Genomic DNA, 60,948 nt, shown 5'->3' with positions numbered 1-60,948 from the left:
CTATTCATATGAGGTTAATTTTGTCCAACATGCCTTTTACTTGAATGTGTTGGCTGTTGAATATATTTGTGCAGATTTACGTATATATATTTTGTTGAAATGAGCCCTTATCAGTAATGTGGGTTGGCGTTTTTCCGAAATCCCTTTGTTGGCCCTCTGGGCTGGATTTGGCCCGAGATCCGTCTTGAGACCTAACCCTACAAGGCAGGCCCGACCACGCCTAGATGATTCTGCCACTACAAGTAAGATACATATTGAACTGGCTTAGAGAGAGAGACTTGCTTTCGCCAAAAAGAAGAAGAAGAAAAGATTAAAGCAATATGATCATCACTTTTAATCATGTCGCTTTGTTTTTCATGGATTCAAAAGGCACAAATGTCTCTGCCTTTTGGACGAAATAATAGGGAAAGCAGTCCCTGTTACTCTCTTTCCCCTGGCAGGTGTGGGTGATATTAGTAATATGAATATGATGCATTTGACCCAGTCCCAAAAGCAAACCAATAAGAGAGAGAGAGAGAGAGAGAGAGAGAGAGAGAGAGAGAGAGAGAGAGAGAGAGAGAGAGAGAGAGAGAGAGAGAGAGAGAGAGAGAGAGAGAGAGAGCCAATAAATTTTTTTTTGGTACTAAAACCTTCAAATCCTTACTAGTGAGGTCTCCAGCTAATGTAGAGCTTTTTCGATCAGTTACTCTATTTTGGTCTTTATGAACTACTGAGAGAGAGAGAGCCAATAATTTTTTTTGGTCTTTATGAGCTACTGGTAATAGAGAGAGAGAGAGAGAGAGAGAGAGAGAGAGAGAGAGAGAGAGAGAGAGCCAATAAATTTTTATTTTTTTTTGGTAATAAAACCTTAAAATCCTTACTAGTGAGGTCTCCAGCTAATGTAGAGCTTTTTCGATCAGTTCCTCTATTTTGGTCTTTATGAGCTACTGGTAATACAAATGCAACTTTCGTGTTTTTGCATAAAATGGTTTGGGATTCTTGACTTTTGCAGAATCAATCTAAATCAAAATTCGGTTGTGTGACATAATGCCAATCCATGGCTTTCCTGGAAAAGGACTTAAACAAATGATATTCGCGTTCAAGTTCCTTGTAGTAAACTGCAACTTTCTTTTTCTTTACTCTCCTGTAGACGGACATAAAAATTCGACCATGAGACGGAATGCAATTAAGGAGGGCGAATCTTTTCCGGCTTTAATGGTCTTGGCTAGCAGACGGTGAGATTAGTTCCTCAAGAATTAACATAGGTGTGCGTGAATTGGCTCCAACTCCCTAAGTCATCAGAAAAAGAGGGGGCGAATCTATACTTGAAAATGTGATCACAATTAAGATAGTCATAGTATAGGTTTAGATCGAGGCAGCAATCGCTAATTGTTAATGAAAGGCTAATGCTTGCTCATTTTTTTTTCTCACCAAAAGGCATATAAATTAGTACGTAACAAATAGGAAAACGTAGCCTAAGTAAGCTTATTAGATTATCAATGGGCATCACTTTCACAATATGGCCATCCCTTGTTCTTTTACCCTTTATTTTTTTAGGATGGCCCACGTACACAAGTTCTATATATGGTTCGTGAGCCTTGCAAGTGAATGATAAAGTAGTACTTTTTTGTGGCTTGTACCAGAGCGTTTACTTGCTTCAGAACAGATAACTTGTGAACATATTTATAACAGACACATGATATAAACCATGCATGGCAATAAATTAAGGAGGTTGACACTCTTTGCCTCAGCTCTATGCAGGGGCGGCGGCACATGGATACAAGGAAGAGTGGCCGATTTCAGTGGTTGTCAAATTTTTATAGGGATATATATAATTTTTACCCCATTTTTACCAATTAATTTGACCCCAAATTTTCATAGGAATAAGTATGATTTAGCTATTTTGATCCCACATAAAATCTCTAAATTAACCCAACTTGTTTTAAGTATATAGAAATCTTAAGCGCTCTCTTCTTTTTGAGAGTTAATAGTGCTAGAAATGAGACTATCATATATTATTTTTCAAATATAACAAGTCTTTTGGGGCCAATTATGAGGCAAAAATGAATTATTAAGGCATATCGATCTTATAATTAACCTTTTAATTTAGTTATTTTTGGACTTGTGCTCAGAAAAAATATATTGCATATGAATCTAATTTTTGACCCCACTAACCAAAATTCCTGGCTCCACCCCTGGCTCTATGACTATGCTAAAAAAAAGCTAGAGAGAGAGTCAAAGGTGCATGAGAGAACACCGATCATATTTTTATGAGAGAAAATTAGAGAGAGAAGGCCCGGCCCGGCCCGGCCAAAAGATTTTGGAGGTTTCAAGCGAGATATGAAAATGGAGCCTCTTATGCTTTTATATATAATAAATTGGTTGTCCAACATGACAAGCAAGACTACCTTGTAGCATGGTGGCACGCATGCTTTGAGCCTGGTTTTTGGAGTCCTAGAATGCAAATTCGAGTTTCACCGCCTTCAATTTGAACAATTTTTTCGCAGAATTTCAAAAAAGCAGCTCGAAATAATGATGCCGCCATGAATCCTCTAGGCTGAAGGGCATATATGTTACCACCCCGCTACATTCTCTTTTCTAAAAAATGTTTGACATACATAATATTTAATCTATTTCAATATTTTGGGGCTCAATAATTGGGTCCAAACGGGAGGCCCTAGACGGTTGCTTGGTGGGCCTATGCCTAGGGCCATCCTTGGAGAAGACAGACCGGTGATCATCATGGCTTTAGAGGTCGCCTGCGTGGACTCTCATGAAGTTTCTTACGTAACTTTTACATATATCATATATGGTAGTAGAATCTTCACAATGTGTTTTGAGGGAGAAAACTATAAAGTACGATAAAAATAGGGAAATGATAATGACAAAACTATTGAGAGGGGGAATGAAAAATACTAATGGAGCTAGGTCCAACTTTTTTTGAGTTTTTTTTTTTTTCCTTTTAAGTCCCAAATATTGTGTTAATTTGCTTAAGCTCGTCAAGCATACTTCCAAGTTTTGTATTAACAATGCTGCTTGCATGCGTAATTTTTTTAACACGGAAGGGTAATAGAGTAATTTCACTTATCACCTCCACTAGGTAATTGCTAATTAAGAAGGGGTATGAGGACCCTCTTAAACACACACACTCACATACATTTAACCCAAACTCTCGATGTGAGAGCCACTTGTATGCTTATTTACATACACATTAACATAAAATGAGGATCCCACATAGGGCGTTATATTGTGAGAGAATGACATATCTCGTAAAACGAAAAATAAGTACTTCAAAAATAAAAATCTTAGCGGAACATGGCCTAAGTAACAAACAATATAAACGAACGAGCTTTTCAAAAAGTGTTTTTTTTTTTTTTTTGCCTCTTAAATAGGAGGAGGTGTTGTTAATGACAAAATTGTTATGCATAAAACCATTATACCATGTGCAAGGTATAAGGTTTTTATGCACTAAAATTTTGACATAAATAAAAATAATTTTGACATTATCATTTTTCAACTCATTCTATATATATATATATATTCGGACAGATGTATGCAATAGGTGCGTATCTATTTCTGAGAGGAAAAGAAAAAGGGAAAAAAGAATACTCCAAAAAGGCGCCATCTAAAAAGAGCACAGGGACATCACTCTGTGTCATCATTTCTTTTCTTTTTAAACTCAGATGTTCATGTTTGCTCGCGTGCACTTCAACTATTTTTTTAGAATTTAATTCTTCTGTCAATTAGCCAGAGCTTTGGTACAATTAAAATCGAAGCAAAATTTCTGTACGAACTTGCATCATAAGAGTTAATATAACGAATTTTTTTTGAACTTGTTCGTTAATTTAAAGCTTTCACCACCAACCAACCTATTGGGTTGTCTGCGTGATTGTAATCATTTCGGCCCGGAGTGCACACGGCAATCCCTCTCTCTCTCTGCTGTTTCCTCGCTTTCGCAATTAATGCACCATCTGTTTTCTACTACTCCAGTACTACAACCACTACTAGAACATCTCTCTCTCTCTCTCTCTCTCTCTCTCTCTCTCTCTCAGAATAGCCAAACCCAGAACATGGAATCGTGAATAAACTCAAGGTAATTGTGTTTGAAATTCGAACTCACTTTTCCACGCTATGCGACTCATGATGAAAATGGTTTGCTTTTTTTTGTTGTTTTTTTTTTGTCTCAATAGCTTCCTTCCTATGAATTTCGCGAATGTAATAAAGTCCTGTAATGTTAATTTACCTTACGATCTTTTGCAAATTTTTTTATAACTCAAGTATTCGGATCAGCTTACATCTGCGAGAGCAGCTCCACCCTCTGTAAAGGATGATCACTCGAACACCCAAACTATGTAGTAGTAATTTTAATTTAGCTTGATTTGTACACCCAATTTTCTCACTCTTGAACACCCATTCCAAGGAAAATTGATCACCCAGCCCACAAATTATGAAAACTCATTGGGTGCGATTGTAATATCTTATAGTATTTGTTTTGCTTCTTCTTTTTTTTTGATGGCATAGCTGATATTAATTGGTAATATTTTTTGTTCATTTAGTCGGTAACATTTTTTGTTCATTTAGTTGTGTTCTAGATTTTTTGAAGCCGCCACTGTGTCCGCCTCAACTGAGGGGACCAATGTGACTTTTCACTAGCAGGGCCAAATTACATTAGAGATCTTTTGTGATTTTTTTTATATGTACATGTTTCTGAATTTGCTATTTATTGCACTGAACTTGTTTAATGTTTATATATGTTTTTAATGGTGAAAGATCTCTCTCTGGGCATTTTGATCATTCGGTTTCTGTTTCTCCATCCACGCTCTGTTTGGTTGCCAAGAAACAGAAGGTATATGGGGAATGAAATCAAAACAGGTTTCCTTGTGAATTTTACTTTACTTTATTTGTTCGTTTGATTTCGAGCTTTGGGCTGTGATTTGGATGCTAATTAACAAGGCAAACTTGAGTTTTTTGGTGTTTAAAAAAAAAAAAAAATTTGTTTTAGGGCATCCCAAACAATGTCTTAACTTCGGCCTGCGGTTTTTCAGGCTCAGTTTATTTTCCAGGAAAATATGAAAACAAGAATGTTGTGGTTGGAACATAAACTTTCTTGTTATTTTCTTGGTACAGGATATTAGTAAGTTAGTATTTGTTAGATTACAACGAGGGCCAACCTCTTGTCCATAAGAGTCAAACCCTAGATCTCGCGCTCCAAATGAGCGCTACACGACCATCGGGCCAAACCCCAAGGTCAATTTTCTTGGTATTCAGTTATCAAGAAAGTTGTGGAACTCATCTTCAACTTTTCTAAGGAAAACACTTTCTTGCAAAATTGATATCGTGCAAAAAAAGAAGAAATTCTAGATTTTCCGTAAATTTCTCTGTCAACAGAACCCAAAGGAAAACAGATTTCGTTTTCCTGTGCTTCACCCCACTTACCTTGCGAATATATTTCTCACACAACATTCCCGAAAACCAAACGGTTTCTTTTGAACTTCTTATGATTTCAAATGTAGTTTCAATCAGCAACCAAGTTGATTCACTGAATCTTGGAATTATCTTTCACTTTCTGCACAAGGAAGACACTTTTACTTGATCTCTGGTCCAGCTTTTCCTTGTCTGCTTTGACAAAATCCGTTCCTTTGCTTTGTCTTTTTTCTGCTTTACCTTCTTTACTTTTTGATATGCTCCGGAGAGGGAAAATCGTGTTTGAATAAATGTTCTCTCTTTTGGGAGATTGAATTCAGGTGAAGGTTGAAATCTTGCCTGGCTTTAGAAGATTCTCCCTTAAAGTCTAAGTTTGTGGGTAAGTCTAAGACATATCTCTGCACTTTACGCACACTTTTTACTTAATGTGAATAAAAGCTTCATTTGATATGAATCATGGGCAAACGCAGCTCTAAGCATAATTCGAGTAAAAGAGTCATTAGTTATGGTATAGAGGTAAATTTAAGCGACACGAAGGAGCCTTGTAAAGTTTGAGTAAACAAAAGAGTCTCCCTCGATTTTAGTCTTAAGCTCGTTTTCGTAGAAGTTTCAAATAAAGAAGTGGAGGGGGATTTGGGGAGGTTTTTCACTCAAATTTAACTACCAATGTATGTGGCATGGTGTAACGTTTCTTAATCAAAAACATTATGGGGATAAGTTTTTTATGTGGAGAGAGAGAGAGAGAGAGAGAGAGAGAGAGAGAGAGAGAGAGAGAGAGAGAGAGAGAGAGTGTAATGTTTTTAATGCTAAAATTTGGGATTTTTTAAACTTAGCTACTGGGTAATTTTCTACTCACCTTGAGTGTGTGGAATGGCGTCATTGGCAAACGATTTTTTTTTTTGGTTCTGTTTGACACCTTAGTGGGTATCCTGTTTTCTGGTTTTCTATTGGTTTGAGACTTTGAGTTCTGTAGATGTTATTTTCTGTCTTCTTCATTTGGAGTATTATATTGGCATTTGCTGATTTTCTGTCTTCTTTATCTTTGTATTATTGTAACTACCGATAATCATCCTGCCTGATTTAAATAATAAAGATTCGCGTTGAAGGACAAACAATCTACTCAGCCTTGTGTGTTTGTCATATTCCTTCACATGCCTTTTTTTTTTCTTCTGGCCCAGATGTGTTTTCTTGACTTGTTGAGTTTCCATCCATAATGTTGTAGCCTTTCTATCCGCATATATGATAAACAACGCGATTAATTGATTCTATTCTTACTTGGTTTAGCTGGTTTCGTTATGATTGACGCCGGCTCCAGTGGATTGGCATTTGACTTTGACAACCTGTTCCAAGATTCCTATTCTATGTTCCAAACTGCCCTGTAATCTTTAGTGTTTGGGAATCTTTGGTTTCTTCGGTCTTGTGGTGGTTGGACAGTTCAACCTGATCTATACTATCTGATCAAGAGGAGCCTTCTTGTGCATTTGTTTCAATCTGAGGAAATGGGGGGTTGTTTCTCAACTAGTAGTCAGAGTAGTTGCAGTAGCACGAGCAACGGAGAGATTATTTCTCCCTCTTGTCTACCCCTCCGGTTTTTCAGTAGAAACAGAAATCGGAAAACATATTCCGACCATGTCACCACGTTGCAGCATCTGTCCTCCATTCCTAACCGGAGATTCACAAATGGGAAGAGCCGAACTTCTTGTGTATTCACACAGCAAGGGCGCAAGGGTATAAACCAGGATGCAATGATTGTGTGGGAAGTAAGTTCTATTCTTCTGTTCTGTACATGCCATTTGTCGTTGTTGGGATTTGGGAGCTGCTTTCTTAATCTTTGAAAATTTCTGCAGGATTTCATGCCAGAAGATGTGACTTTCTGTGGTGTATTTGATGGCCACGGTCCACACGGCCATCTTGTTGCACGGAAAGTAAGGGAGGCATTGCCTGTGAAACTATTGTCATTCTTGAATTCTTCCGAATTGAAGCAAAATGGGTCTAGCACTAGTTGTTGCTCGGGGAATCATAAATCAGATGGAGGTGATCGTGAACAGGGTGGCTCTAAAGATGATAAGGTGGATTTGCTATGGAGAGAAGCTTTTCTGAAATCATATAAAGCCATGGACAAGGAGCTTAGGTCCCACCCTAACTTGGACTCCTTTTGCAGTGGTAGCACCGCTGTAACCATAGTGAAGCAGGTATGGCAGAAGTACTACTACCAAGAGTTCCGTTTCGTTTTCCATTTTGTTGCTTCTTATCGAATTTCATCATGTTTGATGTTTGAATGCAAGGGTTCAAACCTTTACATGGGAAACATTGGGGATTCTCGGGCGATCTTGGGATCTATGGACAGTAACAATTCCATGGTGGCAACTCAATTGACTGTTGATCTGAAGCCCGATTTGCCAAGTATGTTTTAGTAATCAATCTATCGCTGGGTTGTTGCTTCTGATGTCCTTGTTGTGTCGGTCTAATTTAGCTATTTATTTACAGGGGAAGCTGAAAGGATTAAACGGTGTAGAGGAAGGGTCTTCGCATTGCAAGATGAGCCTGAAGTGCCAAGAGTTTGGCTGCCATTTGATGATGCACCTGGCTTAGCAATGGCTCGGGCATTTGGAGACTTCTGCTTAAAGGAGTATGGGGTGATCTCTATTCCGGAATTCTCCCACTGGAGTCTTACGGAACGAGATAAGTTCATTGTTCTTGCTTCTGATGGGGTAAGATTTCTCCACTAATGTGTCATTATATGTATTGAAATTAGTTCCAAAGATTGTAATAATTTTGTAGAGGGTTAACATAGCCAGTGAAACTGACTAAGTATGAAATTACCTAGGCATTGCACACAAGAAGCGTGGATAATCGTCCACGATTTGCGTTTCATCTTGGACATTTTCTTGACACTCTTAAGTCAATCAACAACACTTCAGGGGCGCTAAGGCAACACTTGAGAGCACGATTTAGTTATTTAAATTTGGTGACGGTAAGGAAGAGAAATTCCAAGGAATTGGTTTTTCCTACTTCGGTTCCTAATGGAAAAGGAGGACCAAGCATCTGGGTCTGATTATCCATACGAAACCAAGCATATGGACGTGCATTTGGAGAGTTGTTATTTTTTGGTTCAGAAAACAATGTCATGCATTTGGGAATATGAGTTGCTTAATGGGACTGATCTTCCACAAACTAGTTTGAGGTTCCAAATTTTGTGTTGATATGGCATGGTTGGAGAAATTAAAGTGAAACCTTCACAAGGGTTTGATTAGGAAAGCATGTATGGATAGCTCGTGTGTTGTTTAAACAGATCATTCTTGTAGAAGGAATGTCACAGATTTTCCCACATCCTTCGACAGAGCTCAATGGAAACAATGGATTCATGTAGCCGATCCCTATTGATTGGGACTTAAGGCTCTGTTTGGTTTGGTAATTTTTCACCCATGACATTGAATCTCGAACCTTCAGTACCCTTGTCAGTATGAACTACCACTGGTATCCAATCTGGAAGCCAAATTCGTTGTGTATTCTTTCTAGAGTGCACTCTCATTTGGATACATTAGACTAGACTCTTGTCATCATAGAATCACACATGGAAGAACTTGGTCTTATATTTGTCCGCACCTGTCAATCAAGCGGTTCTTCGGAATATTTCATCCACCCCACTAGACTTGGTCATTGTGTGACTCTGAATCCTTCATTGATAGTATTTGTTTACAACGTTGACGTGCTAAATTTTATCGGTTACTTATCATTCTGAAGAAGGAGTATACAGTCATTCATGTGTTATTTTAATCTCCTCTACTCTCGAACTGTTGCTCTTCACTGTTGCCATTTGGCTGCTATTCTCGTAGATTGAATCATTCAAAATGCAACGCCTAGCGTTTTATACTTCCTGATGACGCGGGATTTATCTCATAACAATGCAAATACCAAGAGAGAGTTGGAAAACTCTACAAATCTTCAATTTGCCGTTAGAGTTCATGGTGAATGGTATGGATGGTCAAGTCCCTTTTCTTCTCTTAAATTTTCAACATTGTATCGAACAATGAGCGATGACAAAAGAGAGAGAGCATACTCGATTCATGGAGACTTCCCGTACCAACAAAGGTATATGAACCCCCTGTGGAAGCTCTCACATTATTGTTCTAAAATGGACCCTGCAGTTTGAGAAACTGCTGTAATCATGTTGACGGGTTCGAAGGGCCACACATCATAGATGCAGCAAGTACATTTAAGCTGCATTACTTAAGGCGGTGATGTAACCCTTGGCAATGTATTCTAAATTTTCGCATCTCAAATATCCTAATCTTTGCTATTAAAAAATGGAAATTGATTTTCGCGCTCAACTTTTTACTGATGGCATCCCACTTTTAACTAGTAACTTCATAAATAAAGTGGAGCACTATCAATAAAAAGTGGAGCGCAAATATCAAAATCCTAAAAAATATCCTAATCTTAAAGTTAAACACCACTTTAGTTTTTCAGTTATCTCTGTTGTGTTGTTGCAGGTTTGGGATGTATTAAGTAACGATGATGTGGTTAAGACGGTATCATTTGCTCCAACCCGGTCCTCAGCTGCAAGACTCTTGGTCGAGGCAGCAGCGCGCGAATGGAAAACCAAATACCCAACATCCAAAATAGACGACTGCGCAGTAGTTTGCTTATTTTTGGACGGGAAAATCGACTCTGAATCCGATTACGAGGAACAAGGGCTCTCTTCCGCGACTCTCCCAAGCAATCATTGCGGGAATGCAGCGGAATCAGATGACGGCCAGAACTCCGAGCCATCTTTGCAGAGAAATTTCACAGTCCGGTCGTCCGAAGAAAGCGATCACTACAAACAAACACCAACAGGAGAAAATGGGGAAACGGAAGCCGTGGTTGGTGAAGAACAGAGTTGGTCGGGTCTGGAAGGTGTTACGCGAGTCAACTCGCTTGTTCAACTTCCCAGATTTCCTGAGGAAAGACCAAAAACTTGAGCTTTTGTAATTTATGGGAAACTGCTGGATTAGCAGTCTTTTTTTCAACCTCACAAAATCCAGGCAATTGGAGCTTGTTTGTACTGGTGGCATTCTGTTGAAAGCTAGAGAAAGTGTTTTGCTATTGCTTCATTTTACTAGTTCTCATTGCAGAAAAAAAACAGGGTAGCCCTTGTACAAAGTTTGTGTGGCTTGAAGGATTTGGTGGCAAAGGGAAGGATTTAGGTAAAAAAAAATTCCTTTCACATGCATGTTGATAAAAGTTGTGTATTGGGTAGACCTGGAGGTTGATAATCGACCCGGAACCCTGCAGTGAGCAAAGTCACTACAGGGTTGCAGCGAGCATTTTAGCTGTCTATATCAACAATCAACTGTCCGGATTTGAAATAAACTCTTTCAGGGAACAGTTATTTTCTTCTGTGGAAGAGCTTTTTTTTAATTTGGACCATTGAAAACACTTTTGAACGGCTGAAATTGCTCACTGCAACCCTGTATTGACTTTGCTCATTACAAGGTCCCTGGATCCGGTTGAGAGCACCAATACTTTTTATCATCAAGGAATTGGGTCCTCCTCGGTTTTGAATTTGGATGGGTCATAACAGGACTGAACAAGATAGAACGTGGCTGTTCAACTTTAGATTGTTCATTGTTGCAATCTATAGTTTGGATTAATTTGGTCAGAAACAAGCAATCTATAGTTTGGATTAATTTCGTCAGAAACTCTTACGAGCTAGTGAGTAATTCAAACCATTGCTTAAACCAATGTACGGTCAAAATTTGAGACTGTCCCGTCCATTTCAAGTTCAAAACTTGGTCCGAACCCTTAATCGAAGTTTAGCATTTACTGGCCGTTTTAGTCGTTGGTGATGATGTCAGAGTTAGTAAAGCCCCAGGTCCAACCACTCCAACCTGGTCGTGGCGACGGCACGTTCTCATGGACGGTAGCTATGGTTCAAACCGGACATTCTATTGGCGGATAGGGAGCTCCTATGGTCATACCCATGGGAGAGTTACGACACTGGTCGCCTCCTCTCACCCTTTTGATTATAAAAAAAAAGGTACTGATATCCATATGATATGTTTGTGTTCAAAAAAAAAAAAAAAAGTGCTGATGTATACAAACAAAATTTTCAAATAGAACAATGTCATTGATTACGAAAAATGTTAATGGACTTATATTTTGTTCTATTAAAAATGCTCTTATTCTTTTTTTTGAACATCGAAGAAGAAATTTTATTAAAGAGAAAGGAGAAGAACAAGAAGCAACAAAAAGAGAGAGAGAACGGCATCACTACACCAAGGATTATCCCAACGAGGTTGACACCTATCCCAGCGACGATCATGTGCCAAGAGAAAACAAAAAAAAACTCATAAAGTGAGATGTAAAGACCAAATTTAAATTTGATGTTATATATGGACTTATATTTAGTTTTATCTATATTTAAAAAAGTTCGTTGCCATGCAGCAACACATCGGAAGTGTTTACACTACCACACTTTCGAAGTGTTTTTATGAAGAAAAAAAAAAAAGGGAGATGAGAGAAGAAGATCCGTAGCACCAAAACTTTTAGTCTTAATGTTGTAGAAGATAAAACTATGCAAGATTCATTCTAACCTAGAAAGATTGGATCGAGTACCTACAGATACAGATTAAGATGATTTTTCACGGAGCCATTCTTTTTTTTTTTTAATTATTGAACGGCTCAAATTTTTTGTGTGTAAGATCCGTCGTGGACCCCGCATAGCCATCGGTGCGAGATTGGTAATCCCACAGTCGGTGGCCATAAGATTTTCAAAAAAAAATAATTTCCGTCATATTTTAGCATTATTTCATTTGTAAACTCGTTAATCTCCCCCTTTCATCTCACATAATCAATGGTAGTAAAAGGAGAGATTATTCAGTGCTGACATGGCACATGTGACCTCTTTTCTACCACACATACCTCTGTGCAGTAGAAAATGGATTTTCGGAGACCACGTGGTGGCGGCCCAAAGGCGTTAAATAATTTTCTCCTAAAAGGGTTTTTTTTTTTGGTTTTTGCACTCGAGAGGAGGCAACTCTTCGCGGAATCGGCCACTCCATACCGCTTCTCCTAAAAGAGTTACGCGACAAGAACTTTTCAAACTCATATAGTGAAGTGACCTTTTTGTGTCCTAAACCATTTCCAGCTTCAATATATAGTGTACCTGTAGCATTTACATATTGAAATGAGATGACATGTAGAGGATCAAAATTCCTTTAGTTCCTATAGCAACCATGCATCTCTATAACTCCCCTCCAAATATTTCACCCAACATGCCAAAACCTGAACTATAAGAAGACCTCTCACGCTCTTCCCTTCTCCACTCAGAACTTTTCTTCCTCTGCTTTTTCCTCTTCTCCCCAACAATGGCTCCCAACCCTAAAACACTCCGTTTCCTTCTCAATCTCACCATCCTCCTTGCCTTAGCTAGCCATGCACACTCGGCCGGGCGCATCATCCCAGCCCACTCCGAAAACACAGACCCGAAAAAACCTCAGTCGTTCATCGACACGGACGGTAGCTTTCTCATTCCGGGAGTCGGCCGCTTCACGTTCCCCGGAGTGGGAACACCACTCAATCCATTCACCTACAATCCAGTCACTGGCACCAGCGGCGGTGTTGCCACCCCCACTGGCTTTGCTAGCACTGGATCGGGTGGCAGTAATATTCCTAGTGGCGATGATACGTTCGTCCCGACGGCCCCCGGTGGCGAGGTCCCAAGCGCGGCCGTGGTTCGTCCTTGAGTTTGTCTAGCATTTCTTGCCCGCTCACGGATGATAGAATAAAAATGGTTGAACTAGGTTTTAGTAAGTGTGTTTTAGTGTAATAATGCAGTTTGCTTCTGTTGTAGTACTGTAGTAGTGTTTGTGTGCTTTCTGCTTGTAGAATGGTTGAATTAATTGAATAAACTTTTAAGCATCAGTCTTTTCATGCATTTTTGATCATGCAAGTGCTGGGTGCTGGCATGGCCTTATAGTTCTAAAACATTGCGACTTTTACACAAGTTTTTTTGAAAAAGTTCAAAAAATTGTCTTTCCGAGTTTTTCCTCATATGTTTCCCAAAATACTTATGTAAAAGTCATAATTTTTTATTTTTATAATTTCTCTCTTTGAGACTAGCTAATATTACATAAAAATTTAATGCAAAACTAACAAATGCGGAAAAAAAATTGAATAAGAACAACAAAAAAATTGTGGTCCACAACTTGTTGATTACTAATTAACCAACACATATAATGTGGGCCACATCTTCTCTCTCATTCATCTAAAAAAAATGTGTCAGTCATGTCCTATCCGTTAAATTTGTCGCTGTGTAAATTGTAGAGAGAACTACACAAACTAATGCCACATGGTACTACGGTAGTATTGAACAATTAACTGTAAACTGTGGACCTCAGATTACATAATACTATGTTATCATGCCCATCTGCAAGAAAAAGATCACAGAACTTGGTCAGGCGGGCCAAGCTGCTGCTGCTTGTATCCCTTGATAAGTAGGAACTGATTCTTGGATGTAAACATATCAAAACTTCACTCTGTAATGTGATTCCAAGGTAAAGGAACAAATCCTAATCTAATATAAGAGAAACTGATATACGTGCAGCCTCTAAAGAATGAACAGAACAAAGAGAACAGAGAGAGAGCGCGTGCGCAATAAACTTTACGCGTTTCAAGAAACTCGTAAGTTCGATGGGCCAGACTAGGGTTTGTCGTGAGTAACAGAAGTGCATCACTTCTTGTCATGAAAATCGTCCTGGAGTTTAGTTCTTAAAGTCACCCTAAAATTTCTATCGAACCTAATTTAATTCCTCAAACATCAATTAATACGAAACATCTAAGATTTGGACCCCTGCCCGGAAACCACTATTTACCAAAATTTAGGCTGATACGTAAGTGTGTACGTGCATCGCGATATACCCCTACGTATCCGAATCCCACAATTTAAAACCAAGTTTATACACCTGATCTCTCTGCGGTTAAACGAAGCTGATAAAACTCTGTAGACAGTGCATTTATAGCCAATCATTCAACATGTTAAGTTACAAGTAGAGTATGTGAAGCAAAGTTCATCGTACAGTGATCTGATAAGCTGAAATATGATATTTCCTCCGTTCCGATTCTTTAGTCCCAATTAGCATTTTTTTTTCATCCTAAAAAGATTTTCCCATATGAAAACTAAGGCTCCGTTCGTTTGGACGTAAAAAAATTTCCGATAAAATGTTTTACTTATTTTCCGGTGTTTGGTTGTGTAAAAAATGAGAAAAATATTTTACATGTAAACTATTTTTCATCAATTGGATGAAAATGATTTACCTTTAAATCATCCGTAAGTTATTTTTCGAAATAAACCCGTTGCCTTCTACTTCAATTCTCACTGCTCAGTTTCCTCGATCGTCAGTTCTGATCCACGTTCAATTCCAATAATCTCATGTCTCTCCACCATTTAAACTCTCCATCTCCCCTCTCTACACTATTTTGTTGATCTCCGAAAAAATTTACAAGTGCCAACCAAACACCAGAAAATAAAAATTTGAAATTTGTTTTCTAAAAAAATAGTTTACATCGAAACAAACAGAGCCTAAATGGGTATGTAATAGGTAAGGAATTTCCTTTTTTACCCTTTCATTTTTTAATTAATAGTACTAAAAAAATAAGAAAATGTATTGATGGAAGAGTAAAATAAGAAAAATAAATTTTAAAAAATGCAATAATTGTGCTCCCTTAATTAGTTAGAATCTTCAAAAAAAACTAAAAAACTAAAAATAGAGCCGGAAGGAGTATGCAATAGTACACATATCTTTCAATCTAGATGACAGCAAGTTCCATCTCAAGATGTCAAGGGACCAGGGATTTAATTATAGATATATACTCCCCAGATTTTAGTCCTGTTTTGAGCAATCAATCCATTGAATATTGTAAAGTATCCAACAACCTACTATTTCTTCCAGAGGGCACAAGGGATAATGATAAGCAAGCAGGGAAGTTTTAACAGAATTGGAAACCACATGATGAATGCTGTGCTATTCGGTTTGAGTTTTGAAAAACAAATTTTAGAGTAATGACTGATGAAAAATAGAAAGAAAAATTTTGTTGGGAATCAGACTGTGTGTAGGGGTTTTGAGGCTCAAAACATCAAAACAAACAAGCTTAAAATAAGTGTGGGCATGCGTGCCCTTTTCTTTTCTTTTTTTGGAAGGGATTCCGTTCCCTTCCTAAAGAGAAAAGTGCCGGTTCGCGGGAGCGCTTTAAGCTAGACGACACGCGCTCGCGAAAATATAGAGTCGCCACTCGGGTTTGAAAGTCCGACACCCAAGGAACCGTATTTCGAAGCACTTGCCACGCTGTTTGATTTGAAAAAGTTAAGGAACCAGTCTGTCATAATCATATTTGGGTTCGGGAGCCAGGTTACGGGAGGGGAAAGGTTTTATGGCACCCCTCTCGCCCAATCCGGAGATCGGTCTCTACTTAGGCATTTGCGAAAAATGTTTGTTTGCGATTCTGTTTCATTAATCAATTTTTAGTCAATTAGGGCGGAGGAACAGTTAATCGGGGATTAAAACTGTAATATGTTTGCAAGATGTGAATGATAGCATGGATGAGCAGTTAGCATAGGATGAGAACAGACTCCTGTGGGAGTTTAAACAAACTGGGATGCTCCTGTTTTGGAGTGACGTGCGTAGGAAGAAACCAGCATGCACTGAACGAGTCACTGCATGCTGTTTACTTCTGCGCGCACAACCCCAAGACACGCGCGCGCCAGTGAGCTCAAACCCACAGCGCTTATTCTCAAACCCTCTGGGCTCTGGAAGGACCAGTGCACACCCAGGACAAACCACGCAGTTATAAGCAGCATAATATACAGTTTAAAAGTTGTAAAGCCCTACAAATTAATAAAACACCCCATAAACAGTGTGGGGATAAAATAATGACTTAAAACTAAGCTACCCGTGTAAGGCCACTCACTGGTCAGAGGCATACTATCGTGCGACGGAGCCAGTCTGGCGAGCGTGGATGCGCCCTGGCACTCTGTCACGCGACGGAGTGAGTCTGGCACACTGTCGCGCGATGGTGCGCCCTGGCGCGGACCAGTGTTTGGTTTACACATTTTTGGGTTCTGGGACAGGTCTAGAATGATCCCAGAAGTACTCCAAAATTGCAGACATGCAAATTGAACTACATACTAGCAATTTCTAACAAAGGAAAGCAGTAAACTGATTTTTAACATGCTTAACAGTGATCTATAACATAATAAAGCATAAAACAGTAGGAAACCAATCCCTACGCGGTCCATCGCGTGCAACAACGGAGTGTCGCGCGTGTGAGTGGGACCATCGCTCGCTGGTTTCTACCACGACAGTTTTTGAAACCTTGCCAGCTTTAGGACCAGGACTGGTATTGATTGCCAGCCTTGGCCCTGCCAGCCCCCCTCAGGGATCAAAAAAGAAAGACAGTAGGTATGCTATACCTTTGGTTGAGTTTGAAACGAATTCGAGCTTTGAGGTTTGATTGAGGTGTTTGAAAAGATTGAGGTGGAAGAACGAGCTTTGTTCTTGGATGGTTGAAGTGTGAAAATGGAGGATTGTGAGTGTAATCCTTCTTTGGGCTTAAAATTTGGTAACCCCTTGAAAGAATAACCATGGGGGGTATATATAGGGGGAGATGGTGGATTTGGTTGGTGCCAGGAAAGGAGTTCAACCAGTCCACGAGGCCTGCTGAGAGTTGCATTGGTGGCCAACTGTTCTCCTTCAGAAAGGTTGGTGGTAGGTTGGACCATCGCGCGACAGAGTGAGTCGGGCGCACGATGGTGCGCCCCGGCGCGCGATAGTTGCGCCCTGGCGCGCATCAGTAGAGTTTTTGGTTTTTTGAAATGGCTTAAGCTAGGTTAAGTTCAAGGGTTTTACAAACTCTCAAAGCTCAAATAAGCTATCATTTTCAGGGTGTTCTTGATCCATTTCATCATTGGAGAATCAAAAACCGTAAGTAAACTAATCTGAAAGCCTAAATTGGGGTGTCTACAATAAGCTTGTTTAGTAAATTCACTTATAGCTAGACCACCTGCCACCAATCTTCAGTTTAACACTCGTGAAAAAGAGATTGTAGAGTTATCCAAGTACATCAAGTTGTTTTTCCTTTATAATGGGTCAACTTACGCGCATCTCGAATGATTCCGAAACTCTAAAATTAACGACTAAGCAAAAAGATATACAGTTGTTTTGCGGTACTAGTTATTCGATATCCATCAGAATGCATTAACCTTGATAAAGATCCCATCATCGATCTCTGATAACAGTGAGCTGAGGTAAACACTTTGGGACATATTCTGGCGACATATATAATAATCCAAACAATTCTCTACAACCACGCATATGCACACAAACACAAACACACAAACTTTGTGTGTGGTTTAGATTAATTGTAATCAATAATTTCTCCCTACTTGGAACTTGTCATGGATGTGAACTCATGTCTCAACAGCGGAAAATTTTTCAATGCCGAGCGGGTATCACGTGGTGTCCGTTCATGCATCCGAGCCGTTCATTGCGTGTTTAAACGGCTCAGAATTGGAGAGAGAAAGTATTGGGGTGAGAGGAGAGAGTGTGTATCAATTCAAACCGTTCAAAAGTGTATTGGATGGATCGAATGCACCGAGCGAATACCACGTAGGATATACCCGCTGAGCACTTAAAAATCACTCCTCAACAGCTAGCACGAAACCCATGTGGCCATCAGCAATTGAATGACAATTAGGTAAGCTTAAAAGGACTAGTTTGGCCGATCAAAAAAAAAAAAGGGACTAGTTTGTATTCCCAAGTGTCATTTTCTAGAGCCATCAACAATCAACATCTAATCTGAAACATTATCCGGAAAAGGGCATTAATTCTACTAACAATTTTCCTGTCCTTGAACTACCCACAGATGCTTCCAATCTTCCATCGATCTGTCTCTATCGGCCCCAATAATGCAACTCCGGAGGAGTCGGTAGTTGGGCACTGGATCTCTTCGGACCTGGAGAACGTGTGATGTCGGTCTCATCTTTCCCTCCCGGCACAAATGAGAAAATTTGTGCTTTGGAACTGTAGAGGAGATATTTGTAGATCTTCCAAATCAGAAATGATTCGTGCACAGCAAGCTGTGCACAACAGCCTTTTTCTTCCGCTCCGGGTCGCGCAAAGATGATTGGAGCCGCGCATTTTGTTAAGTGATTTTGGGTGTTTTGTTAACGCCTCTAACGATATCGAACGGAGCTCATTTTTTACAGAGACCTTAAATGACATATTTTGAACAAAATGAGCGGCTCCGATCATCTTTGCGCGATCTGGGACGGGAGAAAAAGGCTGCTGTGCACAGCAGTCTGTGCACGTAGCACAGCTCTTTCCAAATACTACAAGATTAGATGTATAACTTTCCGAGCTAACTTTATGCTCAAACCAGATAATTTTTCCACTAGATAGTAACGTACAATTTCAACTTCACGGATATGCCCCCATCCCCGTTCCACATCTCCTGATTAGATGAAATGCACAACAATATTATTGTGGTTTCTTGTTTTTTATTGATAGTTAGGGGTGTTCGAGTCAGTTTACGCGCACCTCAACTAATTTTCTCATTGGTCTGGTTAAAGGCAGACCATTAACGACAGTATTAGAAAATTCACAAGAAACCTTTAATGAGTTTACCTTACTTTTTAGCACAGTAAATCTAAGCCGTTCATATACACTTTAAGAGTCTTTTCTTTACTCATTTTCTTTGCACTTAGCATTTCTCTTATTACAAATTAAAAGATGTCGTTCATGGCATGCCATGTCCGGTATCCCCTTTGTTGAGAGTATATGGACCTAATTTGTATGAGAGTAAAAGTAAAGAGTCCACCATATTACTTGGGCCTAATATACATTGAATGATTCATATCCACTTAAAAGGTTAAGTTTTGTAAGTGGTGAGTCATCCAATTGTATATTAAGGTCCAACTCTTTTTCTGTTTATTAGATATGGGACACAACGTTCACACATGTTCTAACACCCTTAATGACGGGAATCAAACGCTATCTCCCTCTAACCTAGCTAGAATTATTAGAATAGTTTGTGAAGTTTGATTTGATTTAATTTGCACTTTGCTAACTATTCGTTGCTCGACCTACAATATAAACACTAACTACACGCATCAGATGTAACTTGCATTGCATTCTTCATTCGATACATAGTTCCAAATTTTCCTCTATACATATTTGTGTGGACTCTACATACTATGTGGTGAAGAAAAAGTTTGGGACACCACCACAAGGCATTGAATAATTTTTCCAAATTAAGAAAATATCGTGTAAGAACATCTGCTGCCTTCACTCACATTAGCTTGAAAGATGAACTCACGCGAGCTTTGTATGGCAATTTAGAAAAATGAAATGAAGGAACATTTTAAAAAGGTTTTTTCTTTCTTTCTTTTCTGCTATATACGTGTATCTCTAGACTAAATGGATTTGACTGATCCCTAATTATTACCCTTAGCGTTTCATATGTACATTTTTAGTACCCCTAATAACATATTGGTAAAAAACTACTATTAGTTACTTTAATAATGGTATAATTAAAAATTGGATAGGAAAGAAATTTTTTGTAGAACCTGAATAGCTGAATAACATTTTAAGTCTCACTTAATTTGAGTAAAACTCTTTTTGATATGAGTTGGAGTAAAAAAAAATCATGATTTTTAAGAGAGATTGAAATTTTTATTTCAGTCAAAAAAGAGTAAGGATTGCATATGCTCTAAAAATCAATTTTGGGGTGGGGTAGTACTCCCTTCGTCCCATAAAATTTGGCACTTTCACTATTCCAACTCTACGAGAAAATTAACTATATCTTTTAATCCGTAATGTTTTTTTATGAGCAATATGAATCTTGTTTGATAGATTTTAATTTGTTTAAACAAAGTTCAAAAAATAGCCTAAAATATTATGAATTAAAAGATATATGCAATTTAAAAATGACACATATTCTTGAAAATGTCAAACTTTATGAGATGGTGGGAGTAGTATTTATCTTCCAACCAAGTATCGATTTCTTCTTGTTCAAGCTATTTACAAATTGGGCCTCTTCAATTTATATACGTATTGGTCTTGCACTAGGCCCAATCCCTGTACTCCACATGAACACCGTATCTTTTCACATGTGTTTCCAACACTTTCTTTTTTTGGTAATGCAGGGTATTTTGGACTAGTTTGTGTGCACATTAGACTAATTCTTACAACCCCACCACATCAGTTTCACACGCTTATGCGTGGGGGTGAGATGACCCAAAAGTTATTAGCAGATAATCGAACCTGAAACCTTAGAATGAAGCAAACACCCAAATCTCAAGCCAAAACCGCTTGGCCAACAACCCCTTGGATTATGTTTCCGACACTTCGGTTGTATTCGAATTACGGATTTATATGAGAGGGAAAATATGTTCAAATGTATCCAAATTTATATTAGTATATTTTTTTCGCATTGCGGCAAGTGAGGTTGAACTGATTCTCAAGGCTATGCCCTTGATCCATGTTTTTTAGTCGAGAGGTTCTTAATGAATTTATCTTCACCAAAAAAGAAAAAGAAAAAGAAAAAAAATGAGGATGAATTGAACCAACTTCCAAAAATCTCTTGCATTATACTAACACGTACGTGTTCGAATCAAGGATGAAATTCTTGTTTGCTTCATCGATCTCTCTGACTTTACTATAAGCAGAAGAGGAGCTGTGTACTCGTATGACCTTTACAGAGTAAACTCATCTTCTTTTCGTATATTTGTTGAATACATACATACTGTAAGGTATCTTCAATGATCATATTAATTGGTGAGAAACTCAAATAAAACAAGGTCGAAATCCAAGGGCTATATTTAGGGGACAGGGGGTGCGTGCTGTGCGGCTTCCGGCGAGGCTTTTCCGGCATCGGTCTGACAATCGGAGACGTTCACCGCGTAGAGCTCGTCGAGTTCTGCATGTGCACCAAAAATCAGCTCGATCAAATATCTTTAAGGGTCTCATCGGAACATATATAACTTCAAAAAAAATGAATCCTAATGGATATGAAACACTGGATCAAAACCACTAAATCCATTTTTTTCAAGTTATATATGTTTGGATGAGACCCTTAACGATATTTGATTGAACTGATTTTTGATTCTTTTGTAGAACTCGACGAGCTCTACGCGGTGAACGTCTCCGATCGTCGGACCGATGCCGGAAAAGCCTCGCCGAAGGCCGTGCAGCACGCTGTGCAGCATGAAGCTGCACAGCGCACACCCCCTGTCCATATTTAGGCCCTGTTCGGCTAAATAATCCATCCTGGATTATTTTTTGTCCTTATTCAATTTTTTTTGTATTTTTTTCGTCAATTTTTTTATGGATTATTGCTTCTTTATGACTAAAGTAATCTAAAACATAAAAAAAATACGATCAAAATTCAATTTTTTTTAATAAAAACGGAAAAATTGGCTATTGGCTTATTTTTTCTATTTGCAAATTTTTGTGGTTAGCCAATATAGTATAATAAAAGACATATATATAGTACAACACAGTGACACTTTATTACCGAAATAGGAGTGTATATATATAGGGGTATTATGCAAATCCCTTTCTGGAAAGTGAGGTTTTCTTGTTTCCAAGCAGCGTTGCAACAACCGCACCAAAAATGTGGTGGCCGGCCACCGCACGGATAATCCGAGCCATTCAATAATTTTTCAAAAAAAAATCAAGTGGGCATCGCGAAATATTAGCTCAATCCGATATGTGTAGGTGCTCAGATCAAGCTTTTCATCTTTGGGAAATCGGAAAAAATGGAAAGATTGGTTTTTTGGTGTACAGAAAGATAAGAAGCTTGATCCGAGCAGCTACATATATCGGATCGAGCTGATATTCCGTGATGCCCACTCGGTTTTTTTTTTAAATTATTGAACGACTTGAATTATCCGTACAGAGCCCGGAGGGGACCCCACACAACTACCGCAACTTGGTGCGTTGGCTGCAGACTTTCTGATTCCTGAGAAACCTTGTGAAAGGAATGGAGGAGATTGTCCGGGGCTTCTGCAACGATCCTCTCTAGTTACGGTCCATCTTTAGTCTGTTTTGGGCCCATTCTAAGCCCGCGACAATGATTCAGACCCGTTAACTTTTTAGAAGAAGACAAGAAATTATCCTATTCCAAAACTCAAGTTTATCGATATTGTTTGAGATGATTTTGAAATGAACTTATTTTCAGATAAAAAGGGTTTAATGGGTTTTCATCCCGTGTTTCTCTCTCTCTCTCTGCAAGACAAATGCTTTTTAAAAACAATATCAAACAGTATTCGATCAATTTGATTTTGGGCATGGTATACATGCTCTCGACGTGTTTTAAAAAAAATAAATGGTTTCGGTCATTGGTGCGGGCTTAGGAAGGACCCAAAACGGGCCGAAACTTGGCCGTCCTTCGGGGGTTCTATATATACAAAATATCTCTCCCTATTATGAACTTATATTAGAAAACTCTTGGACTAGCTAGTCCTATAAAAACGCTTCAGCTGTGGTGTTATTTTCCATCTTTGGGGGATTTTGATGCCCACAATAATTTTTGTTTTTTGTGGTTAGCATCCGCCCACAATAATTGAGTGGTACGTAGTTGGGTGCACGAGGAATGGTCAGAGCAATTATTCAGTATTTCTGGCACCGCCATTTTGTGTTCAACTCCCTCCACAATCATACTCTCTGAGTTGGACATACTTTGTATACTTTGCTATGGACCCCACATAATTAATATGTACTTAATATGTACTGTGTGATTAGAATTGAGACGCTTTAATTATGTGACGGTGCATGTTTCAGGAACACCCAACAAGTATTTTAATTGATTCGGTTCGGCAAACTCTATCGAGTTTGGTCGGGTATGGAGATTGGAGGTGGTATAGTATAAGAGGATCCAATTTTTATTTTCGAAAACAAAATGATAGGGATTTATTCATCTAAAATGTAGTTGGCCAGAGAGGTTTGTTGGTAAGAGTTGTGGGTGGTGGGAGTGGCGGTGGAGTAGTTGCCTAAGAGGGTGGGCTAAGCCAGAAAGAATCGTTCAATGCATGTGTGGAGTAATTTGCTAGAAGTGGTCGCGGGAGGTGGGGGATGGACAGGGCTAACAGTTAAGGGGTGGCTGGAGGAGGAAAACTTGTTCCGAAAAACACGTGAAATTACAAAATTTTAAAATAGTTTCCCTTTTTTAAAAACACTAAAAAATAATTATGACACTTATTTGAGTTCACAATTTTCAACTTTGCTAAATAAGAAAAGAAAACGAAGCTTTACCAAACAACGCCTACAAAGTTTGCATTGTTTTACCAATTTTTGACAAGATCTGAAAATTCCAGACTAATGGCTAACCACAATAATTCCACTTTAACAAGCATTAAAGATGGGGAACGGACTCATAGGAAACAAATAGGAGTATTTACTTCGAAAAGAGTGGTCCATTAGAAAAGGAAAAGAGGAACAAAAAAGATGCCGACATACGTGTGTGGACAGATTTAGACACAGACGTCCGAAATAGTTTGATGTATGTGGACTCCAGCTTTACTGTGTACAACCCACATGCATTGATTGGACGATTCTAGGCATATCTTCATCTAAAATTGTTCATGAAATTATTGCATCTGCAACACTGCTTAAGAGGAAATATCGGTACTTAATTAGGGCCTGCTCCCTTCAAAATCAAAGGTTTGAAACCTTATAAGTACTAGTATCAATTTTAGTTAGGTCTCTTGCTAATTAACGACAAGGTTAGAAAGCTGTGCATAAACTGATTCAAAAATTAGTTCTTCGAAAGATGTGCGTAAATTGATTCAGACATTCCGTAAGTTTTAAGAGGAAAAAGGAAAGAAGTATCCAGTCATCGTTGTGGACTGGGGGTCGGATTGTGTGCTGTTCCTACAATAAGGCTTCGTTTTGCTGCTACCAATTCCTTTCTCTTTGTTCCTTGTTTGGTACCCATTAAATGAGCAAGATGGTTAATAATTTATTTTTTTATGGGGCCCGTTTTGGGTCCAAAAAGGTATTCAACTGCTCATTATTTTTAAAATATTTTTATGAATTTCTGCAATAAATAAATGGGTTCAATACGATATTGATTAGGGCTTTTTAAGAATTCGTAAGGTAAAATACTTAATTTTACATTAATTATGTATTGAATTTTAGTGTAGCACATTTCGGGTCTCATAAAGATAATTCAAAATTCTCATTATTCTTCAAATGTTTTTTTATGGGTTATTGCAGAAAATTAGCTCAATCCAATACCGGTAAGAACTTTTTCAGAATTTGTAGGGTTCAAAATTCATAGAACGCCCTACGAATTCTAAAAAAATCCTTACCTATATCGGATTAAGTCTATTTTTTTGCAAAAACCCATAAAAATATTTTTAAGAATAACGAACAATTTGAATCATTTTTGTGGGAATCCAACATGAGCCTCACAAAAAATGAACCATCTTGCCAAGACGGGTACCAAACAAGGGAAGGGGGAGAGAGAGAGAAGATTTGTTGCAGCAAAACGGGGCCGTACTGAAGGGAGGGCCTGGGCACAGAGAGAGGGAGAGAGAGAGAGAAAAGATTTGTTGCAGCAAAACGGGGCCGTACTGAAGGGAGGGCCTGGGCCAGCCCACATGCCGACCCTGCTGGTTCGCAGGGTCCCCCAGTCCGAAGTGTGAACAGGTCCGTTTTGGTCCCCCTCCTTCTGCACTCGTCTCCATCCCCATCCCAAAAAGAATCTCTCTCTCTCTCTCTCTCTCTCTCTCTCTCTCAATTAAACTTGTGGACTACATACCATCGTTCCAACACCTCGACGAAACTTTTGAACAGCATTTTTCACTTCATGGGATGACCCCAATATGAGGCAATAATCAAAACAAGGTGTATATATCAGTAGTATTATTATCTTATCCCGTGGGCTCCTTTCAGTTCATCTCCACATCCGGAGAGAACTAGAGAAAGACTTATAACCAAACAAAAAAATATGGAAGAAACTGCGAAAAACAACGATAACAACAACAAGAGCAATGGGGGAGGGGACCATACCAGTACTGGTGCTACCGGAAGTGGAATCATCGGTTGGTTCGAGGACATGGCGGAGAACGCGGGCCGAGTCCAGACGGAGATGCTTCGCCGGATCCTCGTGCAGAATCACGGCGTGGAGTACTTGAGAAAATGGCTGGGAGATGACGTTGGTAGCGTTGAGGAGATGGAAGGGAGTGTTTTGGAATCGGTTTACAGGTCACTGGTGCCTGTGGTTTGTCATGCAGATTTGGAGCCGTACATAGAGAGGATAGCTGATGGGGACACCTCTCCTCTGCTCACTCAGCAACCCATTACTACTCTCTCCTTAAGGTACGCTCCCACTGGCTCTCTATTTTTGTTCTCGGCAAAAGTCGGCATTATTAGATGTTTAATATTTGAAGTTCGTATCACGGTTAAATGCACGAGAGTATGTATGTAGTGCCTAGCACTTGGCTACCGCTCTATTTGCTCGGCTGGCTCTCAATTTCACTAAGGTTAAGTGGCTGGCTGCTTGGCGCTCGATCAAAAGAGTTGATCCCTACGAAAATTACTTTACAATAGAAACCCATTAGGAGTACTTCTTTTGTTCTTCTTCCATAGGTGTTCTTTTTTTTTTTTTTTTTTTCTTTTAAATGGGATTTTTTCTTTGTGATTTCAAAGCTTTGATCGATTGTGTGGTTGTTTTGTAGTTCTGGAACCACTGACGGCAGACAGAAGTACGTACCATTTACCAGCCATAGCTCCAAGACCACTCTTCAGACTTTTAGGTTGGCAGCTGCATACAGATCAAGGTTCTCTCTCTCTCTCTCTCTCTCTCTCTCTCTCTCTCTCTCTCTCCTGAATCATGGCTTATCATTGGATTTGCCCTAGTTTCCATCGCAAGGGGAAATACGATAACACACGCACTCTATATTCAGATGTCTATACCCTTAAATTGTATAAATCCCCGTAAAATTAGAACATAAACCTATACCATCAATATTATTCTTGAATTTATAATTATTATATAATATTTCATAATATTTGCACATGAACTCATACCATTTAATGTTACTACGAGTTTTTTGTCCAGATGTTATTAGTTTGTATACGAATGTCATGAATATTTATGTAAATTTTGAGTTTAATATTAAATTTATACACAAGAATTTTGAATTTAACACGATGCAATAAGGTACAACTAATGCTTTTGGTAATCATATATGTCTGAGTATCACATTTTGGGTACCATGTGATTTGTCACTATTGTATTGGATTGTGCCCTATTTAACATGTAACATATTCTACTAATACAATGATGACATTTCACATGGTACCCAAAATGTGATATTCGGACATGATTATCATAACATTGCTTAAAAGGTACATACCGTACGTTCACGCTAAATCAAGAATGAGTATTGTAGCACTTCTCATATATAACATACCAACACTTTACTGAATGAATCGGCGACATAATAATGCTTGAAAAATAAGATGTTGTCTGTTGGGTCCTATTGCCAGGAGCACTGAATAAATTCTTATCACCCTGGCTTCTTCTTCTATAACTGTTCGTCCCAACTTTTGTGTATCTCAACGAATCTTGGGGACAATCTCACCGTCCACCAACGGGAGCCTTCTTATCGCCGAGTTGATGTTAGCTTCTTGTTCATTAAATAATGAAGAATTTTATTCCATCAAAACTACGTTGGCTGTAGGGTATACCCAATAAGAGAAGGAGGGAGGATCCTAGAGTTCATATACAGCAGCAAACAGTTCAAAACAAAGGGTGGCTTAGCAGCAGGAACAGCCACAACTCACTATTTCGCAAGTGAAGAGTTCAAGATCAAACAAGAGCAAACAAAAGCATTCACCTGCAGCCCGGAAGAAGTCATTTCAAGTGGAGACTACAAACAATCCACCTACTGCCACCTCCTCCTCGGCCTCTTCTTCTCCCACCAAGTAGAATTCGTAGCCTCCACTTTCGCATACAGCATGGTCCAGGCGTTCAGATCGTTTCAAGAACTGTGGAAACAGATTTGTGACGATATCAGAGAAGGCACTCTCAGTTCAAGAATCACCATACCCGAATTGCGAGAATCCGTTTTGGGTCTCATCTCGAAAGACCCGTGTTTGGCCTCGCGGATCGAAGCGATTTGCAAGGATTTACAAGGCTGGAATTGGTTTGGTTTGGTTCCGAGGCTATGGCCGAATGCAAAGTATGTGTACGCTATAATGACGGGGTCGATGCAGCATTACTTGAAGAAACTAAGGCATTACGTGGGGGATCTGCCGTTGGTGAGTGCCGATTATGGATCGACTGAGAGCTGGATTGGGGTGAATCTGGATCCTTCTTTTCCACCGGAGAAGGTTAATTTCGCGGTAGTACCGACTTTTTCGTACTTTGAGTTCATACCACTTTATCCGCAGAGCCAGGAATTCAATTCGGTAGATGATGATTTCGCGGAAGGAGAGCCAATTCCGCTATCTCAGGTGAAAGTTGGGCAGCACTACGAGATTGTTCTAACCACATTCACAGGTATGAAATCAATCTCAGTTTTGCCAAAAAAAAATAAATAAAATTGTTGAAGGAACCAATCCCATAAATCTTCACCTCGATCTCTCTATGAATTTTATAGGTATATATTGGTTTATAAATTTTTCAGCAGAAATTGTTTTCAAAAAACAATTCTTTCACCTCTCTTGGATTCTCTTCCGGGACACCAAATAATTGGTTTATGATTGTTTTTGCAAATTCAATTTTTATTGTTTAATTCATTTTTGAACATAAGCCGAATTTTTATGGCCCGAGACATGAAGAATCTCCTAATAAAACAGTGAATATATCTAAGATATGTTTGTACACCAAGTCAATTCTTGAAGGTGGACATTGATGTGGGCTGTCGATGATTTTGTATGCACATGGATGTTCAACAAAGTCTTGTCGTTTTCCATCATTTAGGCCAGTCCACTGACATTCTTATTTTTTACTTCACCCGTCCCTATTTTTTTGGTACCAATTAGCATTTTTTTTCATCCCAAAAAGATTGTCCCATTTCAAAACTAAATGGGTAATATATACTCCTTCCGTCCCTATTTTTTAGTCTCTTTTGAAGATTCCAACTATATAAGGGAACATAATTATTACACTTTCAAAAACTTATTTTTCTCATTTTACCCTTCAATCATTATTTTTTCTTACTTTTTTTGTACTGCAAATTTAAAAAATGGAAGGGTAAAAGAGGAAATCCATTATATATTACCCATTTAGTTTTGAAGTGGGATAATTTTTTTGAGACAGAAAAAAAATGTCAATTGAGACTAAAGAATGGGGACGGAGGTAGTAATAGATTTCCTCTTTTATCCTTCCATTTTTAAAATTCGTAGTAAAAAAAAGTAAAAAAAAAAGGTAATGATTGAAGGGTAAAATGAGAAAAATAAGTTTTTAAAAGTATAATGATTGTGTTCCCTTATATAATTGGAATCCCCAACAGGGACTAAAAAATGGGGACAGATGGAGTAAGTATTTATTTTTCGCTTTATGAGATAGGTTATTCTCTCACAATACATCACATTTAATTCAAAAAATAAGTACTTATTTTAGGTAGTGGAACACACCCTTAATTGTCCAATTATCGAGGAAGTTATTCAAATAGCTAAGGACGCGCGGACGGATCCGAAACCAAGTATTCAAGCCTCAACCAGCTAACACATTCAATATATCGAAATGAGCTAGATCCTCCCTATGATTTGATCATTTGGCAGATAACCTCCTTGAGTTTTAGTACTAATCCGTACTTTGCCCTTGTTTTAATTTTTCCCACTTTTGTGATGAATTTTATTTGTATAATATTGTTTTCCCTTCTCATTTGGCCCTTCCAACAAATTTTTAAACTGTCCTGATTCCTACATATACCATTTCAGGGCTTTATAGGTGCAGACTGGGAGATGTGGTGGAAGTGACTGGATTTTACAAAGAGACCCCCAAGCTCAACTTCATATGCAGAAGAAAGCTAATCCTAACAGTAAACATAGACAAGAACACCGAAAAGGACCTCCAGCTAGTGGTGGAAAGGGGGTCCCAAGTCCTAACCAATAACAAGGCTCGAGCCGAGATAGTCGATTTCACGAGTCACGCCGACGTGGCCGCCTACCCCGGCCACTACGTGATTTACTGGGAGATCGAGGGTGAAGTGGAGGAGGGAGTCCTCGGCGAGTGCTGCCGGGAGATGGATGCGTCGTTCGCGGATCACGGGTACGTCGTGTCCAGGAAAACAAAGTCCATCGGGCCGCTCGAGCTGTGTGTCGTGGAGAGGGGGACTTTTAGGAAGATTTTGGAGCATTTTATAGGGAATGGGGCAGCTTTGAGCCAGTTCAAGACCCCAAGGTGTACTAGTGACGAGGGGATTTTGAGGATTCTTGATGCTTGCACTGTCAACAGGTTTCATAGCACAGCATATGGCTAGAGAAATAAATTATGCGTTTGGGATTCGGCGGTGGACATTGTATCACACAAAATTCGAGTCTACGAAGAAGACGAAAAAACACTGAATAAAGTTGACTTTATTAGTTTGAGAATATTAGGGTTATAGTCTCTCTGATGTAATCTTTGAACAAAGAAAGTAAATCATCTCTAGTTCTTCTCTTCGAATGTTGAAACGAGGGCTTGACGGCTTGATCTCGATTTGAAGGGTAATATCTTTTGCATCTTTGCGAAGATGATGGAGAATTTATCGGGAAATTTTACATGCCTACAGATTGGAATATTTCACAGAATCGATCTTGGTGGGCCATCACCTGAGAAATGAGTAAATTAAGTCTCATTCAATTCTTTTGAGCAGTTGAATCTGTTTAACTAAGCAGAAATCATAATTTTATTTTCGCACATTAAATGCGTAAAACAATGGAGTATTTTACTAGGTCGGCAGTGTAAAATCAATCATGCGCATTCGGGGTCAATTTTGGCAGCCAAATATGTCCTGTCATCCTCTCATCCGAGCGGATGAGCTATGGCCCCTTACTATGGCTGCATCCAATCGATGCCTAACTATAAGCGTTATGAGCCACATGTGAACACCATCTGATTGAGCTATTCGCGTAGTCGTTGACTTAATTAGATCATGATTCTTCAGCTTTTGCATCACGGCCATACTAGTACAGTATATGTTTCTTTCATGCTTCAACCTGAAAGACAACTACTCCCTACGTGTCTCTTTGTGAATCGATCTGGTTCTATTATTAATAAGTTACATAAAATCAGTGGTGAACCCAAGATTTACGGAGAATAGGGGTATTTAATGTTAAGAAAAGAAATCAATTAAGCACGATTATGTGAAACTAACTAAACATAAAGATACATCATTGTGTAAAAAACAAGTAAATAAATAAAAAACCAAATTTTCCAAAAGGATTAGAATTATTAGGAACGGAGTTCATGCACATTGCATGGACCGTAAGTTTGGTGATAGTCAAAATCCTAGTATTGAAAGAGAGCCCTCCAAAATCAAAAATTACCAATTAAAGAGAGCGTTTTAAGTGTTCCGTAAATTTTTATTGGCTTATTGATAATTAATGTCTACACTAAGGACCACAATGACACTCAATCGCTATGTTGGGGACAAAATTGAAAGTAGGAGTATATAGGTAAAAGGACTATAATGCACCTGATTTTGACGGCCAAAACAAACGGTGTCTGAGTTCGGAGCACTTTGACGTATATTTTTAAACATTGAGGACCAAATTCGTGCAACTAATAGGTTGAAAATAATGACGACTCTTCACAAGTACATTGGGGAATAAAAAGGTAAATACGCTTTGGAAAGACCGTGAACCCTAAATTTGTTTCATATAGTAACATGATAATTTTTGCATGATCTTTTTTGTTTTCCTTTGTTTCCAGTTCGGATCTGTAGATCCTTTGTACTTGGTTGTTGTTCTTGGTTATCAATATATATATATATATATGTATGTATGTATGTATACACAAATTATCAAGTGAGGGATCCCTCACTTTGTTAAAATGCGGGACTTTCATTTTCCGATCAAATTTTAAAAATCCGAACCGTTCAATGTGTGCAAAACGTGATTTTAAGGGTCCCCGAGAGAAATCAGCAAAAAAAATGACCGGGAAGGGCTTCATCCGAGCAGTTTTTTTTTAACCGTTCAATGAAAACTGCTCGGATGAAGCCCTTCCCGGTCATTTTTTTTGCTGATTTCTCGCGGGGACCCTTAAAATCACGTTCTGATCACTTTGAGCGGCTCGGATCATCGAAATTCAATCGGGAAGGAAAGTCCCGCATTTTAAAAAAATAAGGGATCCCTCACCGGAACCTGACTGCATATGTATATATGTATATATGTATATATGTATGTATGTTTGGTTTTCCTAAAAAAAAGATGATAATGAATGCAGTATTTTTTTCCAGTTTGCACGCACCTCAGACGAATGTCTTCAGCCTCTTTCACAATCGTTTCACGAGCACAGAGAATAAGGTGACCGCAAGAGTCGTTGACAAGAAGACTCCTCGAGCAACTTGCTAAACACGTTGTGCACTCTCATTTGATTAATCTACTGTAACTAGCAGACACATTCGGTCATATATACAAATCCCATCAGATCATACTTTGATTCAACAAAGTCGATGCCGGACGCAATGTGCATCTCCAAAAATACAGTACGCTTTGCCGCCCAAAGTTGCTTGTAGCAATTTCCAATATTATGAGTGATTGATTGATTTATAAGTGGACCCTCATCACATGTACCATGGGCATGCTATGTCGTGGTCACTGAGGTCTTTTTTTTTAGGTGAAATTATACAATAGTCCGGGTGAATATCGCTACATGATACTTCAGACCATTTTAATATCATACATTTTGTGAGATCTACCACTAAATGTATGAACCTCCCAAAAACATATAATTATAAAATGGTTCGAAATACTACATGAAAGTACTTCCAGACTATTAAATAATTACTGCAGTTTTGGCCACTCCAATACATATTGCAGAGTCGGTAGACCAAGGAAAAAGGGTGGATTTGGAAGCACCTTACTTTTCACATGAACACGTACGGGGACATGAGTCATGAGTGGACAAGCTATTGACAGCCCATCTCCTTTCACACACCAAATATTCATTATTGTGTGTTCATTTTTTTTTTTTGGAGCACCTTTTATTGAAGCGTGTCTACTTTTCTTTTTCTTTTTTTTGATCAAAGTGTGTCTACTTTTCGAATTCTAAGAAAAAATATTTTTGAAAAAGTGCATCTATTTAATTTGTTGTCTTTTTTGCTAATGCTGGGTGTCCCAAGCGTACGAATTGAGATGAAGTGATTCTAAGAGTTGCTAAAAAAAAGAATTGAACCTGGGACATAAGAAATGAAAAAATGCCTAAGGTTTTGCCCAGGATTATTAGGCCAGGCCAAGCCCTTATTTTATATTACTCTTTTTGTCTGAATTTAATATATAATCCCTCGTTCAATTCTAACCGGATAAAAAATAAGTTATATCTTTAAAAAAGAGGATAGTGACTTCGTGGATGTAAACATTACGGTGGTCCATGATGGATTTTCACAGGTGCATGACTCTTTGATTCCAAGGGATACGTTGGTTCCTATCTCAGTTGGGCAAGTTGCGTTGAATGAAGATGGGTTGCGAGCTCTCAAGCAAAGGGAATAGATCTTAGTAGTAGATTTGAACCCGAAGGAAGGTTGTTGGCGCACTTAGTCTTGGGTGAGTACCAACTATCAAGAGGGAACCAATCTAAGGAGGCTTCACAAATCCAATCTCTGAAAGGGACCAATATGATTTTCAATCTCTTGGGGTTGGTATGTAGAGAAGAGTGGGGAGATGCTTTTCCAGTGATAGATCATCCTCTAATGCTATCCTTAAATTGGAAAGGAGAGTGAGAAGATCAAAGAGGAAGATTATAAAGAAAAAACGTATTGCGAAGATTGGTGTTAAAATCGATGACCAAATCCTTAGGAAAAAGAAGGGTCTTTCTTCTTCGCTTATGTTCAAGAAAGCTCTTAAAACTTTGGACGTTGGTCATAGGTTAGGCATTGAGCCTAGAGGGGGGCGGAATTTCTTGTTAAGGAAATTTGTTGAAATGCAGGAAAACGAATTAGCTGAAAGGATCAACGCTCTCGATGACCTGGAGGAGGAGGAGGAGGATTTAGAGGATCTTGATGATATCAAGAAAGGAGCTTCCCTCTCCTTGGAGTTTTAATTCCAAAGTTTGGCCTTCGTTTTGCCCCCTTGGTTGGATTGTTGTGTGTTGGTTTTTCTTTTTTGGTTGTTTGGGCTGCTTTTGCAGATTTGTTTAGGTTGGTATTGATGGTTTGATGCTTTGATTTTCATTTTCACTTGTTAGGTCTTGGTGTTTTCAGGCGGTCTTAGTTGGTTTTTGTTTTCCGGTTGGCGTCTTGCCTTCCTTTAGATCTTGGGTGACTTTTATGCCAGTGTGCCCTTGATCTTTTAATCTTTGTAATCTTTTATAAAGATTAATAAATCCTTTTTGCTTAGCAAAAAAAATCTTTAAATTGGTAATGAATTTTATATCTAATACGGATCTTGTTTGATAGATCTCAATTAGTTCTATTAGACAATATTTTTAAAAATATTATAAATTACTAGATATAATCAATTGAAAAATAACACGAACTATAAAAAATGACTATTAAATCATGACGGAGGGAGTATAAAACAAAGCGATTTCTGCTGAAAATGTCTAGGAATATAAATTAGAGAAACCTCTATAACCATTAGATCATTTCATGTTAAATTTATAGCCATCAGATCATTTCTTTTTAAAAAGATACAGAGAATATATTCTCTGTATAAATTTATTGATCTCTATCCTCACTTTTTAGACAATGTATCCCTACGTAAAATAATGTTGTGTATTAAATAGCAAAATATCTCAAAATGGTAAATGATGCTTTGTGGAGATTACAACTATCCCTTAGAGCAATCAGATAGTACGAGCAATTTATTTAAGTTGAAACTATGATACATTTCGACGTGCCTTTAGACGTACATAGGCATCCGCTAGTTTTCTTAAAAATTACAACGCATTTTTAGTGTTAATACCATTGCTTGAGCTTAAGAAAAAAAAACTTTCATAGGCATCTCCAATTACCTGACTACGTGCATGTCGGGAAAAAAAATCAAGTCATATGGAAACAGCATTATATATAATTTGTTATTTTAACTAATATTTGGGTTGTTCAAAACTACGAAAATTAATAGTTAATGGCTTTTAGACATAAAAATAGCGTTGATTCATCGTCTAATTATTATATGACCAATTTCATCGTCTACTTACACGCCTCATGTAAAATCAAGACAAAATTCCGTATGAACTGACCTCGTTAACTGTTAGAAGATTTCAAACCCTAAACAGAAGATTTGATATTGCGCCCGTGGTAGGTAGTGCGATGTCGTGTCATTACTGATTTGCAATTGGAGGGATTAAGTTAATGTTTCAAATCAAAATTGATTCTCCCAAAGATCAATCACACTTTTCAGTTTTCAACTTATGTATAGAAAATACAAGAGATTTTCATCACCCACCCAACAACTAATCTTTGATTTAGCTAGGATAATGGTTAACTTTGTCATGGTTAGTATAGCATCTTTGTCAAAGACAATAGGGTTCTCAATCACTAGACCTTAGAAGCTAACTTATCCTACTTTTATAGGAGTACATCAATTAGTTGTATAGGCCCAATTCAAGATGACAAGTCATACTCCACATAATCCTTTGGAAAAAACCTATGGCAACAACAGCTTGTCAAAAGACTGTTCCTTTAGTGGCCTTTCATTTCAACAGTGTCCGATACCCTTTCGGTAGCTTTAAAACGAGAAATTTTTCAGGGTCCGATGGGTACTAGGTGGTGTCTGCTCTGCACATCCGGACCGTCAATTTCGGTTTTAGATGACTTATATTTGGAGAGAGAAAAATGAGGAAAAAGAATGGCGGGGTGGAAAGAGAGAAAGAATTTTTATCTGAACCGTTCAACACAGTTTTAAACGGTCCGAATAGACTGCTCGACATCACGTGGACTCAGCCACGTGATACCCACCTGGTACCGACAAATTTCGCAATGAAAACTCATGTCGGTAGCCGAAAAGGCCTTTATTGGCAGCCAATATCTGTGTCGTCTGCCTCTCCACTGTCATTTCAGGGGTTAAATACTCCATTCACTAGTCATTGAGCCCCCTATTGTGTCTTTGACAAAGATGCTATACTAACCATGACAAAGTTAACCATTATCCTAACTAAATCAAGATAAATTGTTGGGTGGGTGAAGAAAATCTCTTGAAAAGGCCTTTTTTGTCCTTTTTTCGGCATATGGGATATGCGTCATGTGTAAGTTATTTATATTTTCCAATCTATGATATTTTTTAAGATTATGAAAGCTTTGTTTAGTAGAAAAATTAGGGGTGTTTCAGTTTTTGAAAATAGGAAATTTTAAAAAAGAAGGTAATTTTAAGTTCAAAAATCATGTGTTTACGTAAATAATTTTTCTACCAATATGAATCTTATTTGATAAATCTCATTGTGATCTTTTAAACTGTGCAAAAAATATTAAAAAAATATTTTTTATTTTTATTATATTTAAGTTTGACATTACCTTTTTTTTTTTAAAACGTTTAAAAAGAAAACGAAACGCCCCAATCTCTCAAATAAGAGAGGTTTTGCAAAGAAAGACATTATTATACTCTTTAAAGTACAACAATTTTCAGAAATATCTCAATAGCCAAAGTGGATTACAAATACGGAACGGTTGAAGTCAGAGGTAATGGAATGAAAATTTTACTTCCATCACAGAAAAAGAGGATCAATGAAGTACCTCAGGTTAACAGTTGCAGTCGGTATTATCTTATATACACCCTATTCTTTCTTTGAAGTCTCGTGAGAGACTTTACAATCTCTCCACCTTGGCTGCAACGACTTTGTTACATTGGTCCAGCAATTTTTCCCTAGTGGTTATAGTGTGGCATTTAGCTTTGTATAGCTATCACATCATCAGACTCATACCAAATCCTAGAAGTTACTCCTACCATGTAGACCAGAATTGTGTTTTGATACCAACTGTAATGACCCGAATACTTGAGCATCACGACTAAGACATAACAAAATTGAATGTTTTACTCCCTCCGTCCCTTTTTAAGTGTCCTGCTTCGTAACTCCAACTTATTAAAAAGACATCATCATTACACCTTTCACATCAACTTTTTCCTCCACTTTCCCTACTTACCCATCATCATTACACTTTTACTCACTAACTTTTCAAAATAAAATCTACTTTTAGGGACAAAATAAACAATACATCAACTTTTACCCCTCCAACTTTACAAAATGGACACTTATTAAGGGACAGCCCAAAATGAAATACTGGACACAAAAAAAGGGGACGGAGGGAGTAACTTTTATGCTACCAAATCAATATAAGCAACCAAACAATTATTGAAAAGGCATCACTCACTTAAATATTTACATAATTTTCCCTTACGTACTTTCTACTCTTTACTCTTCCACTAACTTTTTCTGTTTCCTTCCTCTTCTTGTACTACTGTATGTGGACAATAGAAAACAGAAGGAACAAAATTCATCCACGTCTCATCTTCCACGCACCCACCTCTCCCTCCAAGAAATATCAAGTTTTTCCCAAAATATAAAGGAAGAGTTTACATGGAAGAGATGAGAAGGAAATCAAGTAGCCAGTGTGTCTCTGTCACCCCTCCCAACTCCACATGAACTCGTTGCCTGCTAAGGTAAAATCAATTTTTGAGCCACGTGGTTAGACTAAGGATTAACAGGTCAACTGTCGCGGGCCGTTACATTTGTGTAGCCAAATTTTGCATTAAGCAACGTTGGGTGGCAAAGCACTGCTTTGTCATATGTTTTGCCATATTTTAATTGTGACGATATAGATGGCTCAAGGATCCAAAAAAAAAAAAAGTCTCTAAATAAGTTGAAATCGAGAGAGAGAAAAAATCGACCCCAACCCGCTGGGTTTAAAAGAAGATGGATTGGCGGCGGCGTAAAAAATTATCAACTCGCCAAGTAGGGATTAGCCAAAAACTCCAATCTTAACCGGATCAACTCGACCCATGAACACCCCTGGCCCGGACGGACCATAATAGACTAACAAGCTAATTAAATTCCATCCAAAACTTTGTTCCAAACAGCCCAATACAGTATTAGGAATTGAAGAATGTCCCTACCGTGATAACATCGGAATAGTAGTAAAAAAGTTTATATTGGGCCAATTCGTGCAAAAGCCCAAATATCAAAGCCAGCGCAAAAGAAAGAAGTTGCCAGATTGAATCAAGGCTGGGACTATTAACTGAGTCAAATCCATCCAAAGGCTCTTCATCTTTTTCTTTTTTCTTTTTGGGTACTGCTGAAACATCCGAAGGCTTTCAATTCATTCCCAAACCTAATTCTATTACAAGACGTAATTTGTTTAAATAATGGATTCTCTATAACTACTCGGAGGAGTCTAAAGGGTCCGAAGTCGGATGACAAAAAACGACACTGATTAGCTTGGATTTTGAGGGAGGTTTTGGAGTAATGAGTGGAGGGAGATAGATAGAAAAATTAGAGTAATAATTAAAGATAAAAATTTTGGGAACGGTGTGCAGAGAAAGGTGTTGAGTCTAGAGACCCATGCGAACATAAGGCCGTGTATTTAGAATTTGGGGATTCTATGACAAAAAGTGTAAAAGTGAGACCCAAAAATGGTCTGTTAGGTGGATTGTTTGGTATAGAATGAAAAAATAGTTCATTTGATATTTTTAGGGATTTTGTTAGTGTTAAATGTGGGGCCCTATTTTTTGCCCCCTCCTTATAGCAAGTTTATCAAAAGAGGTAAAAAAAGGTTTTTAGCTATTTTACCTAAGCAAAACCCCCAATGAGCATTGCAGCAGATTAGGTAAAGGCCTAGGTAAAATCCTTTCATGAACAGTGAATAGGTAAATATACCTAAGCACTATTCACCATGTATCTATTATTTTATTAATTGTTTCTCTCTCTCTCTCTCCCCTCAGAAAAGGAAAAGGGAAATAAAAGTAATAATATTTTAATAGAGAATATGTTAAATAGATAGTATTGGTGTAGTGTTGAAAAAAATGTGAATAGATAAAATGAAAAAAATGCAAGCATTTTTACCTAACAACTGGTAAACTTACTCTTAAAGTACTCTACAATACAAGCTACATAAAATCCACACCCTAGAGGTCTCCATGTAACTCACTCTCTAAAGCACTCAGGTCCCGTTTCACTAAATGCAATAAGTACTTATTTTTTGAATTAATTGTGATGTGTTGTGAAATAATGACATATCTCATGGAAATGACAAAAATAACAAAAAGAATCTTATCAAAACGCGGCCTCAAATGGAGTGCAAAAATAACAAAAAGATGTTACCTGACTTGTTAAGGAAAAAAAATGACCCAAAAATGGTCTTTTAAATGTACCAAATGCGGATGCTCAAACCCAACCCTTTCTCCTGGGTTAAAACGTAGTAGTAGTACTCACTTAATTAGAATTCTATTTTGAATTTTGTTTTTAAAAAAAACTGTTGATAAGGTTTGGTCCCTGGAGATTCAAATGACACTTGAACAATGGGCTGATTTTGGGTGCTAAAAATTGTCCCTGGACTGTGGGCCATTAGAAATAACAGCAGTTGGGTGGATTATAGGCAATGACGTACTTGATTTAGAAATGGATTATAGACTCCGTTTGCTCCGGTTTTAATTGAGTTCATCGTAAATTGGTGGTGAAATTGAGTCCTCGGAATTAGTCAAGTTGTGCATAAAATGGCCCGAACCCATGAATTTTCAAAAAGATGAATTACGGACTCCACTGCTAAAACTAGGGCTGTTACGAACCCGACCGGACCGAAGAAGACCAAAAAAACCAACCTATCGATTCGGTCTTCGGTCGGTCTAGGGGCATTTTTTGGTGGTTCGAGATGGACAGAACGGAACCGAACACAGGTCGGTTCGGTCTCGGTTTTCTGAAAATTCATACAGACCGAACTGAACCGAATACAGACCGAACCATACATATATATATATATATATATGTATATTTACATAAATCGTTTTAATCTTGACCGTTAATCCATTTGGTGTTTTAATCTTGACCGCCCACTCCTAAACCCTACCTTACCTGTCTTTTAGGCTCTATTTGGAACTTATGGAAAAGAAAGGAAAATAAAAGAGAAGGAAAATAGGAGGGAAAATTTACTGTTTACTACATCAAAATCTTTATTTTCTTCACTCTTTTTCTACAATCAAACAATAAGAGGGAAAATTCTTTCATTTTACTTTCTTTTCCCTGGGTTCCAAACATAGCCTTATTCTGCCCACTCCTCCAGACGCGGAGCCATTCCCTATTTCCATCGAGAGATGCTACATACACTACCATTCATTCACTACACTATTCACTACATTTTTTATACGGCTCACCCCGATTCCCAAAAAAATACAGAAAAATGTCAATAAATTTTAGAATAATATTTTATGGGGCTTTGTAAAAAATCAGCTCCAAAGAATATCGGTAAGTATTATTTCTTGATTTATAGGGACGAAACTGTTTAACTGCACCGTTTCGCCCCTACAAATTAAGAAATAATATTTACCGATATTTGTTGAAGCTGATTTTTTACAGGGCCCCATAATATATTATTTTAAAATTTATGAATATTTTTCTGTATGTTTTTTGGGACACAGGGTGAGCCCTCCAAAACATGCAGTGGATGATATAGTGTACGTACACTTATTGATTTCGATTATCCCCTCAGTTCTCTCCCAGTCGCCCTTCTCTCTAACCTCCATGAAACCTCCACGATCTGCACCGCCGTCCTCGCCTCCGTCGCCCCCACCACGTACGCCGCCTTGTCCACACCATCCCCGATTATCAATATCGGCACCGCAATCGATCTCCATTCCGCCACCACATAGGTAAGCGGATTTCACTCTCCATTCCGCCGCCGCCTTCACATCTATTCTCTCTCTGTCTCTGGGTGTGTGTGTGTGTAACGGCTTTGTGTTTATCATTGGAATTTTGAATTTTTTTCGAGAGGAGTGGAATGGGAACTGATTCAAAAATACGCGACGCTTGTGTTGTGTCAAAGGGTTTCGTATCCAAAAATGATGACCATGCATATGAAAATGGTTGCTTGATTTCTTTTCCCTTTTTTGAGTTTTGTTTTCAGTTCGTGTGGTTTAGTTTTCAAGGGTGTGGACTGTGAAATTTTTTTTTTTTTCCTTTTGATGATTGGCTAACATTGCTAGGTCCGAGTAGATGCTTGAACAAATGATGTTGGTGATGTAAACCAGTCGAGCTGAGTGGTGGGTTTTGCAAGCTAAGAAAACTGGTTTACGAGGTTCAATTGTTTGGAACCCAAGAGAGCAAGAAGTTTCTGCTCTATTTGGCCTACTTCAAAAAATGACACAAACAAAAACGTAGAGGAAAAAGAAAAGAGAGATTGGGCTGAAAAATCAGCTTTCTTTCTTTCTTCTGATTATTCCTTCCTTTTACCAGTACCAAAAAACAAACAGGGCATTTGTACATTGTAGTTCTTTAAGGAATAATTCCTTCCATTTTCCCAAAAAAACAAGTTAACATTATAGTAAAACAATTCCTTGGCCTTCTAAGAGACTGACCATTTACTTGCTTGTATTGTCTTTATGAAAACCATTGCTATTTTTTTTTTTTTGGCATTTCTTCCGTTAGTTGAATTGATTGAACGAATTGTCAAACCAAATAAGAAAAGAAAACATACCAGTTTAGAGAATTTCATACAGGCGTTTTTATCGCCTTTTGAGGTCCTCCTGTGATCAAATAAATGGTCGTAATAATTGGTTGACAACATGCTAAAAAGTGGCTATTTTGTGTGAAGAAAGGAAGTTGAAAACAAAGATGACTGTTCTACCATTAGGCAAACTGGAGCTATGTTTATGTGTGCGCTCCTCCATTCCTTGTGTTCTACATTGTTTGTTTTGAACTTGAAGGAGAATATGATCAAACTAGGCATGTAGGAGATTGGTGCTGTCGCATTGTGGATAATATGTCTTTGTTATTGATTTCCAGTATAGGCGTTGTGGTGTGTGCACACGTAATCTGTTTTCTATGATTCATGTAGATTGGTTCACACCAGTTTAAGGTCAGCAATGGGAATTCCATTTTCACCGAGAGATTGAAGTTTTGTGAAGTGAACGAGAAGGTAAGCTCTTCCTATTTGCTTTTAATGATGTTAAGTGTATGTATTTGGATTTGTTTACAACATTGCTTGATTAGTGTGGCTACATATTATTTTTTTTCATTTTCTTAACCAAATTAAAGTGCTCATTGAGTACTTTAATTTGGCATAAGAAAATAAAAATAATATTATGTAAAAATATGTTTTTTGGGGGTTTGAAATTGCACGGAGTCCCGTAGGGGACATTTAAAGTGGGACGGAGGGAGTATTTGTTACTTGTCATTCTTCAATTGCTTAAGGTGTTAAGCATATTGATATAGTGATTTTCATAACTCATAAATTCCCAAGTCAACCAAAATTGGCTAAACAAAATAAGGAATAATTGCTAATAATCGTACTTTAAGGGATTTTGTTCAACTCACTGCACCCATCGAAGCTCAAAAAATTAAGACTGAAAAATTTGATGGAGTCACCTGAATCATCTTCGGTAGGACCCGTAATGGACCTCACAAAAATCAATAATAAGTAACATGTGTTAAGTTAAACCAAACAACCAATAAAACCAACACAACTGCAAGCAGGCAGTGCGGATCAAAAAAAAAAAATCAAGCAGGCTGCGTCCTTTTGCTTTGTCAAACGGTGCCGTTTCTTTGCTTGGCAATGTGCTTGGCAGGGGACGCTCGGTAGCATCCCCGGATCCGTTGGAAAGCCACCACCAATTCCGTCATCGGGATGTGAGCTCCAAATTTCCTATCTTCTCCATTCAAAATGTTGACAATAATCGTAAGAGGGGCAGCTCCAGTGTTTTAGTTTAAACACAACGTGTAGGGAAAAAAATTATGATATAAAATTCTACGTGACTCTTTTTGGATGGTTAAAGATTTATTGGGCTGATTTTAATTTTGATTTTGCTAGACTCTCACAAATTTTAGTGGGTTTCGCTTACTTCAGCTTTGTATGAATAATCGAATTACATGTTGGAAAAGTAAATTTAGTGTATTTTTTGAACCCTTTCAATCCTGGAGCAGCCGGCTGTGTCTTTAGATTTACTGGGTAATTGTTGATTTTGAACAGCATTTCAATAGTGTTGTAGTTAGAATAAGCATATTGAAGGTTCATAAATTGAGAGTGTTTGGTTAAACCGTTGAGGGTACTTCCATGTTCTTATAAGGGTAGAAGTAGAAGGCTCCGTTTGGATAGAGTAGATTTGAGATGAAGAGATTTGGTGAATACTTTCTACACACAAAAAGTGGCTTGTGAAAGTGAATGAAGATAAATTAGAGGTAGAACAGATGTGCTTATTGGGATATCCTTGTGCAAGCGTTGAAATCACAATGGTTAAATTGTCGCATCAAATCCATCATAACAAAGCTCGTACTCTCAATCTTGAAATTCAAACAATAAATGACAATGTCTGAATTTGAGCTATTCTCATTAATATTTATCACCAAATCCACTCATTCCAAATCCACAAAGACAACCTAAAAGTCTGGATCTACAAATTATGTTTGAATATGAAATTTGACTTTTCGGAAATTCTGTTTTAACTTTCAATTGTGGACTGCTGGTCATTATTGTTCTTTTGATATTTGTGCAAAACTGCAGAGTTTCAGGTCGTTCTGACTGATGGATGAGTTATTGAAGAACCAGGTTTTTGCTACCCATGCAATTGCAGCAGCAGGATCAGTCGCATTTGGCACTGCCCTCACATACCCCCTAGATACTATCAAAGTTCTTATACAGGTTTCACTTTGAATCCAACCTTTTCGTCACATTTGTAAGCTTTGCATGGAACTACATTGTCTTTAACATTGATGGTTGAGCAAATGCCAGGTAGGGTCGGGTTCCAATAAGCAATTGACTGCAGCTCAGGTTCTTGATAGAGTTAAAAGTTTATCAGGAAGTTCAGGTGACTCTATCAAATTATTCAGTCTTAATTTTTTGAGCTTCGATGGGTGCAATGCGTTGAACAAAATCCCTTAAAGTACGATTATTAGCAATTATTCCTTATTTTGTTTGGCCAATTTTTGTTGACTTGGGAATTTATGAGTTATGAAAATCACTATATCAATATGCTTTACACCTTAAGCAATTGAAGAATGACAAGTAACAAATACTCCCTCCGTCCCACTTTAAATGCCCCCTACAGGACTCCGTGCAATTTCAAACCCCCAAAAAATATATTTTTACATAATATTATTTTTATTTTCTTATGCCAAATTAAAGTACTCAATGAGCACTTTAATTTGGTTAAGAAAATGAAAAAATAATAATATGTAGAATTTTTTTTTTAAAATTCATGGATTCCCGTAAGAGACATTTAAAGTGGGACGGAGGGAGTATTTTATATCTAAAAGCCTTCCTTTTTTTCTTTTGAAATTAATCTTGAATTCTGAACTCAACAATCTGGTTTGTGGTTAATGTTTCGAAGATTTTTATTTGGAAACTTTTTCTTTTTTTCTTTTTTGGATAAGTGAAATTGTATGTAATTCATATCTTCTTGAAAAATATGTGTAATGATATAGTTGACATGGTTAATATCTACAGCACGTCTGATATTTTGGAAAGAGATGGGTTTCATTCTTAACGACTGGTCATTGCTCTATGGTTTTGGAATTAAAAACCAACTTGTATTTTAGTAAACAAGTGGAATAATAAATTGTGTCCCCAGTTTATTTGCACAAGAGGGGCTATTCTTTACTCCTTGAATTGGCTTTTTATTCATTAGTACTATGAAGAAAAGGTGAAAACCGAAGTATGGTGATACGTGAAATTCTCATAATTATGTTGAAGAAGATTGATTGTTTTCATGCATCCGACAATTTGGCATGAGCAGAGATAGAAAAGTGGGTAAAGGAAGGATATAATTTGAGGTGTTATGTTGTATTCTACCAGTTAAATGGACATTCTCATTGATGAAATCTTGTAGGTCTGTACAGTGGTTTTGGGCGGTTGACCTTGGGGAGGATTTTAGGTGTTGGCTGTCGCTTTGCTACTTAAGAAATTTTGACAGCTTTTTATAAAGGTACGTTCTTCATTTCAAGGGCCATTAATAGTTATTATTTTTTATTAATTGATTTCTTTTGTTGAGCAAATTTAGGGAAAGAATAAAAGAGAACATGCGTGAATGTGATGTGAGACATGCTACATATCTTCATAAATAGTTTGAAAGCCACCGGCTTTTCTGCGTAATTTATAAGACTCTAATGAATGGGAAAGTACCACTTGTTTTGGTTCTCAATAATCAAAGTTACTGCTACAAATGGAGTCGAAACCTTCAGCATAACAATTATTGCTCTAATTCTCCAACCTGCATTCTCTAATTTATATTTCTTAGTGAATAGTGAATATGAACATCAAGGGTCAAAGAGGGAGAAGAGGAAAGAGAGGAGAGAGACACACACAAGGGTCAAAACCCTAATTCTCAAATTCTCATTAATCAAGTCTAACGATTACATCATTGAATGTCTTTATTATAGACTCATAACCCTAATGAAAATAAAAAGGAAACATTAAAAATAACCTAATTAAAAATTTAAATGCCTCCTATTACTAATAATTAAAATAACAAAATTACCAAACACACTTATTGGACCAAAAAGACTTAATTCTACACGTCGGGCCCATGGGCTTTACTTGAGGCTTCCAAAGCGGACAACTACGGTCCAACCAATCAACGGCTACCCCATTAGAGGCAAACAATAGTTCCATTATTTTTTATGACAATTAAACAAGGTGCACTTTTTAGAGCAAATAAGGGAATCAATGATCACTTACCACTAACGAAATAGAATGTCTTGCCCAAAACCTGCCAAAGCCTAGCTATGTTACCATGGTAAAGTATCAGGCTCAAAACCGATTGCTAATGATTTTAGAGTCTGCTAGGGTCATAAACTTATTTTGGAGGTGATTTAACCGATGTAAGACAATGTCTGATGCTATGGTCCAAATACTGTCATAGCATCATCATCAGTCAGCCACCCTCAGAGCATGATGGTCAAAATTAGAGTTCATTCTGGGGAATATGGCATTGGTACTCTTGAAATATCTTTTTTGTTTGTTTTGCTACATCCTCAACCACTTAGTGTGTATGTGTGCGAGGGGGGGGGGGGGGGGGGGGGGGGGGGGGGGGGCGGGGGTTGTGTGGTGCAAGCGTGTGGAGTGCCACCTAAGATTACTGTTATATCAGAGGACACTAATAGTGAAAACTGAAAACAGAAGTGGCTGCCCTATCAGCTCTGTTTTCTTGGTTAATTCTATCTCTGAGTTTTGCGTGAACTTGCACCCATGTGCGTACTAACAGCCAAACTTAAATTATACACCTATGCTGGTTGTATTTTTCCTTAACATTCTTTCAACCTTCATACCTGATGCTCGGTTTTGTTTGTCCATTTTCTTGGCAGATGGTCGAGAAGACAATCATGTGCATGTCTCTGAGGCCCTTATGGCAGGAATTGCAGCTGGTGCCTTGGAATCACTCATAACCTCTCCATTTGAACTTATTAAACTTCGTGCGCAAGTGACTTCGGCTTCTCGAATTCCAACTTCCACTGCTGTTACGGAAAGAATATCTTTTTCACCTTTGCTTGTAAGGTTACTACCGGGATACTCTCCGGATATGAAGGCTTTGAACCATTCTGCGGGCCTTTTGTCCACCCTGACAACCAAACATCCAATATGGTTGGTGCCCTAAAAGAGTACCCATGGATGATGACTGGATCTGGGAGGCCACCAACTGTCTGTGATGTTAGAAGGCCATCGGACATAATCTCTTTGGAAGGATGGGGTGCTTTGTGGCGAGGTCTCCGGTCCGGGGTAGTTCGGGACTCCATTTTTGGTGGTATATTCTTTGCAAGTTGGCAATTTTTACATCAAGCGATGCTTGACTGGAAGGCTGTGAATATGGATCCTCCACCCAGGTTTTAGCTTCTACTATTGTAGACTGTTCTAAGACAGTTTATTGCATGGTACTCGTGATTAGCCTTAGTTGTACTGTCGGTAACATATCATTACAAATTCTTTACCATTGTATTATTCCAATTTTACAAGAGCTTATCAGGGCTTTTATCTTCTTTCCACACAGGCCCTTTTCCTTTAGATCGTCTTTCTTCAACCAACAAAAGAAAAAGAAAAAGTTACTTACCCATGGTATTGGTTACAGGAAGTGAAATATGTAGGTCGTTATATCTTTCATTCCTTTATCCATGTGGTTTTATAATAGTGGTGTTGGTTGTGACTTGGAGATTGTCTTCTTGAAATTTACTATGTTTCACCATGCTCTTGCTTGAAAATGTCTTATGGAAACTTTTGATATTGCTATGCGCTTAGTACAACTGTTGACCATTAAAATTTTGGGCACCTCTTTGTGATAGTCATTAGTCCCTCAGCCTGCTTTTATGTCATTGGCTCACTTGGTTTCTCAGTGGGCTTATCCTGAGCAAGCCAATTTCTTATCGTTAGGAAAATAGAGCACTAGACCAATGAGAAAATATTGTTCCTGGTTAAAATCTGTCTATTTTTAAAAATTATAATAAGTTCATGCATGTTTCATCACTGTAGACACATGAAACATTAAACCTCTTTCTATCCTCAAAAAGAAAAAAAGAATGTCCAGGGAAACAATCTATGTGCTTCTTGCTCATTCAAATTGTTATCTATTATCTTTTGAATTCAGGTACGATGGGGAAATTGGTCCATTGTCTCCTCTAGCTGTTAGTCTTGCAGCGGGCTTTTCCGGATCAGTTGCTGCAGCTGCATCTCATTGTTTTGACACTGCAAGAAGTAGATCACAATGTATTGTGTTGCCCAAGGTATGTTAAGAAAGACATGCATTACAATGTCTTTAAGTATCTAAGAGTTATGCCGTTGTAGCATGACAGAGTGACAGTTTGACCTCGGTAACTTTTTATCAGAATGATGTCTGATTCAGTTGTGGTCATTAACGGCTGTGTGGGCTGAGTACAAAACTCCAGTTCTTGCTAAAAAGTAGTAGTATTGGGTGTCTCAATCCTATTTTGGCAGTAGATCTAGCAGTACAAGGTTTTCCCCAACATTTTTCTGCGCATGTGGGGAATTATGTGTATGTGCTATACCCTGAATGAAGTCATTTTTTGCGTAATGTACATTTGGACCAATATTCAAGTCTTATAAATCAGATATCTATTTTGGACAAGTTGGTATGTAGCTCAATGGATTGACTATTCTGGGGATCAGTCTCACCATCTATTATTGGGAGCCCAATTAGAGTTAGGGGACAACCCTGTATGGACTAGCCCAACATAGGAAATGATAGCATGCAGGTGGGAGTCGAATCCCCAAACAAAAGGCTAGCTGATGGCCAGATGACTATCACTTCGCCAACCCCTGGGGTTTAAAACTTGGCGCAAGAGAAAGACCTACAAATCATATTACATAGCCCAAAATAAAAGATGGATTGAAGTTACAAACTGAAACACTGACAAAGGAATAAGTCCTATCAACGATGATATATTCTCGTGTCGGGCATGAAAGCCAATTTGTGTAGCCATGTTATTTGTGATAGTGAGCAGATGCCACGACAAGGTCCCATCAACAAGTCCAAAACTTTGTAGGCTTTACAAGTTTATCCTATTTTGAGAGTGGAGTAACTGTGGTCCTCTGTAAAGAATTTTTTTCCCGTTTTACTCTGCTTATAAGTAACATTATACTTTTTTGACTTGAATGTTTCCCTTTGTTGTCCTGAATCATGGAATGAGATAGGTAAGTGATGCTCAAAACCATGTATTTACGTCTGTGATTCCTGCAGTATGTAGCCATGGAGAGGAAGCTTCTCATATGGAATCGACCGGGGAAGAGGTTTGAGAGACTAACTGGAATCCATCCTGCGGATAGGAATATTTTATTCCGTGGCATTTGGCCGCGGATGGCTCGTAGTGGAATTGGATCATTCGTTATTGTAGGAAGTTACTTCTTGGGTATTAATCATCTGGCGTCGAAATGAGTGATTTCATAGTGTACGGACTCTCCTCCTCCCCCCCCCCCCTGCCCCTTGCCCTTCAATACAAGGTCGAGTTCTCTTGCCCTTCAATACAAGGTCGAGAGTTCAAATCTTTTTTCCTCATATGCAGACTCTCTCTTTGTTTAGAGTGGTTCTTGTGATCGTCGGGCTTGTTGAACTTTTTGTAATGTTTGTGGAAGGCAACACGGAATATGATGAATTTGCTTTCCCAACCAATCTAAGCTTTAAGTTTAAATCAGTTGGGGTCGGTTACATGAATCTACTTTTTCCTTTGTCCTTATTTGTTGAAATATCATGTAATCCTGTTTATAACTCCTGATGTATAAGTTCTCACTTTTTGAAATTGGGGGAAAAATTGCCCTATTTTGGCCAAGCTGCTGAGTGGATTTATCATATTGCTGTACCTGCTTACTAAAATTCTCATTCAGACTAGGTAATGACACAAATTAATTTACTAAGTAAAGATTTCTCTGCAAAATGAGAGGGTCTTTTGTGGTCATTTTATTTGGAAATAATAATCCACCTTTGGCTCGTTCTACCAAAAATATCGAGTTGAGTTTTGTTCTTCCTCCACTTAAAAGGGTGAACATCACCTTCATTTCTATTGATTGAAATGATGTGGATTCTATTATAAAATGATGCCATGCTTATCAAAAAGTGTATTGCATGGTAAGCTTGACATCACTTTATGCCCAAATATCCGGTGAATGGAGGCTCCCTTTATGGTTTTCTTCCTCAATAATATCATTTTCTATCCTAATTTTTGCCTAAAATGGGTTTTTTTTACCTGCGACGGATTCATAAAGCATATCAATACCTCTCTTTCTCTCTCCTTGGTATATCTCTATCAAAGAAACTAGAGCTTCGGATAAAAAAAAAAACCTAGAGCTTTTTGTATTTTTGAAAAGGAATAAACAAACTAACTAAAGCTTTGCGAACAAGTTATGAGGGATTGGGCCAGGAGGGAGCATGTCTTGTGCAATCATAATGGCTTGCAGTTTGATTTGGCCTTCCAAGCAATGTCCAAAGCAAAACCCACCAAAATTTTATGTATGAGATCACTGACCGGAGTTGCCTTTGTTCACAATTAACTTGCTCAAAGTGTGCACTTACGACATAATGCACATGCCTCTCTCTCTCTCTCTCTGCACGTGCTGTTGTTCGTATATGTGCTCTGTATGGGTGAGATGATTAGTCTGCTCTGTGCTTACGAGCTAATCAAGCAATGAATTATTACTAGTATAGAAATTAGTACTTTTTTAATTTGATCGAGGAAAGTAAATTAGTACTAGTAATGTTAGAGAATTACTACATGAAAGGATTCACTTTTTGATTAAGATTAGAGAATGTTTTGCGTATCTTTTGTCAGCTGTCCTGATACCTAAAACTCCCAAAAAAAAAGAGTTAATTTCACTCAAATCCTAGTATCTTACGAAACCAACTTTTCTGAATCTTTTTTTTTAATCCATGCAGTCCGCTTTGTTCGTTTCCAAAACACTTTAATTGACTTTTCCTTTCTTTTTTACCAAAAAAAGACAGAAAAAACACGGCATTGGAAACCTAGACAAATCCAATCCAGTTAACCAAAATAGGGTTTCACTTTTTCACTTTTTACTGCACATAAAGTTATTATTATAGATTGTGAAAGGATATAAGATTTTATACACAAATTTTTTCTTATATATATATATATATGATTGGTTAATTTCATGGGAAATATGCATCCTTCAGCAGACCTTCCCATTTCTTCCATTTTTGGATCGAATTTCGATAATCCGAGCCGCTCAATATGATTAGAATGTGATTTTAAGGGTGCACGCGAGAAATCAGCAAAAAAAATGACCGGAAAGGACTTGATCCGAATAGTTTTTATTGAACGGTTATAAAAAAAACTGCTCAAATCAAGCCCTTCCCGGTCATTTGTTTGGCCGATTTCATGCGGGTACGCTTAAAATCACGTTCTGATCACATTGAGCGGCTCGGTTATCGAAATTCGATAGAGAAAGGGGGGTCCGCATTTTAAGAGGTCCTCATTTGAAACTTTTCATATATATATATATATCTCTTCTTCTCCACTGTTTGGTCCATTTTTATGGCAACTTCTTAATCATTTATTTTGTCAGCATGTATACTTCATAACAAATTAGAGTAGTTTTGTTCCAATTTCATCAAAAATTGAAGTGGAAAAAAAAACTATGTGATATCAACAACTCTGTACTGTAGGTTAAGAAAAGATATTGAGTGAAATGGTGATACCATGGCATTGGGAGACAACTTGCTCGGTTAAATTAATAAAAGATGATGCTCCATCATTCTACCTTGTACCATTTGAGTTTTCTTATGGATTGGTGATATACTAGGTATTAGGGTGTAATTATATGGTCGGTTTCAGTAAATACTTATTTCTAGAGTATTCATAGAGGTCTAAGGGAAGACATGTCTCCATGTGTTTTATTTAATGGACGGAGATATTTTCAATTACGTCAAGAGAGGATTGTCATGTGCTAGTCCTCCTCTTTCTACCATTTTTAATTTCCCGTAAAAAAAATCAAACAGAAGAATTGTTGAATACAGTATATAATAGAGCAAATTTTATGTGCATAATTTTTTTCAAAAATTCGCACAAAAAATGAGGGATCCATGTGTATTGTACTGCTACTTGTGGATATACCTTGGTCTGGATTTGTCGAGAAAAGTATAAGCACACAACTTTTCTTACAAATAATGCATGCGATACTAATAAGTATAACCTCAACTTATATTTATATATATGTGACCTAATAATAACTAATTGGGTGGTTGGATATATGTATGTATTAATTGGACGCCAAAGTTCATATTGTGACCAAACCGGCCATGAGTAATGGTTTCAAGTACTCTACACTGGCCTTATCAAGTTGAGTAGGATTAATTAATCCTTAAATACTACAGTAATTGTGAGAGCTAGCTGATTATCAAAAAAAAATTGGAGAGCTAGCTAGCTTGCATCAGACATGACCCAATGCTTCTCTAAGCACACAATCATGCGAAATTATGAGACAGTACAAGACAACTAACTGCCAAATAAGTACACACCCCAATACCCCATGAATGTATAAACAATTACTCCAATAGAGCATTAAAAAGAGAGGCTATATACTTTTTGTAGCTGAAGGAATGCACAAATGCACCAAGAAAAGCCCTCTTGCAGTAGTACTGCTCACTGGAACCCACTTCAATTCCTTCCTAGCTCTCTCATGCATAAATCTTGACAAAGAATCCCACGTATGTGATGCAGGCTGATATTAAAATTATAGGAATCTTAATTTATTTTGAGTTTAGCATTTTAGTATGAATGTATTATTATACGTATTTAGTTTTTCTAGTTTGATTTGATCTAGTATTCCTATTTTGTATAGGTTTCTTGGTCAAGAAGAATTAGGGTTGCTTCATAATATTTTAATTCCTTTCTAATTCTAAGGTGATAGCCATTAGGGTAAGGGAGTTGTTTTATGAATTATTAATGAAAATTTGAGAAGTTTTCTCAAAATTGTTTGTTCGTAGAGAGAGCATCTCTAGTTCAAATTTGTTCGTGATTGTCCTTGTTGCGCGTTCCTTCTATTTCAACACGCCTCCCTACATCAGTTGGCATCAGAGCTTGCACTCGATTCTAGATCATGGCGCGACAAGGAGTTCGTTATGGTCGTTATGCTGTTGCCGAAGATGTGTATGAACGAAATAAAGCTGCACGAGAAGCACGAATGGCGGAGAGGTTCCAACAACTTGAGCAGCGTGTGATGGATGCGACTGGCGTCCTAACTGATCAGGTGGCTGCCATGGTTGTTGGGGGGAACCCACCTCGCTGTCGTCCGGTTCAACCTCGGTTTCCGAAAGAGGAGGAGATGTCGGATGATGTTTCTATCATCAAACTTTTGGCTGGTAACCATCAGTTGATGGGGAGAACAATGATGGATGAAGCTACCATTGAGTGGTCATTCACATCAAATATTATTCTAGATCCAATTGTGGATATATTGGAGTAAATCACCAGTTTTTTATGAAGACCCGGTGGAGAAAATTACAAAAAAAGAAAATTCTGCAAAAAGAAGAAGTTAAAACGTTTGTGTTGTTGGAACTAAATTTATTGATCCATTATGGAAATTTATTGAAGACACTACATGCAAGCGTCCTTGTGTTTCAATCCGGGAGGAAGTTGGATTTATTTTATTGTTGGAAATTGTTTCTTCACAATTTTTAAATTCTTGTTTACAGTTTGGGTTGGAAAAATTAAATTTGAAGTATAAGACTAATGCAGACAAGTTTCGGCAAATTCAACTATATAAACTCGAGGACGAGTTTCTTTAAGCGAAGGAGAATGGTGCAGGCTGATAATTTGATTATTCTAGAATTATAGGAATCTTAATTTATTATTTTGAGTTTCGCATTTTAGTATGAATGTTTTAATTTAGTCAAGATTTTTTATACGTATTTAGTTTTCCTAGTTTGATTTAATCTAGTATTCCTATTTTGTATATGTTTCTTGGTCAAGAAGAATTAGGGTTGCTTCCTAATATTTTTATTCCTTTTTAATTCTAGGGTGACTACTACTATATACTCCCTCCGTCCCCTTTTTAAAGTTCAGTATTCTATTTTGGGCTGTCCCTTAATAAGTGTCCATTTTGTAAAGTTAGTGGATAAAAGTTAATACATTTTTTCATTTTGCCCCTAAAAGTGGATTCCATTTTAAAAAGTTAGTAAGTAAAAGTGTAATGATGATGTCTCCATAGAGGATAAGTAGGAAAAGTGGAGGTAAAAATTGATGTGAAATGTGTAATTATGATATTTTCTAAATAAGTTGGAATTACGAAGCGGAACACCTAAAAGGGGATGGAGAGAGTAATAAGATTGTAGCCATTAGGGCAAGGGAGTTGTTTTATGAATTATAAATGAAAATTTGAGAAGTTTTTCCAAATCGTTTGTTCGTAGAGAGAGTATCTCTAGTTCAAACTTGTTCGTGATTGTCTTTGTTGTGCGTTCTTTCTATTTCAACACGCCTCCCTGCATTAGTCTGTGATGATTTCTAATGTGATTCTTCATGCCATGCAATTAAACTAAGATCCATCACAAAATCTTTGACGATCCGAATCGTTTATTTTGTCAAACTTGACTCGTAAACTATCCTTGCATAAATTTAGGCATATCGAACATCGGTAACAAGACTCTCACCATTCGTTACTCTTAAGATGAATATAGTTTGGTCAAATAGATGAGGATGTATGATCAATCTATTTGCATGAGTGGTATACTGTATACATAGCTAGCGAGCGAGACCTTGGAGTAAGACACTGGTAAATTTCATTTTGCATATCACATTGATCATCAGAGATGAGATGATATCAGTTGCAGTCTGGCTTCCAACCAGTTCAGTCCAGTTTTCGACTATTTGTGGGCCTTTTTTGATTTGTGGGTCTTTCCTGGGCCCACAACAATGATCGGAACCATTTACTTTTTAGAGCTCGTGGAAAATATTGACCACGCCAAAAATTACATTGATCGGATATCATTTGATATGATTTCGAAATGCATTAAGTTTGGAAAAAACAAGTGTGCAACACTAGATTGCAATTCATTTGACACAATTATGCATATCGATATTATATCAAATGATATCTGATCAATGTGATTTTTGGCGTGGTCAATATTATCGATAAACTCTAAAAAGTGAACGATTCCGATAAATATTGTTATGAACCTCAAAAGGGCCCATAAAGAGTCCAAACTGGATCGGACCGGTTGGAACTCAACTGGACATGCAAGACCCTTGCCCCTCTAATACACGGGCATCAACGTGGGTCCCACTCGACCAAAGTGCACACAATTTCCACCCAACAGCACTGCCACTTGGATATCCACAAAACCATCTATTTGCTACAAATATAGGAGTAATTGATTACATCACAAATCTTTCATGAATTCTGTTTTCTTGTTACTAAATTGGTTTTTAGGGAAACTTAATTCCAAAGTTAAAATGCCATTTTGAAGTTCCATTAACTTTTTTGTACAACATTTTGCCAGCTAGTAACAACAGTAGGGCAATGGTTTACATGAATGGAGAGCTAGCTAGCTAGCATTGTAAGACCCTAGCAATTAACAGATCCTGTTTGATTGGATCTAATTATTTGGCAGACTAATTTCGTCGAGATCGTCCAACGACAAGAAAACTTCATCCAAGCATGAAAGCTCCGCACTGTCATCACCGTCGTCGCAATTGCGCTCGTAAATTCGACACAATACCCATGTGCTATAATCCTGAAATACTGTTCCCAAAAGAAAGAAAGTCATAAGCAAAGAAATTTAAAACTCTTCATTTGAACTAAACGACCAGTAATTTTATGCAATAATATATTTCTTTGTATAGTTTTTCATGCATCACAATATCATCTCTTCTGTCAGTGTCCTTTCATTTCAAAGAAGTTAAACCACCCACCATTCGACTTCAATTTTTAAAAATGTCAATGTCACATCATTTTAAATGGCCTTCTTGTTACAAATTATATATATATATATATATATATATATATATATATATATATATATATATATATATATATATATATATATGGTTGGTCAATTAATGTATATACTTACTACTTTTTGATTTCCTCTTCCTCTTGGATGATCTACCACTAGTACTAGTAGAACCACAATCTGAGAGCCTGAACTCCTGCATTATATATCCAAAATTTGTTTTGACTTCTGCTGTAGCTTCCGTTGTTTTGTAGAAAACAAAATGCTTCTTCATACCCACTTTCTTGCTACCTGTACTAGTACAGAATACTGGTTCATCCACTCCCAATGGTTTCCAGAACCCACTTCCGGATATCCGGTTTTGCGTCTTCCGGCTAAAATAGTACCATTTGTTCCCCTCCGCCAAGGCTTTACCTATACATAAATAAAAACACAAAAGAATAGACAAGTGATTAATTGCTATTATCCACAGTAAGTAGCTAGAGGTCGTTATATATAAATCACACATAATTAATGCGTTTTGTAATATGAGAATCCTAGCATGAATTTTTTTTTAAAAACTTTAGATGAGATGAGAAACGATTGATTAAAGTCTAGAGAAGTCCGACTGCTCTCTCTAGCTTTTCCTCTGCCCTTTCTCTAACTTTTGCAGCGGCTAGGGTTCTCTCTTGGGGGGTGGGGGCTAGCCCCTCCTCCTCCACCTCCCCTCCTCCTCCCCTCCCCCATCTCCTGACTTCCCACTGTCGTTTCCCCATTGTTAATTATCCCGTCCTCCCTGTTTAGCTTGTTTTTGTTTTCTGATTTCTTGACCCAGAGATTCGGCTCTTGTGGCGGTGCTCGTCCGTGATGTCCGACGTTTTCTCCTGGTTCAAGTCGGAGCAAGGAAAGCAGCGTGTGGTGGGTGGCCTAGCGGTGGACGTCGATGCGGCTGAATAAGGAGATGTGTTCCGGGATGTGAGTTTTTTTTTCTATTTTTCTGTGTTTTCTACCGGCGGGTCTCCCCGTCCGGTTTCTGTACCAGTCTGGGTGTTCCAGATCTAGTGGGTGATGGTGGTGGGCAAATAACTCGGCGCCTATTGAGGAATGGTCCGATGTTGGTGGTCTTTGTGTCTTTGGTTGTCTGTTTTGGGGCTGGTGGGTTTCGGTGGTGTTGTTGGGGTTGGTGGTGATCCGGTGGTGTTTCTTTTGGGCTGCGCAGCAGTTTCAGCTGGAAGAAGACTGCTCTTCGGTCACCGTGGTCTGGTGGTGTTCAATGCTCATCCTGTTCAGGCCGGTGCCCCGTGTGGTTTGTCCATGAGACCTATTAAATTTTAATTGATTTGTTGTTTTGCCTTCAGATTTCAGCGATACTTATTTATTTAAGGTTTGAGCTGTGGATATCTTTAGATCCTCTATTATCTAGACCAAGATTGGCTCTTATGTACCGGCGTTATCGCAGAGCCTGCTTCGGCAGTAGGTGCTTGAGATCGACATTTAGGTTACTTTGGTTCTTTCTTGTATTTATTCTGGAATCTGTTTATCCGATGGGCTTGTGTTGAATGAATGACTCTTTTCAAAAAAAAAGTCTAGAGAAGTCCTGGCTTAAGTATAATTACTCAAGTTGTTGTGAAAGGTTGAAATAACAAAATTAGCTTTGTGGGATAATTTTGACGTAAAAGATAGAGTTTTGACTCACATGAACTAGAGATTGTGCACACACAATGCGTGTGCTATGGATTTATCTGATAGAAAACTAATTAACCAGTTGTTAGGAGATGGATAAGGGATGAAACTTAAAATAATAAAAAATTATATAAATAAAACAAATTGTAGTACAACCAAATTAATTGAGAGAAAACTTGGCATTAAAAAAGTGAGGGTGACTTCTAATATAGGTCACATGAGGCAACTTCATTTAGAGGAGTAATACTATCTGTTACCTGATTTTTATTCCCATTATATTTCATCACTTAGTGTTTTTTTTTTTAAATGGTCATTATTTATGTTTCTGGATAAACATATATGTAAGTAGAAAATTTATGTTTCTGGATAAACATATATGTAAGTAGAAAATTATTAGATGATCAATCACATGGTGCCATGATTGGGTTGAAATATATATAATTTTAAAGTTCATGATATACCGCTACCCTCGAATTCTATACATAGAGAGCTAGATGCAAACTATATATTGGAATTAAAGCATATCGAGTTGAAACAATTACCATCTAACTCCCAGGGATCGTAAGGATAGAGATCGAGATCAAGGATGACATCGGGATGAAACGGTAAGAGAGCGGCCTTCTGGTGGAGGAAGTGGACGACAAGCTCCCCATCCGTGGGGTAGAATCGGAATCCTGGTGGAAGGTTGACATTGTTACTACCCATATATGTGCATGTGTATGCTTATATATGAATAAAAAGACTTAGGAAAACAAAAAGAATATATATGGTGCTAAGGATGCAAGAAAGTTTGAAGAAGAAGAAGATCGAATGGGCTGGAAATTAGTGGTGGTATTGATTTGAAGGTTTGGTTGTGGGAAGGTACGTACTTATAGATCGAGTAAGGGAGGGAAGAGAGAAAAAGAAGCCTGACGTGAGATAGAAGCTAGCTAGCTAAGGTATGTTTGGATTTAAATGTACGTGTTACTCCTATTATAGAGGCTCATTCAGCAAAGGCTCAAAAGATATTTTACGTCTCGATGGACATATGATCAGGGCCGGCCCAAGGTATTTGGATGCCCAAAGCCTATTCTAAGAATAGTGTCCTAAACGCTTGACAATTTTTACGGAAAAAAAAATATAGTCAGAGAAAGTCAAGACTATAGTATTAAATCCCATTGACTAATACATACATATATATATATATTTCAAAATTTGAAATTTTCCTTCAAAACAATTTTAATTTTAATTCCGATACTTGCTGCCCACGTGTTGCTTTCACGTGCAATCACTCTGTGAGCAAGTGGAATAGGTAGAGTAGAGGGCTTTATAGGTGAGCATTTTGCTAATTGAGCCTCTCGATGTGGGACAATCAAGTTGCAAAACAAAGCCTCCCACCTATAGTCCCACAATGAAGGCAAATAATCTTTTATAAGTAGAAAATTCTATTGCCTCAGTACTAATGCTCGAGACTAGGCTTAGTTTCTGATACTTGGACTGGGCATTTTCTAAAAAAAATCTTACCCAACACAAATACTAAAAAAAATTGAGATGCCCCAAAAATTGGGCATCTTAGAGATGCTCAAGGCCCAAGCCTTGTGGGCTTTGTGCCTGGGCCACGATCACCACGATCACTCCCACAAATAAAAACTTCTACTACTATGGTAAGGTGCTGGGTACGTACGTAGTCCATCTGTATGTATATTTAATTATATGTATATATGTGACATGTATATATATCAATAATGTAATGTGGTGTGGGTCATGATCATCACACTTCATGCTTATATCATGCACATGATGGCAACACGTGTCATGGTTGTAAATGGGGTTTGGGTTTTTTTTTTTTTTGTGGGCCATATGGCCTAAGGCCACCCACTTGTTGGAGCCCAGAAAAGCCATTATTACCGTAATGAATAAATATTTTGTTTGGTTTGTGTTTTGAAAAATAGTAGAGATAATACGTGGCGAGAGATAAAGAGAGAAATGTTAGAAGTAGGAGGAATTTAAGGGGTATTTTTTGAAAATGGAAGAGAACAAGGCAGAAATTACCTCATTATTGGATTCTTTTTTCATTTCTTTTTTTCCCCTTTCTGTCTTTCACTATGTATGCATCCATAATTACCGGTACGTACGTTCTCGATTTTTTGACTTAAATTACATATTTTTAAAAATATTTGGGTGAAAGTAATTTTTTTTTTACTTTTCAAATTCCTCTTATCGAGATGAATCAATAATTTATAAAAATTTGTCGCAAAACTAATGAGCGCGTTTTTTTTTAGAATAAGGACAACTTTCAAAAAATGCTAAAAATTAAGAGGAACAGAGTCTAAGTAGTGAGGATTATAGCTACCTCTTAATTTCTTTTAGCTAATGATCAGATCTAGAAAGAGTAGAGTACTCCTGCTCCCTTTAATACTTCCAAAATCCAACTGCAAATAAATTAAACTCTTTTGGCCCTGTTCGTTTGCTAGTTTTGGATATTTTAATTTTGGTAGTGGGTGGAGAGAGAAATATGGTGTAGACAACGCGCATTGTGTATTGTCCACAATGCGCTAATAGTAGTAAATTCCAAATGATACATACTATGGCCGGTGTCAGTCGATACCTCTTTCTATCTCTGTGAGAGTTTTTCTATGAAACCCTAGTTTCACTTGCCCTCTCTCTCTCTCTCTCTCTCTCTCTCTCTTTCTCTCTCTTCAATATGGCGGACGAGGTTGTGGAATTGATTGGGAATTTTCGTCTGTCAGATGAGGAAGATGAAGTGATTCCGATAACCGATGAAATATGTAAACAAGTGGTGGAGGCGTGCTCTTTTAGTTTGGTGGGAAAACTTCTTACTTCTAAGAAGTTTAATGTTACTGTAATGAAGGACTCTCTCAGGCGGGCGTGGGGGTCGCCGGAGAATCTCCACATCGTGGAGGTGGGTGACAATCTTTTCCACTTTCGTTTTGATAGTGAAACTTGTCTCCGAAAGGTTTTGAATGGAGGTCCATGGAACTTTGACAACTACTTGTTGATCCTCCAGGAGTGGGAACCAGGTATGAAGGCGGAGCAGGTCTCGTTTCAGTTGGTTCCTTTCTGGATACAACTCTGGGGGTTGCCCTTTGAGTTTGTGAATCCTATGATTGGGGAGATTATTGGTAAAAGGATGGGTACATTTTTTTTGGTGGACGATCGAGCGGTAATGGGCGAACGAGGGAGGTTCATAAGGGTTCGAGTAGGAATGCCAGTGGACAAACCACTTAAACGTGGTGGCTTCATTGCCTTGGGTAATGGAACTAAATTCTGGGTAGATTACAAGTTTGAAAGGCTGAATCGTTTTTGTTATTATTGTGGCAGTTTGTTGCATGAACAAGGCGATTATGGGGTGAGAAGTTCTGATGAGGAGAATGGAATTTCGAAAGAATTAAGATTTGGAGCATGGATGAAGGCAGGAGGGGGTGGCATTGGTGCTCGGAGACATCAACCGAATTCGAAGTAGTTCTCCGGTGGTGATAGGGCAGGCGGGGAAACGGATCGACGTTCGATTTTTCCGATAATCCGGATGGCGGGATCCAGTAAATTCAATTTTGGTGGAGATAAGGAAAGTGCGCAAAATCTGGATAAGGAGATTAATTCGGGATTGATTGAAATCAAGGATAATGATTGGGTTGCTATTAACAGGAAGGAGAGTCGAATGGGGGATTTACTTCCTAAATCTAAGGTTTCTGTTCTTGGAGGGAATAAGGGGGTATTGGGGCCTAGTGGGTGTGATGTGGAGGGTCTTGGTGGTGTCGGGTCAGAGTTGTGTGGTGGGCTTGGGCCTGTTTTAAGTCAGGAGAATCCTCATGGGGCAGGCTCTAGTCTTTTGATTGAAGCCAATCCATTGGGCCACAATGGTCAGGCTCCTTCCAAGATTCCTGAAAATGGGCCCATCGAGTGTAGCCCTGATCTGAACTTGCAAGACGTGGTGGTTTCTCAATCCTTTGACGATGCAACCATTGGGCTTGCTAATTCTTTTTCCTTTGGGGTAGCACCATCTAAGATTGCAGTTTCTTCTAGTGGTGGAGCTACGAGGAGCAAGGGAAATAAGAGAAATGGGGTGCAGAGTGACTCCAAATTGAGAAGGTCAGGGAAGGAGAACAGTAGTATAACAGGAAAGAAAAGGCTTCTGAATGATGAGCAG

The 60,948-nt window shown here is 38.0% G+C and overlaps 4 protein-coding genes, 1 long non-coding RNA gene and 1 pseudogene across 9 annotated transcripts; 4 read left to right on the top strand and 2 right to left on the bottom strand.

Moving 5' to 3' along the window:
• Positions 1 to 3,841: 3,841 nt before the first annotated feature.
• LOC131321974 (probable protein phosphatase 2C 52) lies at positions 3,842 to 10,499 on the top strand. Of its 4 annotated transcripts, XM_058353045.1 has the most exons (7): positions 3,842 to 4,072; positions 5,724 to 5,782; positions 6,688 to 7,163; positions 7,251 to 7,595; positions 7,689 to 7,806; positions 7,891 to 8,114; positions 9,897 to 10,499. In XM_058353045.1, the coding sequence occupies exons 3-7, from the start codon at positions 6,903 to 6,905 to the stop codon at positions 10,365 to 10,367; spliced, it is 1,419 nt and encodes a 472-aa protein (XP_058209028.1). In that variant the 5' UTR covers positions 3,842 to 4,072; positions 5,724 to 5,782; positions 6,688 to 6,902; the 3' UTR covers positions 10,368 to 10,499. The 4 variants fall into 4 exon arrangements, with proteins under 4 accessions (XP_058209028.1, XP_058209025.1, XP_058209026.1 ...); XM_058353042.1 differs by lacking the exon at positions 5,724 to 5,782; XM_058353043.1 differs by lacking the exons at positions 3,842 to 4,072; positions 5,724 to 5,782 and adding an exon at positions 4,744 to 4,825.
• Positions 10,500 to 12,755: 2,256 nt separating this feature from the next.
• Positions 12,756 to 13,297, top strand: LOC131323649 (putative cell wall protein). Its single transcript, XM_058355498.1, has 2 exons — positions 12,756 to 13,121; positions 13,241 to 13,297. The coding sequence occupies exons 1-2, from the start codon at positions 12,756 to 12,758 to the stop codon at positions 13,295 to 13,297; spliced, it is 423 nt and encodes a 140-aa protein (XP_058211481.1).
• Positions 13,298 to 24,984: 11,687 nt separating this feature from the next.
• On the top strand, positions 24,985 to 30,108 carry LOC131321973 (indole-3-acetic acid-amido synthetase GH3.10). Of its 2 annotated transcripts, XM_058353039.1 has the most exons (4): positions 24,985 to 25,766; positions 26,126 to 26,227; positions 27,134 to 27,954; positions 29,340 to 30,108. In XM_058353039.1, exons 1-4 carry the CDS (start codon positions 25,396 to 25,398, stop codon positions 29,879 to 29,881), a joined length of 1,836 nt encoding a protein of 611 aa, XP_058209022.1. In that variant the 5' UTR covers positions 24,985 to 25,395; the 3' UTR covers positions 29,882 to 30,108. The 2 variants fall into 2 exon arrangements, with proteins under 2 accessions (XP_058209022.1, XP_058209023.1); XM_058353040.1 differs by lacking the exon at positions 26,126 to 26,227 and having other exon boundaries at positions 25,148 to 25,766.
• Positions 30,109 to 40,221: 10,113 nt separating this feature from the next.
• On the top strand, positions 40,222 to 49,007 carry LOC131321971 (mitochondrial arginine transporter BAC2-like; annotated as a pseudogene).
• LOC131321972 (uncharacterized) lies at positions 48,603 to 48,812 on the bottom strand. The gene is made up of 2 exons (XR_009198667.1): positions 48,677 to 48,812; positions 48,603 to 48,639 (listed from the first exon to the last, which is right to left on the bottom strand). It is a non-coding gene; the product is annotated as an uncharacterized LOC131321972 (long non-coding RNA).
• A 5,633-nt stretch (positions 49,008 to 54,640) lies between the features above and the next one.
• LOC131321969 (NAC domain-containing protein 104-like) lies at positions 54,641 to 57,589 on the bottom strand. The gene is made up of 3 exons (XM_058353038.1): positions 57,344 to 57,589; positions 55,260 to 55,553; positions 54,641 to 54,928 (listed from the first exon to the last, which is right to left on the bottom strand). Exons 1-3 carry the CDS (start codon positions 57,504 to 57,506, stop codon positions 54,783 to 54,785), a joined length of 603 nt encoding a protein of 200 aa, XP_058209021.1. The 5' UTR covers positions 57,507 to 57,589; the 3' UTR covers positions 54,641 to 54,782.
• Positions 57,590 to 60,948: the final 3,359 nt, after the last annotated feature.

This window comes from Rhododendron vialii, chromosome 4a, assembly GCF_030253575.1.
Source record: "Rhododendron vialii isolate Sample 1 chromosome 4a, ASM3025357v1".
Lineage (NCBI taxonomy): Eukaryota > Viridiplantae > Streptophyta > Magnoliopsida > Ericales > Ericaceae > Rhododendron > Rhododendron vialii.
This window is presented reverse-complemented; position numbering and strand designations above follow the sequence as displayed.

Bases quoted from the DNA above. Each gene is read 5' to 3' on its own strand.
- LOC131323649 (XM_058355498.1), top strand. From the start codon at position 12,756: ATGGCTCCCAACCCTAAAACACTCCGTTTCCTTCTCAATCTCACCATC. The intron at 13,122-13,240 runs GTTCGTCCTTGA...CTTCTGTTGTAG, and splicing joins AGGTCCCAAGCGCGGCCGTG to TACTGTAGTAGTGTTTGTGT.
- LOC131321973 (XM_058353039.1), top strand. From the start codon at position 25,396: ATGGAAGAAACTGCGAAAAACAACGATAACAACAACAAGAGCAATGGG. The intron at 25,767-26,125 runs GTACGCTCCCAC...GTTGTTTTGTAG, and splicing joins ATTACTACTCTCTCCTTAAG to TTCTGGAACCACTGACGGCA. The intron at 26,228-27,133 runs GTTCTCTCTCTC...CGTTGGCTGTAG, and splicing joins GCAGCTGCATACAGATCAAG to GGTATACCCAATAAGAGAAG.
- LOC131321974 (XM_058353042.1), top strand. From the start codon at position 6,903: ATGGGGGGTTGTTTCTCAACTAGTAGTCAGAGTAGTTGCAGTAGCACG. The intron at 7,596-7,688 runs GTATGGCAGAAG...TTTGAATGCAAG, and splicing joins CTGTAACCATAGTGAAGCAG to GGTTCAAACCTTTACATGGG. The intron at 8,115-9,896 runs GTAAGATTTCTC...GTGTTGTTGCAG, and splicing joins TTGTTCTTGCTTCTGATGGG to GTTTGGGATGTATTAAGTAA.
- LOC131321969 (XM_058353038.1), bottom strand. From the start codon at position 57,506: ATGGGTAGTAACAATGTCAACCTTCCACCAGGATTCCGATTCTACCCC. The intron at 55,554-57,343 runs GTAATTGTTTCA...ATTTATGTATAG, and splicing joins CGATCCCTGGGAGTTAGATG to GTAAAGCCTTGGCGGAGGGG. The intron at 54,929-55,259 runs GTAAGTATATAC...TTTTGGGAACAG, and splicing joins GAAGAGGAAATCAAAAAGTA to TATTTCAGGATTATAGCACA.